Source organism: Chenopodium quinoa, unplaced genomic scaffold (genome assembly GCF_001683475.1).
Source record: "Chenopodium quinoa cultivar QQ74 unplaced genomic scaffold, ASM168347v1, whole genome shotgun sequence".
Taxonomy (NCBI): domain Eukaryota; kingdom Viridiplantae; phylum Streptophyta; class Magnoliopsida; order Caryophyllales; family Amaranthaceae; genus Chenopodium; species Chenopodium quinoa.
In genome coordinates, this window is record NW_018742817.1 from 2,698,618 (window position 1) to 2,770,706 (window position 72,089).

General features: G+C 41.5%; 3 protein-coding genes and 1 long non-coding RNA gene across 5 annotated transcripts; 2 read left to right on the plus strand and 2 right to left on the minus strand.

The window, feature by feature from the left end:
* Nucleotides 1-10,543: 10,543 nt before the first annotated feature.
* LOC110725999 lies at nt 10,544-11,464 on the minus strand. Its single transcript, XM_021905475.1, has one exon. It carries the CDS (start codon nt 11,462-11,464, stop codon nt 10,544-10,546), a length of 921 nt encoding a protein of 306 aa, XP_021761167.1.
* Nucleotides 11,465-17,958: 6,494 nt separating this feature from the next.
* LOC110725953 lies at nt 17,959-24,384 on the plus strand. Its single transcript, XM_021905427.1, has 2 exons — nt 17,959-18,455; nt 20,443-24,384. Exon 2 carries the CDS (start codon nt 22,674-22,676, stop codon nt 23,721-23,723), a length of 1,050 nt encoding a protein of 349 aa, XP_021761119.1. The 5' UTR covers nt 17,959-18,455; nt 20,443-22,673; the 3' UTR covers nt 23,724-24,384.
* Nucleotides 24,385-24,472: 88 nt separating this feature from the next.
* On the minus strand, nt 24,473-29,654 carry LOC110725954. 2 transcript variants are annotated; one of them, XM_021905428.1, is made up of 4 exons: nt 29,421-29,654; nt 27,787-28,083; nt 27,490-27,606; nt 24,473-25,135 (listed from the first exon to the last, which is right to left on the minus strand). In XM_021905428.1, the coding sequence occupies exons 3-4, from the start codon at nt 27,514-27,516 to the stop codon at nt 24,674-24,676; spliced, it is 489 nt and encodes a 162-aa protein (XP_021761120.1). In that variant the 5' UTR covers nt 27,517-27,606; nt 27,787-28,083; nt 29,421-29,654; the 3' UTR covers nt 24,473-24,673. The 2 variants fall into 2 exon arrangements, with proteins under 2 accessions (XP_021761120.1, XP_021761121.1); XM_021905429.1 differs by lacking the exons at nt 27,787-28,083; nt 29,421-29,654 and having other exon boundaries at nt 27,490-27,772.
* On the plus strand, nt 25,131-27,253 carry LOC110725955. Its single transcript, XR_002512272.1, has 2 exons — nt 25,131-25,692; nt 26,629-27,253. It is a non-coding gene; the product is annotated as an uncharacterized LOC110725955 (long non-coding RNA).
* Nucleotides 29,655-72,089: the final 42,435 nt, after the last annotated feature.

A 72,089-nucleotide genomic window follows, 5' to 3' on the forward strand; every position in this document is an offset into this window, starting at 1 on the left:
AAACTTGGTCGTTTCAGGGACTGAACTGGCAAATTTTTCTAGGTGAAGGTGCCTTCTAATTTTGCTGCACCGCGCAACTTTAGAGAGATCCGTACTAATATGGCTGGAGTTACCATGTCCCCTTCCGAGCCTGCCTGTGAGACAAAGGCTTTTGAGGCTCTGCAGGGTGCGGGGACTGGTGACTCTAAGTTCCCCAAGATATGGTTACCCTCTCCATATATATTGTGGGCAATGAGCAGCTCTCTGCTATGCGTTTGTGCCGTACGCATGAGTCTGGTAAGTTTTCAACTTTTCGTCCCTTCTTTTTCTTCCTCTTTTTTTTTTATTTTTTTTATTTTTGTCTCTTTGCCTTATTTGGTTTTTCTTCCCTTCTCCCTTTCAGGCTACGACAAGTTGGACAAACGTATGCTTGGGCTAGCTGATAATTGGAAGGACCCTTTGACTGCTACTCCTAAAAATCCCCCTCATCTCTTTGACACGCTAGAGGTGTTTGCGGGCTCTCTGAAGGGTGAAGTGCGTCTGGCTCCTGCTGAGCTGCGGGCTGTTGTTGGCACTACAGCTACTGCTGAGCGTGCTGGGTCCTGTCGCGATGAAGCTGAGCCTTCATCCTCTACTGTTGGGAGTAGGAATGAGACTCGGCATGCTCCTCAAAGGGCGGCTTCAGGATCTGAGGCGTTAGTGGCGCCTGATGCTTCTCCTGAGAAGTCGTCTGTCGCGGCTTCCGGCCGGGTGGCACCTCAGACTTCTGCTGTGAAAAGACTACGTGATCAAGCTTCTAATGATCCAAAAACTACTACTAATGATTTTGTTGATAGTGTTCTCCACTTTCCCCTAAGGGGGCTGAGACCACTTCTGTGGGTCAAAACCCCAGTTCTTCTGCTGAGCATGTTCTGCTCTTTCCTTCTACTGTTGATGATGCCACTACTGCGAAAGATACTACTGTCCCTTCTGTTGCAGCTACTGACTTCCAGCTCCTTGACGAGACTATTATGGAGCTTCCCAGATTTCCGCCGCGTCCCTCCGGGCTGAGAGGGCGGCTTCGAAGCGCTTCAAGAGGTGGGCTCTCCTGGGCTGGGGGTTCTCACCAGCAGGATGGTCCAGTTATTGACCTGGAGGATGATCCAATGTCCCCTGCCCCTGCTGGAGATAAGCCTGAAGCGAAAAAGGCTCGCACCTCTCCTAGTCCTGATCCTCTTGCATCTACGTCTGCCAACACTGGGCTTCCTGGTGGGAATGCTGATAGGGGGGTGGACACTCAGAATTCCAGTGAACTTAAACATTGTGTTCACCAGTTCTTGAGTGATGCTTTTGAGAACCCTCTGTCTGCTACCTCAATTTCTTCTGGAGGAACTATCCGCCTTACTAGGTGTAGACACCCGTTTGTGTCTCCCCAAAACCAAACCCAGTGATGAGTACCTTTCACGTCGAATCATAATCAAATGAAGTGAAAGTGTGGAAAGTCTAGTGTTGCGGATAGTTTTAATTTCTTTTCTCTTCTGTTTGTTTTTAAAAACCTATTTTAAGAAAACAGCCAATCCAGTTTGGTTGGTCCATGATATGAGTCCAATAGTAGTGTAGTTAAATAGGGCTTGAAAAGAGATTTCCAACGATATATTATAAGCCCAATTCCGATGAATATTGAGGAAATTATGGCCAAATTACTAAACTGGGTCTTGTTTGAGTCTTATATGCGGCCCAATGATCAAGAGGAGGGCCTAATATAGATTTATCATTCCTAATGCAATTAGGAATGGTTTTAGTCTTCTAAATTCTTCTAGAAGGTTCTTTTCATTCCTAATTCAATTAGCATTGATAAATTGACTTTTGTTGACTTTTTTAGAGATTAAATCAGAATAAAAGAATGTTTTTGAGGAAAATACGATTTTATCCTCTTGTACAACAATTTCTATCTGATTTTAGAAAACACGTCAATAATTAAGTTAGCGCCAAACGCCAGCATTAGCGCCTGACGTTAAGCTTGGCGCCTGGCGCTAGCGTTAGCGCCTGGCGTTAATGTCAGCATCTAGCGCTAATCTCGTTTTACGCGTCAGAACTCTGTTTTGATTTTTTTATCTTTTTGGCTGATTTTCTCTATAAATAGCCTCCTAAAAACTTTGTTTTCATTCACTAACTCTCATCAAGAAATTCTTGATTACTTTCTTTTTCTCTCTCTTTTATAAACTAGCTTTTCTCAAAATATAAATTCCGCATTCGCAAGACTTAGATACACCTAGCCATATTCGAAGTTGCCTTCGCCCTAGACGTGAAAGATTTTAATTTTTGAGGGTTTGGTCCCAAATCCCTATTTCAATTATTTAATTTAATTGTTTTAATTATTATTTTCCTTGAAGTTACTGACGTGTGTATTTTGATATTAGAAAGAGGTACGAGGTGTCCAAGTAAGTGCTTTAATTGATTTATTGTTATTATGATATAGAAACCATGCTTAGGTTGTTATTATGATTCTTAGTGTTATGTAAGGTTGTTTTGATCTTCCTAGTATCATGTTTAGGGTAACAATTATAATTTCTATTATTAAACATGACAATTGTGTTTTCTGCGATGGTTCCTATTTTCTTTTCCTAATATTCATGTTAGTATCATGTTAGGGTTAAAGCTTTGATTTTTATTGCTTAGCTCATTCAACACGCACCTTCAAAAACTTTGATTCTTTTTTCGTGTCTTTCTTTTTTGGGAGAAAGTCGGTACCCTCCACAAAAGTGACGGAAATTTTTTGCTTTTTATCATTTTAGAGTCGCACGATCACAATACAATGCACACACGGGTCATGAGTCACACGTGTCATTTCACTTCGAGTCGAGTCAACCTCGAGTCAATCACAGGGAGTCAAGTTTATACCTTGAGTCGTGTCAAGTTAATGAGTCAAGTGACATTAAACCTTAGGTCAACCCTAAAAAAAATTAAAGAGATTAGCAAAGTCCTATAATCAAAGATAAATACAGGTGCATCCCAGCGGCAGCAAGAGCAAAATAGGGGAGACCCTACTCCAGCGCCAGATGACAACATCTAGCGTCTGGCAACAGATTTCAGCGCCTGGCACTAGATCCCAGTGCCTGGCGACAGAGCCAAATCGCGGCGTCAGAGGCATTGCATCGGCGACAGAACGCTCAGCCACTTAAAGCAGTTATTTCAACCTCTTTCAGCAATTTCGGGTTCCTTGGTACGCCAGTTAGCCCCTATAAGCAATTTGACATGATTAAGTAGTCGGTTTGATTACAATCGCAATAAGTGATCGACCTGACGAAAGATCGTCTCACTTAGCTTAAAGCGCCTAAACTTTGGCTCATCGCAGAGACACCGACATACTGGTTCATAAACAACAGAGGCACTGACATAATTGTTCACAAACAGCAAAAGCCCCGACGTACTGGCATAGCGGGAGCAAAGTTCAAGCAAGCTTTAAAGATCGACGAGCGTTGGTCTTCAGAAGTTTTCTTTGGAATATTATCACAACAAACATTCAAGTTTCTTTCAAGCTCTTTTGTTCAGAGACGCGTGGACATTTCTTTCAAGCTCTTTTGTTCAGAGACGCGTGGACATTTATTTCAAGCTCTTTTGTTCAGAGGCGCGTGGACATTTCTTTCAAGCTCTTTGACGCGTGTACATTTCTTTCAAGCTCTTTTGTTCAGAGACGCCTGGACATATCACCAAAGCTCTTTTGCTCAAAGACGCGTGGGCATATTATTCAAAAGCTCTATTGTTCAGAGACGCGTGGAAATATCATTATAGCTCTCTGTTCAGAGACGCGTGGACATATCATTCAAAAACTCTTTGTTCAGAGACGCGTGGACATATCATTCAAAAGCTCTTTGATCAGAGACGCGTGGACATATTAAAAAGAAGCTCCTTATTTAGAGGCGCGTGGACATATCATTCAAAAGCTCCATTGCTCAGAGACGAGTGAACATTAAAACAACATGATGGCGTTCCATAGATTGCTGAAGGTTGTCACAACGACAAATGCAGCAGCAAATCATTTACTTCTAGAGACGTGTGCTTGACGGTGCAAGATACGCGTTTCTTAATTATTTTATCTGTTTAACTAACTCTAGTTTGCAGGTATCGGCATTACAAGAATGATTTAGGATCGCAGAACGTTCTGAATCATTCTCCGTCCCTATCGCTACTTTGACTTTTGTTTTTGAAACTTGCGTTTCTCCAAACTCAGTCAAAGTGGGGGCTTCTGTAGACACCCGTTTGTGTCTCCCTAAAACCAAACCCATTGACGAGTACCTTTCACGTCGAATTATAATCGAATGAAGTGAAAGTGTGGAAAGTCTAGTGTTGCGGATAGTTTTAATTTCTTTTCTCTTCTCTCTGTTTTTAAAAACCTATTTTAAAAAACAGCCAATCCAATTTGGTTGGTCCATAATATGGGTCCAATAGTAATTTATTTTGATAGGGCTTGAAAAGAACTTTCCAACGATATATTATAAGCCCAATTTCGATGAATATTGAGTAAGTTATGGCCAAATTACTAAACTGGGCCTAGTTTGAGCCTTATATGCGGCCCAATGATCTAGAGGAGGCCCTAATATAGATTTATCATTCCTAATGCAATTAGGAATGGTTTTAGTCTTCTAGATTCTTCTAGAAGGTTCTTTTAATTCCTAATTCAATTAGCATTGATAAATTGACTTTTGTTGACTTATTTAGAGTTTTAATCAGAATAAAAGATGTTTTTGAGGAAAATACGATTTTATCCTCCTGTACGGCAATTTCTATCTGATTTTAGAAAATGCGTCAATAATTAAGTTAGCGCCAAACGCCAGCATTAGCGCCTGGCGCTAGCGTTAGCGCCTGGCGCTAATGTCAGCGTCTAGCGATAATCTCGTTTTACGCGTCAGAACTCTGTTTTGATTTTTTTTATCTTTTTGGCTGATTTTCTCTATAAATAGCCTCCTAAAAACTCCTTTTTCATTAACCAACTCTCATCAAGAAATTCTTGATTACTTTCTTTTTCTCTCTCTTTTCTAAACTAGCTTTTTTCAAAATACAAAATTCCGCATTCGCAAGACTTAGATACACCTAGCCATATTCGAAGTTGCCTTCGCCCTAGACGTGAAAGGTTTTAATTTCTGAGGGTTTGGTCCCAAATCCCTATCTCAATTATTTAATTTAATTGTTTTAATTATTATTTTCCTTGAAGTTACTGACGTGTGTATTTTGTTATTTGAAAGAGGTACGAGGCATCCAAGTAAGTGCTTTAATTGAAATATTTCTTACACTGGGGCTATAGAGTTTTCTGAGGTTCCCATTGATGTCCATCTTCTCCCTATACTCTGCCCTGCTGGAGCTGAGAATGCTCCCTTTTGGCCCCTGATGAACGTGAGGGCTGACGAGTCTTTGTATGAGGACAAACCTCAAAAGGGTGGTACTTTGGGGTACCGTTTGACTCAAGGAGTTCATTTGCCCGCTGAATCTATGGCGACTTATTCAGTCTTCCCGCTGCTACGGCTTGTCATGACTTGCAGAAAGTTAGTTTCTGCTTCTTCCTTTTCTTCTTTTTATTTTTATTTTTATTTTTGCTGATCTCCTCGTTACTGCCTTGTTTTATTTTGCTTTTGGCTAATTTTTGCCTTGGTTTACTCCTTTCCTTTTTTGTCTTTTATGCAGCTTGTCAGGTCTGTTAGAGATTTATCCAATGCCTTGCTGTCAGTGGAGAAACATTATCAGAATTAGGGCCTTATTCTTTCTCAAAAGAATTTGGAGGTCCAGCAGGCTCAGGCTGAGAGGAATGCTATGGCCAATGAAGTGACTCCTCTGAGGGAGAGGGCAGACGCTCTGCAGCTCCATTTGGGAGAATTTCAGCTCACTTAGACCAAGTTGAAGAGTTGCGAGGAGCAGTTGGGGACCTCTCAGGCCAGGGTGCAGATGCTGGAGGCAGAGATTGCAGATCTGCGAGCTCTTCACATAACCGAACTGGAAGCTGCCAGGAAAGAGGCACTTAAATCTTTTGCGCTCTCCCCTGTTTTTTCTAAGCTATTGGGTGATCGCCATGATGGTGGATGGGAGGCTGCGGCTCAGTGCGTTAGCAACTTGTATGGTGGAGGAGCATCAGGATCGTTTCAACGCTTTTTGGGCTAATGTTAAGGCTGAAGGCTAGGCTGGTTTGTTTGATCTCCCTGCTGATCACCCCCATGTTGCCGGCTACAAGATTCCCAACCAAGCTCTGCTGAACTTGGAAGTTCCTCTCTGCCCTGACGTTGCTGCGGCTATTGGAGTGGAGTCCTTGGTTGATAATCAATAAAGGTTATGGCGGCTGTCACCTTCTTACTCTAGTAGTTCCTCTGAGTTTCCCTCACCCAGATCTATTGTAACTAGGTAGTTTTTTATACTATCTTTGGGGTGTATAGCCGCCAAAGATTATGTTTCCTTGTGTCTTCTCAGAATACTTTGTCTTTCGTTGTTGGGTTTGCCCAGCTTAACTTGAATTTTTGTTTTCTTGACCTTATTTGTTGTGTGTTTCCTTGTCTTGGTGGACAAGGGCTCAGCTTTGTCTATATTGTAACTGACCTGCTGAATGTTTACTCTGCCGTGGTGGGCAGTGGTTTAGCTTTATATTGTATACGCTTTGTGATCTTCTTCTGCTGTTTTGCTTGCTATTTATTTCGTTATCTGCACATTTGCCTAGAACCAAGTCTCCATAGCAGTATCTAGATCTTTTAGCATAGCAGTTTGTTTATGCTGTGACTTGTTGTTTTGTGCCACTTACTTCTCTTCGTAAGGGCTTATTGTATGTCTATCTCCCCCTTTCCTCTCCCTCTCAAAGAGGTGAGCTAGGCGGGACTAAGAGAACCTTAGTGTTGCCCACGTAGCTCATCTTCTTCGTTTTCCTTTATTCTCCTGCTCAAGTTGAACGTGCTAGGCCTCCCCCTCAGGCGTCCCCGAGGTGGTGCCCTATTTTACTTTGAGCAGGTGAGATGAGGTTCTAGGGAGGGATATGTTAATTTGCCACTTTGCGCTGGGGTGCTTTTTGCCTCTAACACTTGCACGTGTTATGTATTTTTTTTTTTACTTCTGCACATTAGTATATGATCTAAAGCATGATATATTAAAACAAGTGTACGCAACATACTCCTCACGTAGAGGCTCGTATTTCATTGAATAAAAATGGCTCAAATGCCTTAATTGATATAACATGAACTAGATATAGTTTTTGCAGAATTGAAAGAACTATCCTTGTTTCTTCTTAATTTCATGTTTCTTAAACAAAATATTTCTTTAACACATCAGCATTAACACTGTTTCTTAAGACCTGACCTTCTTGATCTGCGAGCAGGAATGCACCTGGTCCTACCTGGTCGTGAATGATGAAAGGGCCTTCCTAGTTTGTTGACAATTTTCCATGTTGATTTCCTCTTCCCACTACTGCTGTCCTTCTGAGGACTAAATCTCCAGGCAGAAACTCTCTGTGCTTGACTCTCTTGTTGAAAGCTTTGGAAATCCTGCTCTTCTGGGCTGCTAGCTTGAGAGCTGCTTTTAGCCTTAATTCTGGCAGGAAGTCTAGCTCTTCCAGCATGCGCTTTTCATTTCCTTGTTGTTCATATGTTGTATTCTCAGGCTGGGAATTTTCACATCCACTAGGACGACTGCATCAGCCCCGTATGCTAAGGTGAAAGGGCTTTTATCAGTGGTCTCCTTTTCCGTGGTTCTATTCGCCCATAAGACCTCTAGGACTAAGTCCGCCCACAAGCCCTTGTATTCTTCCAGCTTCCTCTACATGGCCGTTAGGATCAGCTTGTTTGCTGCTTCTGCCTGGCAATTACTCTTGGGGTGGCATACTGAGGCACTTGCGTATTTGGTGCCCATGTCCTCTAGGTAATCCTTAATCGTTTCGCAGTCAAATTGGCACCCATGGTCAAAGACTATGCACTGCGGCACCCCGAACCTTGTGATGATGTTTTTCCATATAAACGTCCTCACTTGGGTTGCCTTTATGTACTTTGTCGGCTCAGCTTCTATCCACTTATTAAAATAATCTACCGCCACTATGAGGTACTTTCTGCATGCTGACCAAGTGGTGAATGGTCCTAATATGTCCATTCCCCACTGAGCAAACGGGATCGGGCTGAGGATTGGGGTCAGATCATTTACTGGCTAGTTTATGACTGGGGAGTACTTTTGGCACTTGTCTCATTTTTTCACATATGCCAGCGCGTCTTGAGCTTAGGTCGGCCAATATGCACTCCTTCTTAGGACTTCCACCCCTAATGCCTTTCCACCAATGTGATTGGCACATATTCCTAAGTGGGCTTCTTCCATAATGCTTTCTTGCTCCCATTCTGGGATGCACCTCAGCAGTGGCTTTAAGAAGCCTTTCTTGTTGAGCTCTCCATTCATCACCACATACCAATTGGCCTCTTTCTTCACTTTCTTCGCCTGTACTTCATCGTCGGGCATCGAGCCATGAACCTTGTATGCCAGAGTGTCTGCGAACCAGGCTCTCTATTGTCCAATGCAGTTTACCTTCTCTTTTTCAGTAACACTGCTTTCCTCCAGGACTTCAACCATCACTGTCCTTGTGAGGCTCTACAGTGTGGAGCTGGCTAACTTTGATAAAGCGTCAGCCTAGGAGTTTCCTGCTCTAGGGACCAAGTCTATCTGAAAACGAACTAGCTGGGCTGCCAGCTCTTTTACTTTGGTAACATATTTCAGCATGGCGGCTTCTCTAATCTCATACGCTCCTTGCAGTTGGCTGGCGACGAGCTGAGAATCAGTCTGCAAGTGGACTTTGCAGGCTCCAGCCGCGATGCTCATGCGGAGGCCTGCCAGCGCTGCCTCGTACTCTACCCCTCATTATTCGATGCTTTGAACTTGAACTTTATGGCGTACTCAAATACATTTCCCTCTTGGGATGTCATTATGACTCCCGCTTCGCTCCCCGTTTGGGCTGAGGATCCATCTACTTCTACTTCCACACCCCGATGTCATCCTCTTTCTCCTCATAGGAGGCTTCCACGATGAAATCTGCTAAGTCTTGTGCCTTGATGGCTGCCCTCGGTTAAACTTCGAACTCGTACTCAGAAAGTTCGATGGCCCACTTTAAGAGTCTGCCTGATGCATCCATTTTCTGTAACGCTTTATCCGGCGGGTGATTTGTGAGGATTTGTATTACGTGCGCGTCAAAGTGTGGTTTCAGCTTCCTTGCTGTTGTTACTACTGCAAAGGCAAGCTTTTCTACCAACGGGTACCTTTGCTCTGCCTCGGTCAGAACATGGCTCACGAAGTATATTGGCCTTTGCTGCTTTTGTCTCTCTACTAGCGGGACGGCTGCGATTGTCTGAATTGATGCGGAGATGTAAAACTGCAACTTTTCTCTCAGCTCCGGACTGTTTATTTTTGGGAGCTTAGTCAGATGCTCCTTAATACCCTCAAAGGCTTCCTTTTCTGCAGCCCCCCACTTAAATTCTCTACTTCCTTTTAGTAGCTGATAGAACGGCAAAGCCTTGTCTGCTGACTTGCTGATGAATCTGGTCAGCACGGCCATTCTGCCTGTCAACCGCATGATATCTTTAATGCACTTAGGTTCCGGCAGGCTTAGGACTGCTTCAACCTTTTTCTAATTTGCGTCTATTCCTCTCTTGCTAATAAGGAAACCTAAGAACTTTCCTGATCTAACTCCGAAGACACATTTCGTCGGGTTGAGTTTGATTTTGTATTTGTTCAAGGTAGCGAATGTTTCTTCTAGATCCATGATATGCCCTGCCTACGTGACACTCTTGACAATTGAGTCGTCAACATATACTTCAACATTTCTACCCTTCTGGTGTTCGAATACTCTATCCATTGTTTTCTAAAAGGTTGTCCCAGCATTCTTCAGCCCAAAGGGCATAGCTATGTAATTGTACACTGCCCCTTCGGTGATGAATGCGGTTTTCTGCCGGTCTGGTTCATGCAGGCTGATCTGGTGGTACCCTGAGAAGGGATCCATAAAGCTTAACAAAGCGAGCCCGCTGGTTGAGTCCACCAGCTGGTCAATCCGCGGCAGCGGGTAACAGTCTTTCGGGCATGCCTTGTTGAGATTTGTGAAATCAATACACATTCTCCACTAGCCATTTGCTTTTTTCACCGTGACAACGTTGGCTAACCACTCTGGGTAATCGCAAGGCTCGATGAATCCTGCCTCCAAGAGTTTCTCTACTTCCTCCTGGATTGCTTGGTTTTTCTCCGTGGAGAAGCTTCGTTTCTTCTGCTTGACTAGCTTTATATCCTCCTTCACATTCAGCTTGTGGACTATTACTGCAAGGTCAATTCCTTGCATCTCATCTGCGGAGAATGCGAAAATATCTTTGTTCCTTCTCAGCAGCTCTATGAAGTGTACCCCTACTCCAGGATCGATATCTTTCCCAATCTTCACTGTTCTTGAGGGGTCACCCTCTGTGAGCTCAACTGTGACATGCTCCCCACTGGGGAGTGGTCTTGCCATTTCTTCCTTTGCAGGATCAAAGTTTTCCATTTCTAACTTCTGCTTGTCCTTTACCCTGTGATACTCTTCGCGCTTCCTTTTTCTTGACTTCCTCTAAGCCTGCTTAGCGGGCCTCCGTTCTAAGGTTGGCTGCTGCCTTGTCTTTGCAGGCTGCTTTAGAGAAGTTATATAACATTGCTGAGCTTTCTTCTGGCTTCCCCTGAGCTTTGCTGACCGCCCTTCATCAGTTGTGTAAGCCATGGCGAGGTGGTAGGTGGATACCACTCCGCCTATCTTGTGAATGAGCGGTCTACCCATGATCACATTATAGGGCGAAGGAGAGTTTATCACAACGAATTCTGCTCGAACATCACGCCTTTTTGACCTCTCCCCTACCCGTACGGAGAGCTCGATTATACCTTCGGGATTCAATCCTGATCCATTAAACCCGGTGACTTCGTAACTCACCCTTTTCAGATCCTTCTTGTCCAACTTCAGCTCGTTGAACGCGCTGATGTATAAAATGTTGGCTGAGCTGCCTCCATCTATCAATATCCTGTCCACCTCCCATTTTGCAATTCTCATCGTCACTACCACTGGATCATCATGAGGGTAAATTATGCCTTCTTGGTCATATTCGTCAAACGTGGCTCGCGGCTGCGGAGGAAGAGGTGTCCATCTACGCTTCTCATTGTAGTTTATCTGGTGTATCATCGCCCGCAGATCGGCCCGTGCTTTGTTAACTGTTCCTCCATGCACTAGACCTCCACTGATCACATACACCCTGCCCTCTGGCTTACCAACTCTGTCTCTGTCCCCAGCGGGACCCCTATGACCCCCTCTATAGTCAGCGCGGCCTACTCTATCCTCGTCCCTCCTTCTGGGAGGATCATCGCGCTGCTTAAACTGATTTATGTACCCTCTCATGACTAGATACTCTATGTTTTCCTTCAAGTGTGTGCATTCATCGGTGGTATGGCCATAATCTCTGTGAAAGTCACACCACTTGCTCGTATCACGGTTTCTATTGACCATCCTTGGGGATCTCTACCATTTATCATCATCTTTGTTCACACTGAAGATATGACATCTTGAGTGGGTTAGCGGGGTATATTGGTCAAACCTTCCAGGTCTTGGCCCTCTCTTTAGATTTGACCTTCTTACCCCCACTTCCCTATCCGCTTCTCTGCGGCTTTGCTCTGCGCTGCTTGGCAGGTCAGCCTAGGGTGTGTTCTCTGCCCGGGTAACCTCTGCTCGCTTAGCTGAGTCAACCGGTGCTTTCCTACTCAACATGGCTCTGTCTATTTCGTCTGCCTTGATGAACTCGTGCGCTTTACCCAGCGCTTCAGCTAGTGTTTTGAGGCTCTTACACCCATGTACGCTCTGAAGGGCGAGCCTGGTAGCAAGATGCTATGCGTTGCTAGCAGCGCTACCTCTTGACTCATATTTGGAATGGTTGTTTCCTCTTTGTTGAATCTGGTGATGAACTCCCTCAGGGGCTCGTCCTTTCATTGAACTAACGACATCAGCTCAGTTGTCATCTTAGATCGATCTACCAGGGTTATAAAATGCTCCATGAACATTATTTTCAGCTGGTTATACGAGTACACTGAACATTTGGGAATGGCTCCATACCACTCCGCTGCCAGCCCCTCCAGGGTTGGCGGGAATGCTTTACACCAAACTGAGTCTGTCATAGTATAGAGTACCATGTTGTTCTCAAAAGCTGATACGTGGCTCTTAGGTGTTGTGGTTTCATTGTTTCTGCAGCTCGGCATCTTTACCTTCTCCATTAGTTCCTCCAGAATCTCCCGGCAAAATGGGGAATCATCTGGAACAACTTGGATTCGCGCTCGCTTGTCCCTCTCCAGGCTAGGTCCTCGCTCTGAGGCTGGCGACCTACTGCGGGGGACCCGCTTCTTCGGGCTGATCTGAGCCGGGGTTACTTCCTCCACGCTCCATTCTCGGTTCAGATTACGAGCTTCCAACTCCTATACCTTCTTCCTCAACTGAACGAGCTCTTTCTGCTCGGGGGTGAGGGCTGAGGGCTGAGGGCGCCGGCTTCTTTACTGCGGGCTCTGCAATTGCCGTTGCCAGTGACGGGCTCGCCCTAACCATATTGGTAAGGACCGCCGTCATTGCTGCCAGCTGCTCCTTACTGCACTTAGAGAGGTTCTACAGGATGGCTGGCATGTTTACGGGCTACGGTTTTTGGGTTCCAGGTGCTGAAATAGTGAGCTCATTGTTCACGCCTGTTAACGACATTCCGTATTTGAAAATGGAATTGGATCCTGTCGGATCGACTGGTTTCGACGCCGCTTTAGCTGCAGCTGTCGTTGATTCGTAGGGTTGGATTTCTGTGAGATGGTCGATTTGGGATTTTCGGTGGATCCTTTTGGATTGAGGGTTACTGAGGGTGTTTTTTATGGTGTTTGGTTGGTCTCATTGGCTTTGGACATGGGTGTTGGTAAAGTTTCTTCTCCGGCCATGGTGGTTAGTTAACTATTCCCTAGCTCAGTTGGTGAACCTGAGGTTAAATGATCCTTCCCCTCCTTCTAGCGCCAATTGTTCCAGGTATGGATCCAAGGGTCCTGCTGGGTGAACTGGGTCCTGTCAACAACCTACACAAGGCAGCATATGTAAACTGCCCTGGGGGTGGCTCGAGGAACCCCTCTCCGAAGCTTAAGTTAGAGAGTGTTTAAAGAGAGAAAGTGTCTAACCTCTTTTCCATTGTACTTTACCCTCTATTTATAGGCGTACCATCTTCTTCATGGAGAGATCAGCCTGGTCAGCCCTGCGGGCTGACTCCACCGAGCTAATGAGCCTTCTTTAATTGCCTTCTCGGCAGTGAGTGCGCACCCTGGGGGTGAAAGGAATGGTGTCCTTCGAACAAGTGTATTATTCTGATAGCGGGTTCAGAATTATTAGAAAGCTAATATATTCAGTAATGTCAAGTGATCGGAATGCCTGGGTGGAGGCCGCTTCCGATCAGTAATATTAATATAATCAATATTACAGCTTAATCTTGACTGAACCCTTCGCGTCACACCCAAGCAAAATATACGAACCAACTCGACGAATTAATTCGGAAGAAATTAATTAGTCGCCCGAGTGTTAAATAATTAGACGTCGGTAATTCGAGCTAGGAGCGTAGAAACCGATCGTCGGAAGTCGAGTCAAAAATAATAAAAAGACGAGACGCGCAAAATAATAATAAATCGACCATATTCCCAAAATACCCCTAGGGGCAAAAATGTCCAAGCATAGGTGTCTAGCAAGCGCACCAAGCCGAGCCTAGCATGCCTGGCTAGGTGCGTGCTAGCGCACCGTGTTAGCAGCCACGCACAACAGTAGCTAGCAGCCACGTGCACGTGGTGCGTGCAGCAGCTAGCTGCCGCAAGCTAGGCGTGCTAGCAGCGCACGCACTAGCAACCACGCACAGCAGCAAGCCCGCACCAAGTGCGTGGCTTGCGCGCACAGCAGCAGCCCGCATCTTGGTGCGGGTGCGGGGCTGGGCTCGTGGCTGGGCCATAGGGCCGGTCACTATGGGGAAGCTTGAGGAATATGGGAGCAAGTGGGTAAGGACATGTGGCACAAGGAGAGTATTGAGTGGGGAGCAAGTATGGTCCCCTACTCTCCATGAGGTCCTCACCAACCCATTTCACATGGTAATGCCACTTGTAGATTTATTATTAATTTGCAATTTTAATTTAATTTAGCTTTAAATTAATTTGTGGAATTTCATGATCCCACATTGATGGGATAGAAATTCCCACTCATACTTTCCTCTATAAATACCAACCTTGGAATTTGCAGTAAAGTGCTTGAGTAGGAGTTAGAAAGAGCATTCCATATTTTGGGAAAAACTCTTAAACTCCATTAACACTTAGGTTTTGGTCGGACCTTGCTAACTCCAAGGTAGCAGACCTAAAAAGTCGTGTTTGTCCTTTGTGGGTGGATATCGTTGGAGGCACAGCATTTGCGGTGCTCAAGGCTTTCAAGTAAGAGCCCGTTTTTAGAGGGCAAAGCTCGCTTCAAGGGTACGATTCGTTCTTCCTTTTTCTTGTGTTTATTTATTTATGCTTTATGGTTTTATTAATTACGAGTGGTTCCTTGGGTCGGGGTTGTTTCCGCGGTGAGTCGGACTCACAAAACCCCAACAGGGGGCTGGGCGATAGTTCAGCGGGAGCTATCCTATACACGAGTATTTTATGAGTTTAAGAGTTTTTGCAAATGCAATGCTCTATTGAACTCCTACTTAAGCACTCTTCCCAAAAAACCCAAGGTGGGTATTTATAGGGAAGAGTGAGAGTGGGAATTTCTATCCCAGCAATGTGGGAGCATGAAATTCCATAATTTATTTTAAAGTTCAAATAAAATAAATAAGCAAAATAATAATAAATCTACAAGTTTCATTAATACATGCAAAGGGAAGTGAGGACCACTTGGAGAGGAGGGGACCATACTTGCTCCCCACTCCTTCCTCTCCTTGTGCCACTTGTCCCCCACACTCTAAGCCTCCCTCACATGCTTCCCCAATGACCACGGCCCTAGCTACCCGGCCCAGCAAAGCCCCGTACATGCGGGCTGCTTGCTGCCAGCCAATTCGGCCAGCACGCCCACGCACACATGTGCGGGCTGGTGTTGCCGAAGGCTACTGCTAGCACGCCTCGCACATGTGCGGGCTGCTAGTTGTAGCGCACCAGCAAGCCACGCATTATGTGTGAGATGTTGACCGTAGCTTGCTAGCAAGCCTCGCACATGGTGCGGGCTGCTAGCTTGCCTAATCCCCTAGCACTCGGGGTTCTGACGCTAAGGGTATTTTGGTCATTGTTGATTAATTATTAATTTTGTCGTCACGTCTTTTTCTATTTTTGACTCGACTTCCGACGCTTGGTTGTGACGCTCTAAGCTCGAATTTCAGGCGTATAAATATTTAATACTCGGGCGACTCATTTATTTCTTCCGAATTAATTTGTCGAGTCGGTTTATAATTGCTTGGGTGTGACCCGAAGGGTTCAGTCAAGATTAAGTTGTAATATTAATTACTCCCTCCGTTTTTAAATACTTGCTCCACTTTCCATTTGCGGCCGTTTTTAAATACTTGCTCCATTTCCTTATTTGGAAAGCTTTTACAATAATTAATCAATTTCTCTCACCTAGTGGTCCCAACCTATATTCTCTCTCCTCCAATTCTCTCCACTACTTTTGCTTTCTATAATTTTTTTATTCTTCCACCAACTCCACTACCTTCATATTTTATTACTTTATCTAATTTCTCCTAAAACTCCGCGCATGAAGAAATGGAGCAAGTATTTAAAAACGGAGGGAGTATACATTAATATTACTGATCGAAAGCGGCCTCCACCTAGGCATTCCGATCACTTGACCTTACTGAATATATTAGCTTTCTAATAATTCTTATCCCACTATCAGAATAATACACTTGTTCGAAGGACACCATTCCTTTCACTGAGCGTGCACTTTCTTGCTTAGGCAAGTGAGATACCGAAGGCCTTGCACGCCTATGTAGGGTGGTCAACGGCCTAGCTTAGGTCAACCAAAAGTGACCGTAACCAACCTCCTCCACCAAATTTATCTTGACGTCCTCGTTAAAGATTAAAAAGGTATATAGCCACTCGATTGATGCTCTCATAGCACAAACACCTTCACTTAATCCAGACTTCACCCTGTTCTCATTGTTAGGAGTTTGCTAGCCACTAAGTTAACTTTGATTATACTATCCAGTATCATCTTTGGCCTATGATTTTCCCTTGATCAAAATTAGTCGTGCCTCGCACGACTTGCCTCATTAACACTAAGTTGGGCTACCCCGTAGCACCAACGTGTACTAGGCAACATCATTGGCCCTTTAAAATAAACCTTGTCCAATATTCCCTTTTTAAAGCCGGCACGGGACTCTTTGGGCTTGTTTTCATCTTCTACGAAAGCAATCTAATTGGGTTGCTCCCCCATGTAGATTCTTAAGAGATAATTCACAACTCTCCCAAAGGACACCCCTCGCTCGGATTAGCACCTGATTGAGTTAATGTGATAGTATACTCTTGCCACTTACTCATTTGGAAGTCCTCATGTGCCAAGGGATTCACATGCAAGCTCTATCACCAAGACTTTCGTTAGCCTTTGGCTAACCTCGGCTTTGTTAGTAGCAATCCTCATTGCTTCCAAATCGCCTCACAATCATTGTCAATGATTGCTGGTCCATAGACCTACTCATTTCCTAAGCAGTTTCTTACCATGGTACCTCTTCTTTGTTGGGTTCACACAACAATTCTCATCTATCCATAGCGATGGCAGCAAGGTCTTACCTTATTCCACCCAATTTGTGAACACGTTTTAAACTATCCTTCAAACTTGACCCCCCTAGTTATAGCAATGCTCCTAGATGTAAGGACTCCTTTAATTGTTCAAACTTTCATAGTCTATAACTCGAACATTCCATCTGATCATAAAAATGTTCCATGATTAGCACCCAAGTGTTAGGTCATCGTATTCAAGTCCACTTTCTTAACATCCTAAATAACGCATACATGGAGCATATATCAAAGGCAATTTGCATAGCATCAGGGATGGTGTTGCTCCCAGTAATGTTTGTTGTCACTCCACTTGTAACACCCCGTATTTTCGAACCACTATTTTATGTGCATTTTAACCAATTAAACCTAATTTCTAATTTAAATCTCAATTTCCAAATCAAATGCTAATTAAATTATTAAAATCTTTATTATTTTGATTTAAGGGTTATCCTTATCTTTTGAATTCTAATGATTTGACAAAGCGATTGAAAATTATAACTTAAAAGATTTAATATTAGTGTTTTAATCATTTTAATTGTATTTGACATGTCGGAATTGATATTAGCCTTAAAGGGTGATTCCTTAAACTTAAGCATCAATTCAGTAAGTGTTTATAAATTATATGTAATTTCAATATTTAACTTATCATAATTGATACGGGTCATCATGGGTGATTCCTTGACTGAAGTGTCAATTTGATAGGCATAAAATGATTCTATGGTTTTAAAGACGTTTTACGTTTAATCGTATTAATATCGTTGTATAAAGTGGTATTGGGTGATTCAGTCAACTTGATTATCGAATTGATATTGTTTACAAACTATTCTTTAATTTATATTTATAAAACTCATTTTAATGTACTTTTATTAATAAGGTCATTATATATTAATAATATTATTGGTTTCGCATATCGCCTCTTTATATTGCTTTTGTGTAAAAATATGAACTTTATATATATTTTTGTTTAGTGATTTAAATTATTGTTTTCATTATTATTATTGTAATTACTATTTATATTATTATTGAGTCATCAATAATATAATTTATATTAATGTTTTTTTTTTAAAATATACTTTCAAATCACCTCTCGTTACATCCCTTTCCTTATCTAGTTTCGGGTCAACTAAACTTTGTTTATGAGTCGGGTTTCACCTTAACACTTTCCTGACTAAGTAGATTTATATAGACTTGTTAATTAGCTTTCCTAATCTCATTCTTAAGCCTAAATTAATCATTCAATCAAACCCATAAGTGTAGGTTAAGTTAGGGTTTATATGAAGCTCATTTGAAGCCCATTTTCTCTCCCCTCTCACGGCAGCCTTAAGGCTGATTAATGATCAGTTTCTAAAGTCTAAAAATCCCTAATTAATCATGTAATAACACCCCCCTTTACTCCTCTTCAAGTGGCTATCCAAGACCCTTCTTCTACCTCTCTTTTGAACATACAAATCATGATGACTAAGTGTTCTTTTTGCTGCTTGCATCTCATCTGTTTCTCTCCTTATTTCCCTCAAAATTTTGGTATAATATCAAGGCTAAAACAAAGGGATTTTTGTCGGTAATCTGTTTTTGCTTTTCCTCTCAAATTCGAGCACTTAATTGTCCTCAAGAACATCAAGACAATGGGGTGAATGGAGCTTCGTTTGGGGCGTTTTGGTGGGCAACACTTGCTGCAATTTAATCTGAATTTTATGGCCTTCATTTAAGAGGTAACTATCTTTACTCCCTTAGGTTAGAACTATTGGATTTTAGAGTTGAATTTATAGGTAGAAATATGGCTAGGATTAGGTTTATTTGTAATTTTCGTTCACTATGTGGCTGCTGTAATTTGTGTAACATAGAACGTGAATTAGTGATATTTATCCTTGTTTTTGTGCCCAAACTTGATTGATACCAAATCCTTGATGTTTTATGATCTTTGTATGATGTTTTTAATGAGTTTATACATGGTTTTGAGGCACAAAATGAACCATAGGTACTGTTGAAATGTTGCACACCTGTCATGAGTTTTATTATGGTCGTGAGGCATGTTTAACCTATTTTCTTGGTCTTATTCTTGCTGTTTAATGTGTAGTAGCTTATTAGGGATAATAAGGTATAAGTTCCATGTGTTAAACTTTGATTTTGGGCATGTTTTGTACATGATTTTGGGCAAGAAAAGCTTAAATCCGCGACTAGAATTACAGCATGTTGGGCGTGTGTTTAAGATCTTAAATCTGATTTTATTGATTGATTTTCTTGCCTAATTTGATTTAGTATCATGTTAGAATATTCCCCAATTAATTTGGCATAAATCTAACATAGAGTGATTTGTTTTAATGGCCCAAAGTAAGTATAGGAGCTGCTGTAATCCATTGTGAAGGTTGTGTGATTCGAGAGTTTTTATGATATGTTTTACCTAATTTCTAATCCCAAATGCATTGTTGACATGACCTATTATGTTTTTAGAGTGTTTAGTAAAATGGGCTAAGCTTCGTTTCATGTTTAAGGTTGGATTTTGGGGTGTTTTGTGTGAGTGGTACTGTTAGAACCTAAATTGGGGCTGTTGTGTTTATGATTTATTTGGGCATGTTCTCTCTTGAATTTTAAGTCCTAAATGGTTTTATATGATGCCTATTGAGTATATGTATGTTCCATAATTTTTATTTCTCATTTAAAGTATGTTTGATTAAGTTTTTATAATGTTTTTTGGACACGTATCTTACTGCCTTGTTTTGGTTATTTCATTAAACTGTACTTTGAATTTTTGGTTTTATCAAATGAATTTACATAATCTTTATTAAAAATATATTATATTATTTGAAATTATATTTTAAATAAGTAATGTGTGAATCTTTGGGTATTGTAAATCCCTAAGGTAAAATATTTTAATGCGTGTTTGAATGTGTGTGGGTTGTAATTTTATTGTCGACGTTGTAATGCTTTAGAGAAGGATAACACTGTCTTTAGCATCACTTTGCCAAGAGTTGTGAATGCACTTAATTGTTGAATTTCGATAATTAATTATATTCCCAAACTCAGACGATACCTTTTGTGATTTATTAGTTAAAGTGTGCTTTGAAATGGAGTTTCAATTGAATTTAAGAAATATGATTTTCTTATGCTGTTTGAATTGAGTGCAAGACCATTTTTGGCTTTTATGTAGATTTCTGAATGAAATATATTATATTAAGAATTTTAAGTGATTTTTGAATTGTGTGTGGGGCCATAGTCGGGGGTGAGGCCGAGTTGCTTTCCGATGGTTAATGAACATGCTAACTATCTGGATTGCGAGTCTTAGGTAGCTCAATTTGGGTTAATTGTTGTCGGTCGGGGGTGTGTAAGACCTTATAGGCATCTACCCATGACCGGGAGTCGACTAATCTTAGACACGGTCTCTGCGAGATGACCGGGGGTTTGTCCTGACAAACCTTAGGAAGTGGATTGCGAGGCCACTAGTGTTCCTTCCATGTCAATTCTACTGTTTTGAAGGTTTTGAGTTTCAAATAATTATACTATTATATTATTACTTATTTGAAGTTTATATATTATGTTGGAATTAAGTGATTTAATATCGATATTCTTGTTTTAAGATTATTTTGAAATATTTCATTGATAGTATGGTTTGATGGTATTAAGTGATTTCATTTAAGTTTTTAAGTTGTTTGTGGTTGTGGTTTTTTTCTGTTAATTTAAGTCTAAAATCTTCTTATATAGGATAGCTCCCGCTGAACTATCGCCCAGCCCCCAGGGTGCGCACTAAATGCCGAGAAAGCAATTAAAGGAGGGCTCACTAGCCCGGCAGAGTTAGCCGGCAGGGCTGACCAGGCTGAACTCTCAACGAAGGAGATGGTACGCCTATAAATAGAGGGTAAAGTACAACAGAAAGGAGGTGAGACACTCAAGTCATTATACTTTCTACATCTTTCTAAGTACACTTTCTCTCTCTAAACACTCTTTAACTTAAGCTTCGGAGGGGGGGTTCCTCGAGCCACCCCCGAGGGCAGTTTACGTGTGCTGCCTTGTGTAGGTAGTTGACGGGACCCAGTTCGCCCAGTAGAACCCTTGGATCCACACCTGGAACAATTGGCGCTAGAAGGAGGGGGAGGATCATCTAACCTGAGGTTCACCAACTCAGCTAGGGACTAGTTAACTAACCACCATGGCCGGAGAAGAAACTGTACAGACACCCATGTCTAAAACTAATGAGACCAGCCGAACACCACAAAAAACACCCCCAGTAACCATCAATCCAAAAGGATCCACCGGAAACCCCAAATCGACCATCTCTCAGAAATCCAACCCCATCGGATCGACATCAGCTGCAGCTAAAGCGGCGTCGAAAACTAGTAGATCCGGTGGGATCCAGTTCCATTTACAAATACGGAATGTCGTTAACCGGCGCGAACAATGAGCTCATTGTTTCAGCACTTGTAACCAAGAAACCGCAGCCCGTGAATATGTCAGCCATTCTGCAGAACATCTCTAAGTGCAGTAAGGAGCAGCTGGCTGCAATGACTGCGGTCCTCACCATTATGGGTAAGGGGGCAAGTCCGTCATCGATAGCGGCAGCTGCAGAGCCCGTAGCAAAAAAGCCGGCGTCGTCGACCCTCAGAGCAGAAAGAGCTCATTCAGTTAAAGAAGAAGGTATTGGAGCTGGAAGCTCGTAACCTGAATCGAGAATGGAGCGTGGAGGAAATAACCCCTGCTCGAATCAGCCCGGAGAAGCGAGTCCCCCGCAGTAGGTCACCAGCCTCAGAGCGGGGACCCATCCCTGAGAGAGATAAACGAGCGCGAATCCAGGTTGTTCTAGATGATTCCCCATTTTGCCGGGAGATTCTGGAGGAACCAATGGAGAAAGTAAAGATGCCAAGCTGCAAATACAACGGAACCACAACACCCGAAAGCCACATATCAGCTTTTGAGAATCATATGGTACTTTACACTATGACAGACTCTGTCCGGTGTAAGGCTTTCCCGCCGACCCTGGAGGGGCTGGCAGCGGAGTGGTATGGAACCATTCCCAAATGTTCCGTATACTCGTACAACCAGTTGAAGAGAATGTTCATGGAGCATTTCATAACCCTAGTAGACCAAACCATGATGACAACCGAGCTGATGTCGTTGGTTCAAGGGAAAGATAAGCCCCTGAGGGAGTTCATCACCAGATTCAACAAGGAGGCAACAACCATCTCAAATATGAGCCTGGAGGTAGCGCTACTAGCAATGTAGAGTGGCTTACTACAAGGATCACCGTTCAGAGCGTATATGGGGCGTAAGAGCCTCAAAACACTTGTTGAAGCGCTGGGCAAAGCGCACAAGTTCATCAAAGCAGACGAGACTGGCAGAGCAAGGAAAGCACCTGGTGACTTAGTTAAGCGGGCAGAGGTCACCCGGGCAGAGAACACACCCAGGGTGGACCAGCCAAGCAGGGCTGAGCAAAACCGCAGAGAAGCGGACAGGGCAGTAGGACTGAGAAGGTCAGACCCAAAGAGAGGGCCAAGGCCTGGGAGGTTTGACCAATATACCCCATTAATTGACCCATTCCAGGTCTCATATATTCAGCGTGAATAAAGCTGATGACAAGTGGCAGAGACCCCCGAGGATGGTTAATAAGAATCGTGATACCAGCAAGTGGTGTGACTTCCAAAGGGACCATGGTTACACCACTGAAGAATGTACACACTTGAAGGACAACATAGAAGACTTAGTCAGGAGAAGGTACTTGAATAAGTTTAAGCAGCACGATGACCCTCCCTGAATGAGGGATGAGGATATAGCAGGCCGCCCTGACCACAGAGGAGGTCATAGGGGCCCAGCCGGAGACTAAGACAGAGATGGCAAGCCAGAAGGCAGGGTGTATGTGAACAACGGGGGTCCAGTACATGGGGGAACAGTTAACAGAGCGCGGGCTGACCTACGAGCGATGATACATCAAATAAATTACAATGATAAGCGTAAAATGGCCACCTCTTCCCGCGCAGCCGCGAGCCATGTTTGACGAGTATGATCAGAAGGGCATAATTTACCCTCATTATGACCCGCTAGTGGTGGCAATGAGAATCGCAAACTGGGAGGTGGATAAAATACTGATAGACAGAGGCAGCTCAGCCAACATCATATACATCAGTGCGTTCAATGAGCTGAAGTTGGACAGAAAAGACCTGAAGAGGGTGAGCTACGAAGTCACCGGGTTTAATGGATCAGGGCTTACCCCAGAAGGCATAATCGAACTCTCAGTCCAAGTAGGGGAAAGATCAAGAAGGCGTGATGTCCGGGCAGAGTTCCTCGTGATAAACTCCCCTTCACCCTACAATGTGATCATGGGAAGACCGCTCATCCACAAGATAGGCGGGGTGGTATCCACCTATCACCTTGCCATGACCTACACAACTAATGAGGGATGGTCAGCAAAGCTCAGGGGAAGTCAGAAGACAGCCCAGCAATGTTACATAATTGCCCTAAAGCAGCCCGCAAAAACCAGACAGCAGCCTGGTTCTGAGAGAAGGCCCACTGAGCAACCTAAGAGGAAGTCGAGGAAAAGGAAGCGTGAAGAATATCACAAGGAAAGGGATAAACAGAAGTTAGTAAGGGAAAACTTCGAGCCTGCAAAAGAGGAAATGGCCAGGTCACTTCCCAGTGGGGAGCATGTCACAGTCGAGCTCACAGAAGGTGACCCCTCGAGAACAGTGAAAATCATGAAAGACATTGATCCAGGAGTAGGGGTACACCTCATAGAGCTGTTGAGAAAGAACAAAGACATATTCGCATTTTCCGCAGATGAGATGCCCGGAATTGACCTAGCAGTCCTGGTACACAAGCTTAATGTGAAGGAGGATATTAAGCTAGTTAGGCGGAAAAAGCGAAGCTTCTCCACGGAGAAAAACCAAGCAATCCAGGAGGAGGTGGAGAAGCTCCTGGAGGCAGGATTCATTGAACCTTGTGACTACCCAGAGTGGTTAGCCAACGTGGTCATGGTAAAGAAAGCAAATGGCTAGTGGAGAATGTGTGTTGATTTCACAGATCTTAATAAGGCCTGCCTAAAAGACTGTTACCCGCTGCCGCGGATAGATCAGCTGGTAGACTCAACCAGCGGGCACGCCCTGCTAAGCTTCATGCACTACAAGAAAAAGAGTAATTAGCGACGGCCAAAGTAGTCGCAAATCCGTCGCAAAAATGGATTTGCAACGGATTTGCAACTACTTTGGTTCGTTGCCAAAGACCTCGTCGCAAATCCATTTTTGCGACTAATTTTTGAACAGTCGCAAATTTAGAGACGGATTTGCAATGCCTTTGCAACTACCATTTAGCGACTAACTTTCAAATTTTAGCAACTAAATTATTGTCTGTCGTAATATATTTGCGACGGATTAGCAACTACAGAGATCAATGTTTTAAGACTACTTTTGCGACGGATTAGCGACTGCAAGACCAAACTTTTTCGACTACGAGACTAAACTTTTGCGACTACGGAGACTAGTTTTATTGTCACGGATTTGCGACTATTGAGACTAATGTTTTTGCGACGGATTAGCAACTACTTATGAGACCAAACTTTTGCGACTACAAAACTAATTATTTGTGATAGATTAGCGACTACTGAGACTAATTCTTTTTCAACTAACCAATTAGTCTCTAAACCAAATTTACAGTCGCTAAATATTTGCGACTAACTATCAGTATTTAGAACCATAATTAAGCGATGACCAATATTAATCACAAAACAAAAAAGGTAACCACGCATAAATTTAAATAACCAAAATGTTAATTTTATTCAAATATCCAAAATATCATTAATTTTGTATCAATGTATTAAAAAACAATATTTAAATCATATAACTAATTGTTTCAAAAGTTACCTCCCATATAAAAAAAGCTACTTCAAATAAGAACTAATGACAATGTAAAAGACCAGTTGTTCATAAAATTACTACCAAGAAAATAAAAATCACTTAATTGTATCACGAGAGCGGGTGAGTGCGGGCGTAGGAGTCTTATAAGGATGGTAATCTTGTTTTACAAGTGTTGCCATTTCCTGCAATGTTTTTTGCATAGCTAATTTTTCCTTCTTCCATGTAGCTTTTTCGATCTCATGATTTTCGACGAATTCCTTAGTATATTTTAAGCTCTCTGACGCTATTTTTTGTCTTTCTTCTACCTTGTTATGGTTTTCTTCCGCCATCTTCTTTAGTTCTTCAACTTGAGAACTTAATTGAGAAATCATGGAAGGAGTGGAAGATGATGTAGTAGATTGAGAAGTAGGATTGCTCTTGTAATACATTTGTGAAGCACTCCCTAAAACATAGACTTTTCCTTTCTTTTTCCCACCTACAACCTCCAAGTAGACTTTTTCGGGGTTTATCTCAATTCCTTTGTTCTTATATTCTTCAAGTTTTTCCATATATTCTCCCTGCATTAAGAAATGTATTAGTAACTATGACCTCAAATGTTAAAACTTATATAAACTAAATAAATTTTAAAAAAAAAACAACTATAATAAAAATACAAGCAATGACTCGGGATATCGTCTGGGCCAAAAACTAATTTGGTCTTCTAAAACACAATTTAATTTAACTTCTTTAGAGCAGCTAATAGAGTATTACCCATTAATGATACAAGAACATGAATACAAGTACAATCAGAGTACCTAGACACATTATAAAAGGATCTGAAAATTGGATTTGAACAGGGAGACGCTGACAATCTTTTGGGAATAAGAAATAATGTAAATGAAGTTCTTAAATTAAAATCTGCAGTAATAATCAGAATCGATCAAATGTGAATGAGAAGAGTCAAAATGAAGATTGTAAGGAGGAGAATGCTTGTGTTTCTCTGCCTAAGAGTATCTCAGTCAGGGCTAATGGATTCATGAAGATGAACTAGATTGCTGCTGGTTCAACTCAGAAGGATTCGACTCCAGCTCAGTCTGTGACTCCGCTTCGATCTTCAAGAAAAGTGTATGGACCGGTATGCTTCTAAACTCGATATTTCCTTTTAAATTCTGGATTATCTGTTTCTTTAATTATAATTATGTTTTTAAGTATTATTATATTGTTTGATATTTTGTTTTAAATTCTAGATTATCTGTTTGAAGTTGATACATGTATCTTGTTGCTGCTGTGATGATGTTACTGTGTTAAAACTAGGAATTTTTGTTTTTATTGTTGTTGTTGTCGTGCCTTGTTGCAAAAGACCGCAAGTTAAATAGTTATCAGTTAATGTTACAACTTTAGATTTTGGATCAACTAAACTAAATATCAATTTAGTTTATTGCAGGATTTCACTAAGCTAAATTGCTAATTTTAGTTATAAGAAAGAATATAGTAAGTCTGGTGATTAATTAGCATGCTGAAGATCTTCATTTTGATTTCAAGACTCACCAAAAAGCTTTAATGCATAGTTTTAATTTGTTGTTGTTGGGATAAGAGTATTTCTGAAGTTCTTACTGGATTTCAATTCTGCCTCTCATTTTGTCAAGTAATTACAGGATTTCACCAACTAGGTTCATAATTTTGGTTATAAGAAAGAACATAGTAAGTCTGGTGGTTAATTGACATGCTGAAGATCTTCAGTTTGATTTTAAGACTTGCTAAAAAGCTTTAATGTGTAGTACTAGTTTGCTGTTTTTGGGATAAGAGTATTTCTGAGGCTCTTAGTCTTCTCACTGGATGTCAATTCTGCTTCTCATTTTGGCTTGGTATCATTGAGTTGTTTGGCCCGTTTATCTTCTTAGATTATCAATTGTTATCTTATACAGTCTTTCATTTTGGACATCGGATCAGTATAAAGCAGTAAAATACTTGCCTTTAGATACCATCTGATTTATGTAAAATTCTAATTCCTGCATTGTCTTATAGATCTCACGAGGATTGCAATAATTTGCTTAACTTGTTCTGTGTACAGCAAAAGGTATATGTGCGAGGAGGGAGCAACAAAAACGGACCAACTGAGCTGGAAGTTTACAATTCAAGGCATGTTCAAGACTGAGCTATGCAACAAATGGCAAGAGACTAAGACCTGCCCTTATGGTGTTCGATGAGTGTATCATATGTAATTGAGTTTGGTTACAAAATCTATTTTTGAAAAGTTAGGTGAGGGTCTAAGCAAAAGGTATTAATGGCAGTGAGGGTCAAAGCAACTGATATCAGTGGCACTATGGCAGTGAGGGTCCAAGCAGGATTGGTATTGAGCATCTAGATCTATAGGCAAGTGGATAGGTGATGATGCAGCTAAGTCAAGTGATGGAATGGTGATGGTGGTGATTTCCATATTCTAGCACAGGGTGTTTGTCGTTGGGTAGTCAAACACATTTGAGGGTGGGTGGTGGTGGTTTGGAAATTTCTGAATGTGAGGATCAGGGGTAAAAGTGTCATTTTACCTCTTAATAGATGTTCCAGATTACAAAGGTACAACTATTGGGGAATAGAGGATCAGGGGTATATTTATTATAGTTGTTTTTTTTTTTAAAATAAAAAATACAACACTTATAGCAACATAATTTATGAAAGCAGTTATTAGTAAAAATTTCGATAGAGTCTCCTTTGTAAATTGAAGAATTCCCTCCTATAGGGTATGGCTTCAAAATTATCCTGTTTCAATTCACATTATGACATACCACATTAATCATATGATTAATGCCGACAAATCATTCTCATCCTCCAACTCAATCACACAAACAAATAAACAATCTATAATATTTCCAAACATTAACTACCATATATTGTTTTTTTATAATCTTAGAAAAATATAGAAGTATACTCATACCATGACTTTTTGAGACTTGTCACCCATCAATTAAACTTCATCATTGCCCACACAAACAGAATGAGTGCTCTCATAGACTTCAATAGTAGTTGGTAAAATTCCATCCTTTTTCTTTGCCTTGTATTAGAAGAAGTTGTTAGCACTAAAAAAACAACAAAAAATAGGGGGACATAGACTACAGAGCAATTGCAATAAAGAGCAGTTATAGTCATCTCTATTAGTGGCTAGAAAGTTTCTACTTGCTTCAATCTTATATAAAAAATCATAAGTTTGCTTCTAATAAAATCATACACTTACCAATTTTTTAACCACTTGAGGAGTAGATACGCTACCTTGGCGATGGCAGGGTCAAACTTCTCTAATGTTTGGCTAGATAACCGATTATCTCTTGCTTGGTTAGAACGTTTCACAAAATCAGGATGCTTACGCTTATTTATGAATTCAGATCGAACAGTGTCAGTCATAAAACTAACTTGCTTATGGAGAGCCATTTTGTAAACTTGGTTCAATGTACCCCTAAGTCGGTCCCCGACTTTTTTTGTAAAATTCTCTCCTAGCCTTAGCATCGAACTCGAGTCTCCAAGTATATGTACGCTGCACATAATTAGAGACTCAAAGCTAATATTGAAACATGCAGCTTCACTTGTTTAAGAGAAATGAATACAAGAGAATGTCTTAAATTCTAAACATATATTGAGGCTTTGAGACATTCATGACAAATTAACATTGAAGCAATCAAGCAGGTGATAAATCTAATCCACCGCAACCCCATTCCCTTCCCCCACAAAGATCCTCTTTGACTAAAGATAGTAAATCCTGACATGAAATGTATTCTCATAGAATAAGTGAAATTGATCAGTAAATAAGAAGTTGGGAAGACTTCATTTTTCAGAAGCTTGGGGCATAAACAGACAAATTATTGACTTTACCCTAGAAAGAAATTACAAAACCACATCAAATTGTTTATATTGTTACCATTATGTGACAGAGACTTCAGTCATTTTTAATTGGTAATATAGGGCCATCTCCCTATTAGAAAAGTAAGTTCAAAGTCTGGCCAATGAAATCACTCATTAGCAGAACAAAGGAGAAACACATACACATCTTTGGTATTGAATTAGAAACGTTTTCCAATTCCATATGACACAAATATAAATGATGCACCCATGACATTTTTGAGGAAGTAAACAAAACAATACACATTATAATAACTACAAGAACTTGAATAAAATAACTCCTTGAGATATATGTCATTGAGGCAACCAAATACCCTTTTAATCACAAAGCTCCAACATGTCATAAAATATACAAGCATGTTTGAAATAGACAATGCTAATTATAATCATCAATGACATGATTAGTCTATGTGCCAGAAGTTTAATATGAAGATTTCAAGGTAAATATACAACTAAACATGATCACTTTTTACATTTCCTTTTTATCATTGTCATTTCTATCCTTAATTACAATGTAAAAATACATATATCCTTCACTTAATTATTTTTTCATTTTCTGAAAATTGTACAGAGAATTCAAACTTAACTAGACCTTGCAAACCTCAGGGCAAATGAAATCAGTCATAAAGAAATTAGTAATAATTAGGGCTTTTTGAATAATAAATCATGTTTGAATGGTTTTACAATAATTGACTTCAAAAATAACCCAAAAATTCGCAATTGGCAGCCAAACAAAATCAATTCAATCAATTCGCAATAAACCAGTTTAAATTCAATTTAATCAATTCACAACTCATTCAATTCGCAATTTAATCAATTCGAAATTTATAATCAGTTCGCAATTTGCAAACGAAACTAGACTAAAATTAAAAAAATTGGACAAAATACTCAATGATAACCCTAAATCGCAATTAGCAAATTGCAATATGAGAAAGATTGAATGGACGGTAGGAAGAGTAAGCATGTGTAACTAACCCGGGAAAAGATGGATGGCGCAACGGCGACAGATGAAGACGACGATGGTTTTCCCTTCGTTTTTTGTTTCTTTTGGTGAGGATGAAAAGTATCGAGTAGCACGAAAATAAGGAGTGATATAATTTTATGTTTTTTAGGAAGGAGTGATATAATTGTTTATTGTGTTTTTTGGCGGCAACAACTCATTATACTACGTAGTACTTGTTTCCTTACTTTTGTACTGAGGGTTTTTATATTTTCGTACCAAAAAACAATGAAAAAAAAAATAACTTATTATATATTAAGGGTTTTAATTCCTTTTTAATAAATTTGAAAAAAATAGTAGCAACTGCCATGTTAGTTGCAATATTAGTCGCAAATTTTTTAAAAAAAAAAATTTCAAATTTGTTAGCCTTAGCAACTGCAATTTAGTTGCAAAAAGTTATAAGAATGTCGCAGATTAGCGACTGCATAACAACTATTACAAAATCTGTTGCAAAATTTGCGACAACTCGTTTTTTCCAGTCGCAAAAATAATTTTTGCAACTAATTATTATGGTAGTCACAAATATTAGTTGCAAATTAGCGACCGAATAGCAACAACTGCAAAATTAGTTGCAAAATTTGTGACTGCTTGTCTTTTTAAGTCACAAAATTATTTTTACGACTAATTATTATGGCAGTCGCAAAAATCAGTTGCTAATTCCCCTTTTCTTGTAGTGATGGACGCCTTCTCAGTGTACCATCAGATCAACCTGCATGAGCCAGACAGGCAGAAAACTGGATTCATCACTGAAGGGGGAGTGTATAATTACATAGCTATGCCCTTCGGGCTGAAGAATGCTGGGGAAACTTTTCAGAAGGCGACGGATAGAGTATTCCTTCACCAGAAGGGTAGAAATGTTGAAGTATACGTTGACGACTCAATTGTTAAGAGCGTCACGCAGGCTGGACATATCATGGATCTGGAGGAAACATTTGCCACCCTGAACAAGTATAAAATCAAACTCAACCCGAAGAAATGTGTCTTTGGAGTGAGCTCGAGAAAGTTCTTGGGTTTTCTGATCAGCGAGAGAGGGATAGATGCCAATCCAGAATAGGTCGAAGCAGTCCTCAGCCTGCCTGAGCCTAAGTGTATCAAGGATATCATGCGGTTGACAGGCAAAATGGCCGCGCTGACCAGGTTCATCAGCAAGTCAGCGGATAAGGCCCTGCCGTTCTATCAGCTATTGAAAGGGAACAGAGAATTTAAGTGGGGGGCTAAAGAGAAAGAAGCCTTTGAGGGTATTAAGGAGCATCTGACTAAGCTCCCAATAATGATCAGCCCAGAGCTGAGGGAAAAGCTGCAGTTGTACATCTCTGCGTCAATACAGACAATCGCAACCGTTTTGCTGGTAGAGAGACAGAAGCAACAAAGGCCAATATTCGTGAGCCACGTGCTGACCGAGGCAGAGCAAAGGTACCCATTGGTAGAGAAGCTAGCCTTCGCAGTGGTCACAACAGCAAGGAAACTAAAGCCATTTTTTGACGTGCATGTAATAGAAGTCCTCACAAACCACCCGCTGGAGAAAGCATTACAAAAAATGGATGCATCAGGCAGACTCTTAAAATGGGAAATTGAGCTTTCTGATTACGAATTCGAGGTCAAACCTAGAGCAGCCATCAAGGCACAAGCTTTAGCAGACTTCATAGTGGAAGCTTCCTACGAGGAGAAAGAAGATGATATTGGGGTCTGGAAGGTGGAAGTGGATGGGTCTTCAGCCCAAACGGGGAGTGGAGCAGGAGTCATAATGATATCTCTAGAAGGAAACGTATTCGAGTATGCCATAAAGTTCAAGTTCAAAGCATCTAATAACGAAGCTGAGTACGAAGCGGCGCTGGCAGGCCTGTGTATGAGCCTCGTAGCCGGAGCCCGCAAAGTACACCTGCAAACTGATTCTCAGCTCGTTGCCAGCCAACTACAGGGAGCGTATGAGATAAGGAAAGCCACCATGCTGAAGTACGTAACCAAGGTAAAGGAACTGGCAGCCCAGCTAGTCCACTTCAAGATAGACTTGGTCCCCAGAGCAGGAAACTCTTAGGCCGACGCCTTGTCCAAGTTAGCTAGTTCCACCTTACAAAGCCTCACAAGGACAGTGATGGTTGAAGTGCTAGAAGAAATCAGCATTGCAGAAAAAGAGCAGGTAAACTGCATTGGAAGGCAGAGAGCCTGGTTCTCAGACATCTTGGCATACAAAGTCCACGACTCACTGCCCGATGATGAAGTACAAGCTATGAAGGTGAAGAAAGACGCCAATTGGTATGTAGTGATGAACGGGGAACTCAACAAAAAAGGCTTCTCAAAACCAATGCTGAGGTGTATTCCAGAGTGGGAGCAGGAGGGCATTATGGAAGAAGCCCACTCCGAAATATGCGCCAACCACATTGGTGGAAAAGCATTGGGAGTAGAGGTCCTCAAAAGGGGGGCATATTGGCCAATTCTCACACAAGACGCACTAGCATATGTGAAAAAATGGGACAAGTGTCAAAAGTATTCACCAGTCATAAATCAGCCAGCAAACGATCTAACTCCAATCCTCAGCCCGATCCCGTTTGCTCAGTGGGGAATGGACATATTGGGACCTTTCACCACTAGGTCAGCGGGCAGGAAGTATCTCATTGTGGCGATAGATTACTTTACAAAGTAGATAGAAGCCGAACCCACTAAGTACATAAAGGCAGCCCAAGTCAGGACATTCCTTCATATGGAAAAACATCATCACAAGATTCGGGGTGCCACAGTGCATAGTCTTTGATCACGGGTGTCAATTTGACTGTGACACCATAAAGGACTACCTGGGGGACATGGGCACCAAGTATGCAAGTGCCTCAGTCTGCCACCCGCAGAGCAATGGTCAAGCAGAAGCAGCAAACAAGCAGATCCTGACAGCCCTATAGAAGAAGCTGGAGGAGTACAAAGGCATGTGGGCAGACGTAGTCCCAGAGGTCTTGTGGGCAAACAGGACCACTGAGATGGAGTCAACCGGTAAGAGCCCCTTCACCCTGGCCTACGGGGCTGACGCAATTGTCCCAGTGGAAGTACAAATCCCCAGCCCAAGGATACAACACTATGAGCAGCAAGGAAATGAAAAGTGTATGCTGGAAGAGCTGGACTTCCTGCCAGAAATAAAGCTGAAAGCAACTCTCAAGTTGGCAACCCAGAAGAGCAGGATTTCAAAAGCTTTCAACAAGAGGGTCAAGCATAGGGAGCTTCTGCCCGGAGACTTGGTCCCTAGAAAGAAAGCTATCAGCAAACTGGGAAGGCCCTTTCATCATTCACGAGCAAGTTGGACCAGAAGCGTTCCTCCTTGCAAATCAAGAAGGTCAGGTCTTAAGAAACAGTTTCAATGCTGATGTGTTAAAGAAGTATTTTGTTTAAACAGTCTGAAAAAACAAACATAGTTGTTTCAAGTCTGATAAACTTTTATTCAGTCCATGTTATGTTAATTCAGGCATTTGAGCCATTTTATTATATGAAATACAAGCCTCTACGTGAGGAGTATGCTGCGTAAATTTGTTTAATATGTTATGCCCAAGCATCATATGCTAACATGCAGAAGTCAAATAAAGACAATAACAAAGTGTTAGAGGCAAGAAGCACTCTAGCGCAAAGTGGCAAAGTAAACATATCCCTCCCTAAAACCTCACCTCACCTGCTCACAGCAAAACAGGGCACCACCTCGGGGACGCCTGAGGGGGAAGCCTGGCACGTTCAGCTTGAGCAGTAGAGAAAAGGGGAAAAGAAGAAGATGAGCTATGTGGGCAACACTAAGGCTCTCTTAGTCCCACTTAGCACATCTCTTTGAGGGGGAGAGGGAAGGAGAAGACAACCAGACAATAAGCCCTTACGAAAAGAAGTAAGCAGGCACAAAATGACAAAGTCGCAGCATAAACAAGCTGAATGACAACTCACAAAATGACAAGTCGCAGCATAAGTAAGCTGAATGACACAAATAAGTAACAGCAAAACAAGCTAAATGACATAAAAGGAATAGGCAAAAATCTGATCGACACAAATAAGTCTCAGCAAGGGTAGATTAAACAACGTGCAATCGAATAAACCAGCCAGCGCACAGGCAAAACCTCTGGTCAGAGCCAAGTAGAGTGCGCAATGCATAAGCACTTAAAAGAAATAGAGCAAAAAGGATAAAATGCGACAAAGTTCCTGCTAAAGCACAACAGAGTACAAAGAAGCAGGAAAGCGCTAAGCAGCTAAATCAATAAGACAGGGAGGCCCAACCTACGAGGCCCCACCAAATGCAATAAAGATGCTGCAGCGCTAAAAGATCTGGATACAGCTAAGAAATGCATAGTTCCAGGGAAATGTGCAAACAATAAAATAAACAGCAGGCAAATCAGCAGAAGAAGATCATAAAGAGCATACATTATAAAGCTGAACCCCTACCCCCCAGGGCAGAGTAAACATTCAGCAAGCCAGTCGCGGGACAAATAAAGCTGAGCCCCCGTCCACCAGGACAAAGAAACACTCAGCAGGTAAAGTTAGGAGAACACAAATTCAAGTTAAGCTGGGAAGACCCAGCAACAAAAGACAAAGTATTCAGGAATTACACAGAGAAACATAATCTTTGGCAGCTATACACCCCAAAGATAGTAATGAAAACTACCTAGTTACAACAGATCTGGGTGAGGGAAACTCAGAGGTACCACTGGAGTAGGAGGGTGACAGCCGCCATAACCTTTATTGATCACCAGTCAAGGACTCCACTCCAATAGCTGCAGCAACGTCAGGGCAGAGAGGCACCTCCAAGTTCAGCACAACCTGGTTGGGAATCTTGCAGCCAGCATCACTAGGATGATCAGCAGGGAGGTCAAACAAACCAACCTCACCTGCAGCTTCAACCTTATCCCAGAAAGCGTAGAAGCGAGCCAGCTGCTCCTCGCCTTCACCATATAAGCTGCTAACGCACCGAGCCGCAGCTTCCCATCCACCATCATGGCGATCAGCCAATAGCATAGCAAAAGCAGGAGAGAGCGCAAAAGATCTGAGAACCTCTTTCCTAGAAGCTTCCAGCTCAACAGTATGCACAACCCGCAGATCTGCCATTTCCGCCTCCAACGTCTTCACCCTCTCCTGAGAGGTCCCCAACTGTTCCTCGCAGCTCTTCAACTTGGTCTAAGTGAGCTAAAATTCTCCCAACTAGAGCTGCAGGGCGTCCGCCCTCTCCCTCAGCGGAGTCACCTCACTGGCCATGGCATCCCTCTCAGCCTAAGCTCGATGGACCTCCAAATTCCTCTGAGAGAGAGTTATGCCCTGATTCTGATACTCCTTCTCCACTAACAGCAGAGCGTTGGACAAATCTCCCACGGACATAACAAGCTGCAAGAAAAGTAGAGGAAGAGAAGGGTGAACCAAAGCGGGAGTTAACAAAAGAAGTTAACAAAAAAATAAAAGTAAAATAAAACAGTAGCAACAGAATAAGCAGAGAAGAAAAGAAAGTCTGAAACGAGAAAGAGAAAGACCGAAAGAAGAAACTAACCTTCTACAGGTCATGGCAGGCCGTAGCAGCTGGGAGGCTGACTCAGCTACGCGTAGAATTTGCAGGAAGACGAACCCCCTGAGTCAAATGGTACCCCAAGGTACCACCCTTTTGAGGGTCGTCCACAAACAAAGATTCATTAGCCCTCACATTCATTAAGGGACGAAAGGGAGCGTTCTCAGCTCCAGCAGGAAAGAGTATTGGGCGGAGATGAACATCAATAGGAACCTCAGCAAACTCAATAGCCCCGGTGGGGCGGAAAGTCCCTCCAGCAGAGAGTGAGGTCGCAGACAAAGGATTCTCAAAGGCATCGCTCAAGATCTGGTGAACACAGCGGTTAAATTCACTGGAGTTCTGAGTGTCTTCCCCACCAGCGTTCCCACCTGGAAGCCCAGTATTGGCAGATGTGGAGGCAAGAGGGTCTGGACCAGGAGAAGTGCGAGCCTTTTTCTCTTCTAGCTCATCTCTAACAGGGGCAGAAGACATCGGATTGTCCTCCAAGTCAACCACTGGACGATCTTGCTGGTGAGAACCCCCTGCTCGGGAGAGCCCACCCTGTGAAGCGCTTCGGAGCCACCCTCTCACTCCGTAGGGACGCGGCGGAATTCTAGGAAGCTCCATGATAGACTCATCAGGGAGCTGAAAATCAGTGGCTGCAGCAGAAGGAACAGTAGTGTCCTTTGCAGCGGTAGTATCATCAACAGAAGAAGGAAAGAGCAGAACATGCTCAGTAGAGGAAACGGGTTTTTCACCCGCAGTAGTAGTCTCAATCCCCTCAGAGGGAAACTGAAGAACACTGTCAGCAAAATCATCGGCAGTATCCTTTGGTTCATCAGAAGCTTGATCACGTTGCCTTTTAGCAGCAGAGGTCTGAGGTGCCACCCGGCCGGTAGCTGCGACAGACTACTTCTCAGGAGAAGCAGTAGGCACCACTAACGCCTCAGAATCTAAAGCCACCTTTCGAGGAGCAGGGCGAGTCTCACGCCTACTCCCAACAGTTGAGGACGAAGGCTCAGGCTCAGCACGGCTAGACCCAGCGCGCTCACCAGTAGCTGTTGTGCCAACAACAGCCCGCAGCTCAGAAGGAGCCAGGCGCACCTCACCCTTCAGAGAGCCTGCAAACACCTCCAGCGTATCAAAAAGCTGAGGAGGATTCTCAGGAGTGGCGGCCAAAGGGTCCTTCCAATTATCAACCAGCCCGAGCATACGTTTGTCAAACTTGTCATAGCCTGAAAAACAAAACGGCAGGAGAGTCAAATAAGACGAGGAAGGAAAAGAAAAAGCAGAAAGTAGAAAAACTTACCAGACTCATGCGTACGGCTCAAGCGCATGGCAGAAAGTTGTTCATTGCCCACAATGTAGATGGAGTTAGGCAGCCAGACCTTAGGAAACTTGGAGTCACCAGTCCCCGCTCCCTGTAGAGCCTCAAAAGCTTCTGTCTCACGAGCAGGCTCAGAGGAGGAAACTGTGACCCCGACCATGTTGGTACGAATCTCAATGAAGTTGCGCGGGGCAGCAAAGTTGGAAGGCACCCTCACCCAAAAGAACTTGCCAGTCCAGTCCCTGAAATGTCCAAGTTTTAGGTAGGACAAGACCCTACTCTCCTTGGGAGCAACATTGTACCACCCTAACTTAGTCCCAGACACAGATCTCTTCAGACTCATGAGAGACTTGAACAAGTGCAGGGACTCAGGATACCTTCGAAACCTTATAAACCACAGTAGGCAAATCAGGGTGTGAAGGGAAGTAGGGTGCACCAGAGATATACAGATATTGAAAGCACGAAGCAACTTCTGTAAGGTGGGGTCCAAAGGAAGCCTCAAACCCAAATCTAGCTGCAAGGCAAACACAACAATACGACCTGCAGGAAGAGCTGATAACTTCGCACCATCAGCAGGGAGAACCAACTCGTAACCCTCCCCAAAACCATAGAACTTCTGCCCAACAGCAGCCAGATCTAGCCTTTCAGCATCCTTGCGCCAACTGGAATCCAACACACATTCTTGGGCCCATAACACTTGTCGTCTAGAAAAAATTCAGCTTTGCCCTCCTCTACGGGCTCCACAACATAAGTGGGCTGACAGTCGTAATATGAGCGGTCACCAGGAGACTCAGTCATCCTACTTGATTTAACTGCTGGGGAAGGAGACGGTGATGGAGTCCTAGTATTTCCACCTAACACTACATAATGATCAAATCGATGCATGTCAGCCATGTTATCAAGCCAAGCAAAACTGTTTAAAGGCTGAACATGGGGAATGGGGCTAACAAGAGACACGTCAGGGGCATTAGTCTTGACAGCATCAGCTAAGATTTTATGGCGCATTGCGCGCAGCCTCAAGCGAGTAAGATGGGACAAAGGAAACCCATCCAGCGTGAGCACTCGCTCGCAATAAGGATCAAAGAAATCAGGGCGGGGCCTGCGCTAGAAAGGGCAAAATGCACTACCCTCAGTGGGACGACTACTGCCCGACCCAGACGCAGCAGCAGGAGGCGCATCAGTACCTATCCCGCTCGCAGCGGGGGGAAAGTTAGGAGGCATAACAGTTTGTATAGGGGTAGGAGAAGAAGAAGGAGAAATAGGAGAAGTGTGCGCAGGGCGCTCACCTGAAAGAGAAGATTGGGAAGAGGAATCCGATCCAGTGGTCGTTTCAGGCTCACTCGTGTTCTGACTATTAGAAGCGTCAGACATTATGAAATCTACAAGGAAATACAAGCCCGCTAAGGAAAGAAAAAGCAATGGGGCACCAGAAAATCAAAGAATCAGTTTAGGAACAATGAAGGAATAAGAAGAAAAAAGCCAAGAGTGCAAATACAACAACAAAGAGAAGAAATGGGAAAAAGGACAATTGAGGAGAATCAAAAGGCACAATCTTGCGAAGAAAAAGCAAAAAGAAGCAAAATTGGGTAAGTACAAACAACAAAAGGTACAAAGTAAGTACCTTTAAGGAAAAAAGTTGCAGAAGCAATAGAGTACAACATCAATGGAGAAAATAAAAGCCCAGCAAGACGAAATTTTGAACCTGCAATTAAGAAGAACAAGGAAGAAACAAGTCAGTGAAGGAGCAAGAATTAAGGATGGAAAAGCAAATAAAGTGAAAATTAAGACATAAACAAAGACGAAGAAGCAAGAACTTACCACAACAATGGAGGATAACGAACTCTTGAAAGAGGAAAAGCAAAGAGCGAAAATTTTGAAATGACATAATAATGAAGAGGGAAGATGAAAAAGTAAGAGGAGTAAAAGAAATAAGTGAAAAGAGTGGACAGTGAAATTAATACGAAGTAAATGGGAAGTTAGACACAAGGCAAAGCCAAACCGCCATGTCACTTCAATAAAATCAAACTGACAGCTCGAATCGTCAACACGTGTCCCACTCAAGCAAATACGATTCCCGCGCCAAAAAAAAAAGAAGAGAGCACTTCAACGGGAGTGATCGAAAATCCTCTTTGCAAGCTCGTCATTTCTCAGACTTTAGCGGGAGTGATCGAAAATCCTCTCTGCAAGATTGTCATTTCTTAGACTTCAGCGGGAGTGATCGAAAATCTTCTCTACAAGATCGTCATTTCTCAGACTTGAGCGGGAGTGATCGAAAATCCTCTTTGCAAGATCGTCATTTCTTAGACTTCAGCGGGAGTGATCGAAATGACGATCTTGCAAGATCGTTATTTCTCATAATTCGGTGACAGTGATCGAAAATCCTCTCTGCAAGCTCGTCATTTCTCAGACTTCAGCGGGAGTGATCGAAAATCCTCTCTGCAAGATCGTCATTTCTCAGACTTCAGCGAGAGTGATCGAAAATCCTCTCTACAAGCTCGTCATTTCTCAGACTTCAGCGGGAGTGATTGAAATTCTTCCCCGCGAGCTCGTCATTTCTTAAGACTGGAACCAACGTCACCATACAAACAATACGGCAATAGACTCAACAATAACAGCACCTGACCTCCCAAGTCTCCAGGGCGCATCAACACCCTAGAGACTTGAGGGGCTAGGAGTGTGCAGGTTAATTCAGCCAGACGACCCGTTGATTCATGGCTGATAAGGCTACACGCTCAGAACAGATGGCATGAAAAGAACCTCACGCCATCTCTTGAGGGGCAAGTTGAAGGGGATAGCTCCTGCTGAGCTATTCCTTCGAGCTGGGAAATTAAGAAGAATGTTCCTACAAGCAAAGAGTCGGCTGAGTGACCTCATACCACATCTTGAGGGGCTAGTTGTATAGGATAGCTCCCGCTGAACTATCGCCCAGCCCCCAGGGTGCGCACTCACTGCCGAGAAAGCAATTAAAGGAGGGCTCACTAGCCCGGCAGAGTCAGCCCGCAGGGCTGACCAGGATGAACTCTCCACGAAGGAGATGTTACGCCTATAAATAGAGGGTAAAGTACAACGGAAAGAAGGTGAGACACTCAAGTCATTATACTTTCTACATCTTTCTAAGTACACTTTCTCTCTCTAAACACTCTCTAACTTAAGCTTCAGAGGTGGGTTCCTCGAGCCACCCCCGAGGGCAGTTTACGTGTGCTGCCTTGTGTAGGTAGTTGACGGGACCCAATTTGCCTAGAAGAACCCTTGGGTCCATACCTGGAACACTTCTATCTTTGATTTGAGGGAGAACTGCTAGTTGTTCCCCACTGATTGTGGAACGTTGTTATAATTTGCAGGTTTCATTTGTTGATTTGATCTCTGTGACGATGGGTTGGGGATTGAGAGTTTAGAACCTAACTTTTAGGCTTGTATTCCTTTTATTGGTAGCTGATTGTTTACGTACTTTGAATTTGGTTTGGTTTGTTTTTTGTTTGGCCGATAAGGGTTGTTCTGCCCTTGGCTTTTGAATGTAATTGATTGGTGTATGTTTAAGTTCATTTGTTATTTTCTTTTGTTTACTTAGTTTGCACTTAGCTTAAACAACTTAATTTGGATGTGGATGAGTTAAATTTGACCTTTAGAACTAGGTGAAGCTTGAATTTTTCTAATCGAAGTTAAGTAGCTTCCCGTTTAGGCCTAATTTCGATAACACTTCCAGTTCCAAAAGAACAGGGTGTTACACCACTAGTGTCCGACTCGAATTGTCAACCAAGTTTGAGGAATCAAAGACTCATCCTTACTTGATCAAAGATCATCCACATGGCATAAATTTGAAGGTTTTGAACCTTGTTCACCTCAATGCTACCAACCTTGCATTGAGCAACCAAGCTAGTTTGCTTACTTCCTTAGCAAGAAGTAGGCTCAACAAAGGCAACCCTGACCTTCTTAGGTAATTAAAGGATCTCCAACCTTTGATCTCTACCTTTTTGTGCAGGGATAACAAATGACAAGCAATAAGAACATCACCTCAGTACATAATCATCTCTATGCACAGCCCTTAGCAAAGCAATGACACCACTTGGCCATGCTCCACGGTTTATCCATGGACTTGCTATGCTGAACCCTTCTTAAGGGTTGTCCGTAATGTCCAGTGTGAGAATCATTCTCACTTAGTCCTAGACCTCATGCCTAGAATGGGTGAAATGCCCTAGTTGGTTAGATGCTTAACGCAATCCCCTTTAAACTAAAAGGTTCCCATGTTTATACCAAGAACTATGACATTCAGATTTTCATGGTCCTTGACGACCATGCGCCAACCACTTAGGACTTACGTTGCTTTCCTTAGCTTGCTTACCTCTCCAAGCTAAGGTTGCAAATTTTAAATGACTTCACTAATGGGTTTCAATGGAAAGGGTCTTGCCTTATCACAAGAACCGTTCCTTCGATATATTCACCCATTACTTCAAGAATCGGGCGTAAATCCCAGACTAGCTGCCAACCTTTTTAGAATGTTCTCTATTTTGGTTGGAATTCTTAAAGTCTTAAGTGTGGTTTGCATGGGACTTTGTTTCTTTTAACTAATATTACCCACATTTCGAATTATTACTGTATAGGATAGCTCCCGCTGAACTATCGTCCAGCTCCCATGGTGCACACTCATTGTCGAGAGGACAACTAAGAGGGGCTTACTAGCCCGGTAGAGTCAGCCCGCAGAGCTGACCAGGCCAAACTCTCCACAAAGGAGATTGTACACCTATAAATAGAGGGCAAATTACAACGGAAAAGAGGTTAGACACACAAGTTATTACACACTCTACATCTCTCTAAGTACACTTTCTCTCTCTAAAACTCTCTAACTTAGGCATCGGAGGGGGTTCCTCGAGCCACCCCCGAGGGAGTTTACGTGTGTTGCCTTGTGTAGGTTGTCAACGGGACCCAGCTCACCCAGCAGAACCCTTGGATCCATACCTGGAATAATTGACGCTAGAAGGAGGGAAAGGATCATCCAACCTTAGGTTCACCAACTGAGTAAGGGACTAGTTGATAAACCACCATGGCCGTAGAGGAAGCAGTACAAGCACCCATACCTAAGGCTAATGACACCAATCAAACACCACAAGAAACACCACCAGTAGCCATCATCCCTAAAGGTTCTGTCGAGAAACCCAAATCCACCATCTCACAAAAATCCAATCCCATTGGATCGACGTCTACTGCAGCTAAAGCTGCCTCGAAACCAGTCGATCAGATAGGATCTAGTTCCGTTTTCAAGTACGGTACGCCATTGAGAGGCGCGAACAATGAACCCATTATTTTCACACCCATAACCCAGAAACCACAGTCGGTAAACATGCCAGCCATTCTGCAGAACCTCTTTAACTGCAGTAAGGAGCAGTTAGCAGCGATGAAGTAGTCCTTGCTAACTTCGGTAAGGGAGCGAGCTCGTCACCAGTAGTAACAACTACGGAACCAGCGGTGAAGAAGGAAACACCCGCAACCCTCACTCTCGAGCAGAAGGTGTTGGAATTGGAAGCTCTGAATTTGAACCGAGAATAGAGCATGGAGAAAATAACCCAGGCTAAGGGCAGCCTAGAGAAATGAGTCGTCCGCAGCAGGTAACCAGCCTCTAAGCGGGACCGAGCTTAGATAGGGAGAAGCGAGCACGGATCCAGAATTTTCTAGATGATTCCCCATTTTACAGGACGATTCTTGAGGAGCCGATGGAGAAGATAAATATGCCAAGATGCAGGTACAACGGAGCCACAACACCTAAGAATCATATCTCGGCTTTTGAGAACCACATAGTGCTCTACACCATGACGGATTCAGTCTGGTGCAAAACATTCCCGCCTACTCTAGAGGGGCTGGCAGTGGAGTGACATGGAGCCATTCTAAAGGGTTCCGTGTACTCGTATAATCAGCTAAAAAGGATGTTTATGGAGCATTTTATCACCTTGGTAGATCGAACTAAGATGAAAACTGAGTTGATGTCTCTAGTTCAGGGGAAGAATGAACCTTTGAGGGAGTTTATCACCAGATTCAACAAGGAGGCAACAACCATCCCAAATTTGAGCCAGGAGGTAGCGTTACTGGCAATGTAGAGCGGTTTGCTACCAGGCTCACCATTCAGAGCGTATATGGGGCGTAAGTGCCTCAAGACGCTAGCTAAAGCGCTAGGTAAAGCACATGAGTTCATCAAGGCGGATGAGGTTGACAGAGCAATGCTGAGCAGGAAGGCGCCAAATGACCCAGTTAAGCAAGTAAAAGTCACCCGGGCTGAAAACACAGCCAGCATTGACTAGCCCAGCAAAGCTGAGCAAGGTCGCAGGGAGGCAGATCGAGCTGTTGGGGTGAGAAGGTTAGACCCGAAGAGGGGAGGAAGACCTGAAAGGTTCGACCAGTATACCCCACTCACTCATTCAAAATCCCACATCTTAAGCGTGAATAAAGCTGATGACAAGTGGCAGAGACCTCCGAGGATGGTTAATAGGAACCGTGATCCCAGCAAGTGGTGTGACTTCCATATGGATTATGGCCACAAGTTTGATGAATGCACACACCTAAAAGACAACATAGAAGATCTAGTTAGGAGGGGATACCTGAACTAGTTCAAACAGTAGTCTGATCCCTCCAAAAGAAGAGAAGATAACATAATAGGCCGTGACCGCGGAGGAGGTCACAGAGGTCCCGCTGAGGATAGAGACAGGAAGCCAGAAGGCAGGGTGTATGTGATCAGCGGAGGACCAGTACATAGGGGAAAAGTGAATAAGGCACGGGCAGACCTGCGGGCAATGATACACCAGATAAACTATAATGAGAAGCGCAAGTGGCCACCTCTTCCCCCGCAGCCACAAGCTACATTTGATGAGTATGACTGGAAGGGCATAATCTATCCTCATGATGATCCTCTTGTAGTAACGATGAGAATTGCAAATTAGGAGGTAGACCGAATATTGATAGAAAGGGGCAGCTCAGCCAACATCATATATATCAGCGCGTTCAAAGAGCTTATGTTAGACAGAAGTTCCGCTGAGGATAGAGACAAATACAGCAAGCCAGAAGGCAGGGTGTATGCGATCAGCGGAGAACCGGTACATGGGGGAACAGTGAACAAGGCGCCGGCAGACCTACGGGCAATGATACACTAGATAAACTATAATGAGAAGCGCAAGTAGCCACCTCTTCCCCCGTAGCCACGAGCTACATTTGATAAGTATGACCAGAAGGGCATAATCTATCCTCATGATGATCCTTTGGTAGTAACGATTAGAATTGCAACTAGGAGGTAGACCGAATATTGATAGATAGGGGCAGCTCAGCCAACATCATATATATCAGCGCGTTTAAAGACATGAAGTTAGATAAAAAAAAGACCTAAAAAGGGTGAATTATGAAGCCATCGGGTTTAACGGGTCTGGATTGGCCCCGGAAGGTATAATCGAGTTCTCAGTCCGAGTAGGAGAAAGGTCAAAACGACGCGATATTCGAGCAGAGTTCATGGTGATAGACTCTCCTTCACCTTACAATGTGATCATGGGGAGGCTGCTCATCCACAAGATTGGCGGAGTGGTTTTGACCTATCATTTTTCCATGGCTTACACAAACAATGAAGGGCGGCTAGCAAAGCTCAAGGGAAGCCAGAAAATAGCTTAACAATGTTACATAACTGCCCTAAAGCAGCCCACTAGGACTAGACAGCAGCCAATCTCATAGCAAAGGTCCATTCAACAGGCTTAGAAAAAGTCAAGAAAAAGGAAGCGCAAAGAATATAACAACGAGAAGGATAAACAAAAGCTGGCCATGGAAAATTTTGAGCCCGCAAAGGAAGAGATGCCTAGACCACTTCCCAGTGGGGAGCATGTTACAATCGAGCTCACAGAAGGTGATCCTTCAAGAACAGTAAAAATTGGAAAGGACATTGATCCTGGAGTGGGGGTGCACCTCATAGAATTGCTGAGGAAGAGCAAGGACATCTTCGCATTTTCAGCAGATGATATGCCCGGAATTAACCCTGCAGTCATGGTCCACGGGCTGAATGTGAAGGAAGATGTTAAGCAAGTCAGGCAGAAGAAACAAAGCATTTCCACGGAGAAAAATCAGGCAATCCAGGAAGAAGTGGAAAAACTCTTGGAAGCTTGATTCATTGAGCCCTGCAATTACCCTGAGTGGCTAGCCAACGTGGTCATGGTGAAGAAGGCAAATGACCAGTGGAAGATGTGCGTGGATTTCACAGATTTCAACAAAGCATGCCCAAAAAGACTGTCACCCGCTGTCGCAATCGATCAGCTGGTAGATTCAACCAGCGGGCACGCCCTGCTAAGCTTCATGGATGCCTTCTCAAGGTACCGTCAAATCAGTTTACACAACCTAGATTGGCAGAAAACCGCATTCATCACCGAGGGGGAGTGTACAATTACATAGTTATTCCCTTCGGGTTGAAGAATGCTAGATCTACTTTTCAGAAGACAATGGATAGAGCGTTCATGCACCAGAAGGGTAGGAATTTTGAGATATACGTTGACGACTTAATTTTCAAGAGCGTCATGCATGCAGGACATATCATGGACTTGGAGGAAACATTTTCCACCGTAAACAAGTATAACATCAAACTCAACCCGGAGAAATGTGTCTTCGGGGTGAGCTCGGGAAAATTCTTAGGATTCTTGATCAGCGAGGGAGGGATAGACACAAATTCGGAGAAGTTGAAGCAGTTCTGATCTTACCTGAGCCTAAGTGCATTAAGGATATCATGCAGCTGACAAGCAAAATGGCCGTAGTAACTAGGTTCATCAGCAAGTCAGCCGACAAAGCTTTACCGTTCTACTAGTTGTTGAAAGGGGACATGGTATTTAAGTGGGGAGCCATAGAAAAAGAAGCCTTTGAGGGAATCAAAGAGCATCTAACTAAGCTCCCAACAATGATCAGCCCAGAGCTCAGAGAGAAATTACAGTTGTAGATTTCCACGTCAATTCAAACAATCGCAGTTGTTCTCTTGGTAGAAAGACAAAAGAAACAAAGACCAATATACTTTGCCACGTACTGACTCAGGCCGAGCAAAGGTACCCGTTGGTGGAGAAGCTGGCTTTTGCGGTGGTAACAACAGTAAGAATGTTGAAACCATACTTTGACGCGCACATAATACAAATCCACACAAATCACCCACCGAAAAAAGCATTACAAAAAATGGATGCATTAGGTAGACTCTTGAAATGGGTCATTGAACTCTCTGAGTATGAGTTCGAGGTCAAGCCTAGGGAAACTATATAAGCACAAGCCTTAGAGGATTTTATTGTGGAAGCCTCTTACGAAGAGAAAGAAGATGACATTGGAATCTGGAAGGTGGAAGTAGATGGATCATCAGCCCAAACAGGGAGCGGAGCAGGGATCACAATGACATCCTGTAGGCATCGTTTGAAGTGCGCCTACATTAAAGCATTTTATGAATATGATTGGCACTCATAGGAAGTGGGAATTGACATAATACGATTAGGGACAAGGAAAGTAAGGAGCCGCTAACAAGTTTTTAAGGAACTTGTAAACCGTTCACGGATCATATAAGGCAACCACGATTAAGGGACAACAATAGGCAACAACGATTGTCCTGTGAAGGTTACACCCCATTCATAATCCATGAGATTACTAACTCCATATGGTTCGAAACCACAAAAGGAGGATCGGTGATGATGGTACGAAGTGAGTCATAAAGTCACGTTCGCTCGTATTGGCCTCTACTCGATTCTTATTGTGAAAAGTGATTCATGCGATCTCAAAGGCATGCAAACAAAGATTCAATCTGCTCCAAACTATTATTAAGCTAAATTGGTTGAATATTAATGCAACATATAATTCTAAAATACTTATGATCACTTGATTTAATAACAAGATTAAAAAGTAACCTAAACCGGTCGTCCAAATTATCTTATTAGGCGTGATTTTCAATTACATATTCCCTTTAAACATGAAATATGGTGATCAATAAATAATAATAGAATAAACATTAATATTGGAAGCAATTTAACAATAAATCCAAAAATATAAAATCGTTAGAAAAATAATAGAAATAAAAGGAACATAATTCTTACTTTGATTCTGTTTGCATGCAACTATAAAATAATAAACAAGTTAGTAACTTTAAGGAAAATTAATAATACAATAATCTAATTAAATTAAATTAAATAGAGTTGATTTGGGGCCAAACCCTCAAACAGTTCTACCTTTCATGCCTTGGTTTAAGGACACAACCTCGAGTAAAGCATGGACTCCTTGGAGTGCTTGAAGAGGGAATTTTGAAAGAAGAAAGGTAGGCTAGTGTTTAGGATATAGCATAGAAGAGAAAAAAAAAGAGTTAATTGATGCCCCGAACATTAGAAATGAGGGGGTATTTATACGGAAATGAGTAGAGGGAACACACGGAACCCTAAAATGATAAAAACCCTACAAAATAACACTGCGACACGGCAGAGCACACCGCAACACGGTGCCAGGAACCGTCAGACAGGGAAAAATCCCGTGACACGGGGGAACACAAAGTGACGCAGGAAATAATTAGGTTACGAGAGATAAAACGCGTGAAGGGTTTACGCGGAAAGGACATGGATCTGCCCCGTGTCACAGCACTGGCACCGTGTCACGGGAATGCACACCGTGGCGCGGCATTGAGCCCCATGACGCGGTTCTTTTTGCCGTGACCCGGGAAACTCTATGTCTGTTTTTCCGTCTAAATACATTTTTGCCCTAATTTCGTTCAACCTTTTTAAGTTCCGATTGATAATTTCGGGCCATTTCTAGTTTATTATTAATTGGACAAAAATAATAAAATAAATAAAAAAGGTTTGGGCCAAAATTAAAAATAAACTATGCTTTGTCTAAACATCAAGACTGATCCATGGATTATTAAAAACTGATTTTCATTAAATATGATTTTTTAAGCATTCCCAGGATTAAATACTGAACCCGACCAATAATGGCGATGAAAAATTGTTCATCATCGGGTTTGGTTTTGGGGAGACATTTTTAGGTGTCTACAGAAGCCCCCACGTTGACTGGGTTTGTAGAAACTTTAGTTTTGAAATGGATAGTCAAAGTAGTCGATTGGGACTAAGAATGATTTTAGACGTTCTGCGATCCTAAATCACTTTGTATACGCCGATACCTGCAGAAAAATATTAGTTCTACAGATAAAAGAGTAAAGGGATATAATTCGTATCTGACAATAGTGTATCGGTGGCAAATATGATTTTGGTAGCTTCCTATGCTTGAAGGAATCCACCAGATGATGTTTTGCTGAAATACTTTCCATGCTTGATGAAAGTCGACTAATGAGCTTGGCAGCTTTCTAAGCCTGAAGAAACCTACCGGATGATATGATTTTAGCAGCTTTCCATGCCTGAGGAAAGTCAACATATGATTTTGGCCTTTTTTATGCTGGAAGAAATCCACCAATAATGCTTTCCATGCTTGAGGAAAGCCGACTTTGCGGTTACTATACTTGAAGAAAAATCCACCGATAATGTTTTCCATGCTTGAGGAAAGTTGACTTGGTGGTTTTCTATACTTGAAGAAAAATCCACCCATAATGTTTTCCATGCTTGAGGAAAACTGACTTAGCAGTTTTCTATACTTGAAGAAAAATCCACCGACAATGTTTTCCATGCTCGAGGAAAATCGACAACTGATATAATCGCTGACTTCTTTACTTTGAGAGGTGACAACGACCGACAATTTTTCATGCTTGAGGAAAAAACTTATCGAATGAAATTCGCAAGTGTATGATGGTTCGGTTATCCCCAAACGTGGGCCGCAGATGATTTAAATTTAAGTCAACTATCTGACCATATTGAGTGTTTAAAGTGTCAAAAATGCAACCTTAATGCTTGTTGGGGTAAATCAGTAATTTTGGAACCCTTTAAATACCAATTAGAATTTTTCGCAGAATTCCGCTGAAAAAATAATTGTCCAAAAGTTGCCAAAAATCGTTCAAATTTAGTCAAAAATGCCAAAATATTCGCCAGGAGGTTGTAAGAGCGTGTAGGTCACACAGGTGAGCACCGCGCCACGTGCACAAATCCCGCGACACGTTGCATAAGTCTCGTCAAACGGTGGATAACCCCGTGACGAGGGATATTTTTTTGCTGAAATGTTCCACGCGCCTTGATCACGTCACTCTGCCACGCGCGGAAATGTCGTAACGCGGTAACAGGTTACGTGGCACGGTAACGGGGTCGTGTAACAGTTATATTTTTGGGTTTAAATTTAAGCTGCTGCATCCCCATTTTATTACTTCTCCTTCGCCATTTCCATTCTCTCGATCTTCTTCTGTTCTCTCTTCCCCCTTTTCATTTTTTTTATTTCGCTGGTCACCGTGCCCCAGAGTTTAGCACCGCTTCGCGAAGCACTCAACCGCGTCACAACGTCTAAACCCGCTGCACGACCATTTTTTTCGCCTTTTTTTCCGCTGTTGTTGCCAGAGAGTCGTCGCTGCTGTTGGAGAGTCACCGTGACACGGGAAAGCTACACCGTGTCACGGATTAGACCACCGTGTTGTGGTGAGTGCGCTGGTTGCGCTGCAGCATTTCTGCGGTTTTTCGAGCTTTTGGAGCTCAATTCTCCACCAAATTCGCTCCAATGTTTTTCTATTTCTTTATTTTTAATTTCTCAAAAGGATCCATGTAAGTTTCCTTTGCTTTTGTCTCAAATTTTATTGTAAAATGCCATCTTTGCTTGAAACCCTAAAAAATCAAATTGGGGGGTTTTTTATTTTAAGCTTCTATGTCAAAATTCTTGCTATGAATTGGTTTATATATGAATGTATGTTTGTTTGTGAGAAATTTGAGACCAAGTTTGTGTGATTTGGTGAAGAATTGAGCAAATCACCATTTTTTGGTACTACTTGTGTGAAATGGTGTTCTTGTTTTTCATGTTATTTTTTGCACTTGAAATAGTGATATACTGGTTGTAGATCTTGTAACATATGCCATGATGTGTCGATCAATAGTTCTTATGCAATTTCGGAATATGCTCTGTTTTGTGTATGTACTATATTGTCATGGAGAACATGGTATCATGCGATTAGGAGAACTGTAGTATTAGTTCGTCATGGAGAAACTAAATACTAGAAATAATTCCATTATTTTGCTAATTTTTAGCCTTGAGGTGAAAATTTTGTGTATAATAGAAATGCAACTTGAGGTAGATGTGAAGCCGACGTTAAATAAATAACTAAATAACTTAGGAAAGGATGCTAATTATTTAGATTTTTATTTTTGTTTGAATGCAATATCTTGCCTAGACAACGGGATCGCGATCTTTCTACTCGTGGCCGGCGTTAGGCTTTTCGAGAAGACACTCCCACAGTTTCTGAGGGCATGGATGACGATGCCTTAGAGATTGAGCCTCGCCCTTCTTCCAGTAGGGGTAGGTGGATTCCACCTCTGTGGACACCAGACGAGTTGGTTATCTGTCGTGAGAACCACATTTCTCACCGTCCACTTGCTGAGATAGTCGATGGCACGCTTCGCCATCATGGATCCGGGGCTGGAGATTCGATTCCCCGGCTATACGGGATTATCACGAGGGATCCTGTCACTAACGCCTTGTGGGAGTCTGCTGGTTTAGGAGATTTATATTCAGTGGTCGTAGGATTTCGCAGCCCCCGGGGTTGTGGATCGACAGTTGTGCGTGCGTTGTTAGAGTATTTTTGGGATACTAACAACACTTTTCACTTTGCTTGGGGGGAGATGACAGTGACCCCCTGGATTTTAGCATGATTAACGACTTACGCTTCACCGAGCGGGCCGTACGGCAGATTTCTGACCTCACTTAGGGGGCGGCTGAGGTAGCAGATTTGTTAGGTCCGGTCGTTCAGCATATCAGGACTCAGCTGGTGCCTCGAGGTGATCCTAACAGCGGGCGATCGAAGTTTGCTTCTGTTCTTGCTCATGGCTTTGACATGGCTGAGACGACACCCGAGCAGCGAGTGCGGATCTTTATCTTGATTCTCATTTCTAAGACTCTTTCTCTTGATAGGAGTTCACGTGCGCTCGTTTGCTACCTTCCTTCTTTGGTTAGGATCGGCGAGATAGGATCTTTTCATTGCAGTTCTGGTTCTATGAGTACTTTCCGGGATTGGCCCCTCGATGATGTTGGGGAGCGGTCCATGATTTCCCTATTAGAGCCAGTTGAAGTGACTGAGGCGAGTCACGAGTGGAGTCTGTTTCTACGTTGCGCGGGCTGCTGCGCCAAGGCACCTCTTCTTTTGGTGTAAGAATTGATTTTGCAGCATGTTATTCTCTAACTTGATTGTTTTTCGGCGTTCCCTGGCAACTTTTTATGGTTTTCAGGTTGCTGTTGAGATCCAGTATCGGCCTTGGGTTGGGATGACTAATCTTCCCAAGGCCTTGCAGCTTTCAACGTATTGTACTGTTTTTGTTGGTACCGCACACTTTGCTTGGTATCTTGGGGAGCGCGTTGTTCGTCAGCACAGCCTTGACCACTTTGGGGTGCCTTTGCCTCACCGAAGTCGATGTTAGACTCACATTTGCTTGGGGCGCTGATAAACAAGGAGAGCGCTACACTTTTCCTTGGCAGGAGCTTGTGTGTATGGAGGGCCATTATTCACAGGACTTGCTTCCTTCTTTGGCTCCTCCGCCCCGTCTTCCCGAGGTATGATTTTTTTGTTAGTCTTTGTTTAAACCGTTTAATAACCTGATTATTCAATCGTATTTTCAGACGACTACTCGTCGTAGGGGGAAGATTGAGGTCCCGCCTCAATCTGTTTGTTACCCAGGGCCGATCGCTATTACTGAGGATCATAATGTTGATGCGCCAGAGGGTTTTAGACAGACATAGGAGTGTGTTTGAACCGGAAAGCTTTTTGACACGTTATTCATCCTTTTTAATACCGCTTGTTACTGATTTTTCTTTGCTTTGTTCTAAGCCTACGCACTCGGACATGATGGGATTTATGAAGCTGGTTGACACTTTAAAGTACTGCATCATCAAGATTCGACGTGGTGCAAGTTGTCAGGGCAGTTCTGGCGATGTTCTCGAGGTATTTTAACTTTTTTCCCATACTTACCATTTGTTCTATCTTGCACCATTGATATCTTTTCATTTTATGTCTTTTAGAAGCGACGGCGGTCTCGCTCACACTCGAGGCACAGAGACTCGGACGAGGGTGGGCTTACTCGCGACAGACGATCTCCTAAGGTTCGTCGACATTCTCAGTCTCAGAGGTAGCCTCGGCCTTCTCATCCATTTCAAGAGGCTCAATGGCAGCAGCCTTAGCCTTCTCAACCATTCCATCATTTTAAGGGTAAGTGGCAGCGGCCTTCATCTTCCCAGCCTTCATAGCCTGAGTTCAGGCCAATCATTACTCCTGTGGACCAGGGTTTATACTTAGTTCCATTGTCTAGGGCACTTACTCCACCGGTCCAGGGCTTATTTTAAGTTCCATTGTCTAGGACGATGCCTCCACCGACGTTTCCTAGCTCTTGGAGTCAGCCTACGTCTTTTCCCAGTTGGACAGGTCCTGCATTGAGTTTGTCTGCTACTGGAGCTATAGGGACTAGTAGGGATACTACTCCTCGTACCCGGATGATGGAGGGACTCTTTCATCTGCCGTTCCCGTATTCGCAGGCTTGAGATGACACTGATCCTAACTCTTCTAGTTTTGCTAGTTTTTAATCGAGGGTTGTTATTATGCACTGTTTATGCATCATGATTCACTTTGTATATTTTATTCACAGTTTATGCATTTATTAGTGTGTATTAGTGTGTTCTTGAGACTCGTTGTGTGTAATTGTGTATTTATTAATGACGCGAAAAAAATTGTAAGTAGAGGGTATTGACCTTCCCCAAAAGAAAAAGAAAATGAAAAATGGGACAAATTTTGTAATTTCCCCAAAAGAAAAAGAAATAAAAAAGAAAATGGGACAAGTTTTACAACTTCCCCAAAATAAAAATAATAAATAAATAATAATAAATAAAAAAATAAAAAATTAAATAAATGGAGAATTTTATTAGGAATGAAACTCTCGAAAAACAAGATTAGAAGATAAACGCTGAAGGCAAAACTATAAAAATCCGGATAAAAATAGGTAAAATAAAAATATGAAGACGCGTGGGCACCACGACACGGTAGTATATACCGTGTGATGGAAAAGCATGCCATGTCGAGGCACTAATTCCCGTGACACATTGGGATTTCCCGTGTCACGGTGCGCGTGTTCTGCAGCACGCATGTAAAGATAGATTTTGAGTGTTTCCATGCGTTTTGGCTAGAAAATAGGACCAGTTTATTCGTGATATGCATAATTACAAAACATAAAATAATTAGAATTTCATATTTCAATAATAATGTCTCAGAATTTTGATAATACATTGCGTGACTGGTCCTATTCTTTTACCAATGCGGACAAAAGAGAGCTGGAATTGTTTCATGCCAAAGGCTTATTATCCTTAAGGCATGTAGCAATTGAACATGATTTTCTTAGGGCAGCTTTAGATTATTGGAGTCCAGAAACGCATTGTTTCAAATTTGATTATGATGGAATATGTCCCCTGCCGGAGGAATAATTCGGTGCCATCTTTGGTTTTCTTGCCAGAAATCTCATTGCAATGCCTACCCTACGTGAGTATTATTACCAAGACTTTGAACACCATCTGAATCTGATAGATCAAGATTTAAATAAAATTGTGTGTGGTAATGAGTAGAATTAGAAAAGCTTGCAAATTTGTATTTCAATCGTCCTTTCTCTTAGTCTTATCATGTATACCGTAGAAGGGCTTATATTTTTTGCATGTTTAGCAAGATTTTATTTGCATACGATGGGGTAGGACATGCTTGTTTAGCGTCTATGCTTGAACATGTTGAATCTGGAAGATATCCTATGCCTACTTGCCTTCGAGAAACTTTGCATGGCTTTAACGAAGCAAAATCTGACCGGAAAGCCATCAGGAAGGGCTCTCTAGTACTGTTGCAGTTAAAAACGCGCCCTGATCAGCCCCCGTGACACATAGCAGGCACCGTGTCACGGTATATGGATGCCATGACACTGTGCAATCTGCAGTGTCACGGTTGTTTTCTGCACTTTTTTTTTCGACTGATTTATTTTATTATTTTTTTTCTTTTCATTTTTTTTTTTGTAGATTTGGTTGATGGAGCTTTTAGAAATTTTTGAAGCTCACAACGATATTGAAAAATATAGTCCCAATGATCTGGTCCGTAGGAAGAAGAATTACTCTGCAAACATGTCATATGATGATTGGAAGGTCTTCTTTGCAAAGAGAGAATTTTCCATTCGGTGGGTGGTGCCATGATAGAGGCTTACTAGGATGGTTGGCACGAATGAGGCCCTGTATTGTCGCATTCCTAGTATTTCAAAGTTGCCTTTTTTTTGTCCTTCTCGATTGATGCGACAATATGGTCTTAAACAAGTAGTTCAACGCTATAACGATCGTCCTCGTGAAGTATCGTTGCATGAAAGTAATGTTCACAAGTACGAGACTTATTGGATTGGAAGACCTTTGTGGACCATTTCTGCGAGTAACCAAGCCCCTCCTCCCCTATCTAGTGCATACAAGGCATGGTTGAATCCTAGAAGTAGAAGGGATCGAGTCAGATCACGTAACTTTGATGTGAAGGGACGTCTTGGAAGTAAGAAGGCGCCTCCTAAAGATCGTCTAGGTCCGAGATCACAAGGAATTGAGTTTAAGATTCCTATAATGCCTAAAAAGAAAAATTATGTGAAAGGAAAGGGTAAGGAAAAGATGGTTTATAGAGAGAAGCAATCGAAGAATTCTAAGAAAGGTGAAAGGGGTGAAAGTTCAACTAGAGGTGTGACGGTTCGGGCTACAAAAGGCACATTAATGGTGAAGGCCGACCTAGTTGAAATAGAGAAGGAGGTTCCTAAAGTGAAGAAGGATTAATCAATATTGCTTTGCTTATATGATTTAAATTTTTAATTTTTAAATAAGGCACATGATGCCAATAATTGTAGTTACATTTATTTCAATAATAATAGCATATTTATTTTAGCCTTAAATAAAAATTGAATTGACTTTTTTTAATTTTTATTATTATTATCCGAGTCAAGAAGTCGGACGCAATGGAGGAATAATAACAATCAACGAACAAATATACGTAAAACAATAAAGTAACAGAATTTGCAAAGTCAAGATTAGTCGCGCTACGAAAAAATCCGCCGCGTCACGCTGGAAAATACCGTGACGCGGGGATTGTCTGCTATATTTTTTTGCTGGAAATCCACCGTGCCATGGTGAAAATCGCCATGACACGATAACAATTCCCGCGGCACGGTGGATGCTAACGTGGCACGACACTTTTTTTTTTGCCGTGCCACGGGGTATTCTACCGTCCCGCGGTGGCTGCTTCCGGGGCGCGGTGGATGCTGAACTGGCGTAATAGCTATTACAGTAGAATTTTCTTGATTTTAGCTCTGTTTTCCTGTCTTGTGTGTTATACTTGGTCGACGGAGGAAGGATTTTATTTTTTGAAGTGGCCGGGCCCCCTTGAGGGGTTTCCTACGTATCTTTAAAAAGGAATCAGGCCAAACGTAGCTCTATCGGGTCATGAACCCATCCAACTAGGCATAAAATTTGTTGAGTTGATCCAAGTTGGTTAAATTATGGAAATCGTTACCGTCCATGTATACCAATTGTGCCGCTCCGCCAGACAAAATGGATTTAACAATGTACGGACTTGACCAGTTTGGTCTAAATTTTCCTCTTGGATCCAACACATTTTTGCGAAGTGCCTTAAGCACCAAGTCATCTTCCTTGATGTTCCTAGTCTTGACTATTATATTGAAATGTCGTTCCATACGCTGTTGGTAGGTTTTGACATGATGCAAAGCTGCCAAGCGTTTTTCGTCAAGTAAGACTAGTTCATCATATCTTGCCCTAATCAAGTCGATTTCATCTAATTGGCTTTCCAATGCGATTCGGAGAGAAGGGATTTTGAGCTCTATTGGTTGTACAACTTCAACTCCATAAACAAAAGAGAAAGGGTTAGCCCTTCTTTATGTACGAACAGAGGTTCAATAACCCCAAAGGGCGAAATGTAGCTTACTTGGCCAATCTCTGTAATTTTTCGTCATCTTTTCGATGATAGTTTTCACATTCTTGTTGGCTGATTCAACCGCACCGTTTGTTTGTGGCCTGTAGGGTGATGATCTGTGATGCTTGATATGATATTTCTTTAATAGTTCTGCGCACTCGGCTTGGAAATGCACCCTATTATCACTGATCAACTCATGAGGTACCCCATGGCGGCATATGATATTTTTCTCAATGAATTGAGCTACAAGTTTTGTTGTGAGCTTAGCATATGAGGCAGCTTCGACCCATTTAGTGAAGTAGTCGATCGCTACAAGGATGAACTCATATCCCCCTTGTCCTGGTGGCGTTATCTTTCTAATGATGTCGATACCCCAAGTAGAGAAAGGCCAAGGAGAAGTATATGTGTAGAGAAGCGAAAGTGGAACTTGCTGCAAATTTGCGTAGACTTGACACTTCATACATTTCTTGACGTATTCGTGACAGTCTCTCTCCATAGTAGTCTAATAATAACTTTGCCTTTGAATCTTTTGGACTAAAATTTTAGCATTCATATGCGTTCCACATATTCCGGCGAGAAGGTTTTCCATGGTTTTGCGCACTTCAGTCTTCGCTATGCACAAGTGATTTCTCCCCTGAGCGGTCCTTTTGTGGAGTTCTCCTCTGATGATTACATATTGTGAGGCCAAGAGCCTCAAAGCACGGCATGCCCTTTTACAGTATTGGGAGGGTATTCTCTCTTTGTCACGTAATTAAGGATATCTGTATACCATGGCTCTTCATCTTCTTCTTTTGCTTCTTGTTCATCATCAAGTGCGTGAACATAATCCGGCTCATGTAGACATCTACTTTTGGCCTCCTGTCCCGACAGGAAGTGCAATGACGATAAATATTTGTGTTGGATCAAAGTGACGAATACTTATGGAGAACTGGTTAAGCCACAACACACAAAAGACTAGCTCAAAATAAAGATAAAAGCCAAAACAAAGGTCTAATTAACTAAACCCGATCATAATTAGGCTTAAGCCCGTGCTTAAAACCTAATAATGACAAATTTAGGAGCGCCTAGGTTAAATTTTAGTGCTCCCACAGAAAAAGTCGTGCGCATCTCAAACAGTCGTGCTGGGCTGCCGCGGGCAACTAATTCAGTTGCTCGCAAAACCCAGCGCAACCTCCAGAGTTGCGCTGTGGAAGATTCTGAATTATACAGAAAATATAAAATCGAATCTTACCATAAATCCGCGCGCAAGACAATTAGTTGCGCTGCCCGTAGCAGCGCAACCTAATCACTTGCGCTGGGATGCCGCGCGTAACTCATCCTGTTGCGTGCGACACCTACTGCGGCAAAATGCTCGTAACCCTAAACCTAAGCATTCCCTATAAATAAGAGCTTAAACCTAGGCTTAAACAGAGAGAAAATAACCAAAAACTCTGGCGAAATACTAGTGAACTTGTGCAACTTAGCCCCTCTTGTCCTAAACACTCACCCCTTTTGATATTTTGTTACTACGGTGGAGGTTCCCCAACTAGAAAGAGTCCGTAAGTTTTATAAATGGAGATCTAGCAAAGAGAAGTGGTAAATTCCCGAGCACTTAGTTAAATCACATTTATTTTCTTGTTTAAAAGAACCTTAATTAATTAATTAGTGTTGTTTGATCAAATTTAAAATAATTAATTAATCAATTCCACATAGTATCTTGCGTTAAATAAAGATTAGAATTGAATTAAATAATTATTGATTGATCACTTAAGCCAAGGCGAATATTGTTTATTTTCTTGTCCTTTTCACGAATTTGATTAAATAAGAATAACGACATTACGATGTAATTCCTACGTGAATTGGTATGTGTAAATAAAATCAACTAACATAGTTTTAGGTATCGCGTTGCATATATTGTTTGGTGATGAAATTGTAAAAAAGGAAGAGCTAGTAGAGGCCGCACTAGGGCTAGGATAACGATTCCCCTCTAAAAGGAACGTTATTTTAGTACCCTTGCTCCCGAACTCATTTCTGGTTTATAGACCAATTTGGGCATGGGTAAACTTATGATTCGTGCCAATTATTCCATGAACTCCACATGGAAGAAAGGCATGAACAAGATTTATGAGTTTTTCCTAAAACTCATTGGCGACTCCCTACTTGTTTCTTACAAAAAAGCGTAATAATAGAATCAATTCTAATTCAAGGTCCCCCAAACAGTCAGGAATTAAAATCCTACTACACATTAACAAGTGTAAAGTCATAGGCTTTTAAAGGGCCATGGGCATTTAAGGAGAGGACCGCTTACGATGGGAACCCCCTCCTTACAGTTGCGACTCCACTGGGACTTAGAGGTTACATGATTAATTCGTAGTTATGATCCAAGGTATCCAACACTAGGTTTCCTATGGGTTGTAACGAGAATTAACTTGGATAATCTCTAGTTAGAAAGCGAGACTTGAACGCATAATATCTTCCTTTTGCACAAGAGTAAAAACCAAAAAGCAACATTGCATCATGCATAAGCATAGCACACTTAAACCATTGGGGATTATTGTCTCATTGACTAGGGTTCGCCAACACTAGGCTTCTATCCCGAAATCAATAACAATCATCCCACCCATATCGCCAACAAAATGTTGGGAGGGCGATGCCATGAGTCAACACGTTGAGTGATTGATTTGTGCGTCATTCCTTAAGATATGGTACCTTTGGACACCCAAGCCTTTTTAGACCTTAGAATGGCATTACGTGAATCTTGACTTACGGCATGCTTATGTGATTATTATGTGACTATATGAAACTTGTTAGGATAATCTTCTTTTTTCTTTTTATTTTGGTCTAGGTTTCCAATTACAAAGTTGTCTCTTCGTGATTTAGCGCCATATTCAAAGGAAAACATAAAAAAAAAACAAATAAAAAAAATCAATAAAAAAAGAAAAAAACGCTCGAATTAAAAAAAAAATCCTACGAGCAAGTGGCGCGCGCAACTCAGTGAGTTGCGCTACCCCTCCCAGCACAAGAGATTCCGTTAAGCGCGACAGCCACGCGCAACTGAGTCACTTGTGCGCGCCCACTGAATGAGTCAATTTTAATTTCTCAAAAAACAAATCGACTCGTCCGAACAATCTCTTCATTGAAGAATTGTTAAAGGTGATGTTATCCGTTTGAATATATTTTCCGTTTGAACAATATCAAGCGTATCGATTTACTTATCCTTTCATACTCCATTAGGGCCGGTTTCCAAGCTTGGGAAAGAAGACCCCCGGACGCTCGCATTCTACGTTTACCACCAAAAGATCAACCCCTTTCAAACCACTTTGATTCGACAACTAATCCTAGTCCAACATCAATGCCAACCATCAAAGAACTTCAACAAGAGATTTTTCGTTTGAGAGAGGAAAAGGCTCAAGAGGCCGAGGAGAGAAGAATTAAGAAAATAGAAAAGGCTGCAAAGAAAAATGTTGAAACCTTAGCCTTGCAAGAAAAGATGGAACAATTATCCATAAAAAAAAAGTCGTTGGAGAAGCTAGTTCTTCGTTCTACAATGGGGAACAAGTACTTTGATGAGAAAAGTTTGCTCCTCCCCCAGGACTTTCTTTACCGCAAAAGTTCGTAGCAACGGACTTGCCAATATTTAAGGTGACCAATATCCACAAAATCATTTAATGTGTTTTACTGGCACTATGGCATTAAAGGGAGTTAATCCTAAGCTTTATGCTTTGACATTCCCTTTATCCCTAGACCCAACCGCGAGAGAGTGATACGATGGGCTAGATCCAAAAATCAAAGCAACATGGGAAGATGTAGTTTCGGCTTTCATTACCCAATATGAGAGTAACGTAGAGTGTAAATCAACTTTACGTGAAATCGAGATGCTTAAGCAAGGCGACAATGAAGGTTTCCTTGCTTTTAATGGTAGATGGCGAGAAAAGGTGGCCCACCTTGCCCAAAGGCCTCCTGAACTCGAGTTAGTACAAAAATTCATTGACAACTGTCATGAAAATTACAACAAACATCTATGTTACCTTGGTTTAGACACTTTTCAAAAGGTCTATTCTGTGGCTACTAGGATTGAAGATGATCTTGCTAAAGAAAAAGCAAACAAACCTCATCATCATCATCAACCTAAGAATAACTACAAGAAGGGGAATGATAATGCATCATCCTTTATTGATGTATATTCGACTACTATGTAATACAATCACACAAATCGATATGATGATCCTAGAAAAAGATGGACAAAAGAAAGAAAATTTACTCCATTTCTTGTAAGCTATAAAGAATTGTTAGAAAAATTAAATGAAAAAGGCTTACTTGCACCAACACCACCCACTCTACCAGAAAGAAGATTTCCTCAATGGGATGGTAATGCTTATTGTGCTTATCATAGAGGTGTTGGACATGATACTGAACGTTGCTATGTCTTGAAGCACAAAATACAATATTTAGTAGACGATGGGAAAATTCCCACACCTAAACCTAACAATAATGCATCCCCCTTGGGTGTGTTTCACATCAATGAGGACCATATGGGAAGTGATATGTTCAATCCTTTGGACTATATCACACCTATAGGAGAACCTCTATCTACAATACTCATAGGAGCAACTAATAATGTATGTAGACTATGGGACGACAACTTTCAAGACTTATATGTCTCTAAGTATGCCGTTGTCCCACCTCCATCTTGTTTACAAAATGAAACAAATGGAGGGCTTGATTGGGATCATTTCTTGGGGAAATCGCAAGAATTATCGAATCTCTCCTTGGATGAACTATGGCTTCAAGCACAACTCATGGAACATCTTGAAATGGAGGCACATCCAAAGCCTCTAGAAGAAAGTTGGTTTGTGAGTCCTACAACTAACCTAAACGAGATAGATCATTTAACTCGTTCTAGGCGAGTCTACCAAGCACCACCACCAAATGGATCTTCGACCACACAAAACCAAACTCAAGGTCAAGTAGAAAATCCAATACCACCTCCACTTGAGGTGGAAGATCCATTGGTTAAACAACTTTGTCAATCCAAGGCGAATGTTAGCATTTGGGAACTCCTAATTACTTCTAAAGAACATAGGAATTCTCTCATGAACGCTCTAACGGCTTTGTCTGTAAGCACAGACACAACCCCTCAGGATCTCGTTAGCTTGCTTACTAGCGAGAAATCCAACAAATCAATCATTTTCACTAATGATGATTTGCCTTCAAAAGACACTACCCACAACAATGCATTATACTTAACTGTGGGGTGTAAGGGGTACAATATCCCTCTAACTTTGGTAGACAATAGGTCAGCTGTAAACGTATGCCCATTACGAACGACAAAATACTTAGGCCTAAATCCAGAAAAAGATTTTCAATCAACAACACAAAGCATTAGGGCCTATGACAATTCGAGAAGATTGGTGTGTGGAACTGTTAAGCTACTAATTACCACAGGCCCAATTCAAAAGATGGTTGAATTCCATGTTATGGACATAAAACCTACATTCAACCTTTTACTTGGACGTCCTTGGATACATGAGATTGGTGCAATACCATCCTCACTTCATCAAATGATTAGGTTGAACTATCAAGGGCTTCCTATGACTATACATGCTTCTCCACTCAAAATAGCAATAAATGATCAATCACTCTTAGAAATAAACCATGATAATGATAAAGAGGACATGTAGGGATTCGCCGCGGAGCCTATCTACACAATTGAAATGAAAGAAGACTTTGAAGAACCATCCAAGCTTGATCCATATTCCACTTGGATAGTAAAAAATATCTTACTCAAGAGTAGTTACTTTCCTGGGATGCCTTTGGGAATAGGAATAAAGAAATCTCTCTTACTTCCTATCCCAAAGAAAAGCTTCTCCTTTGGATTGGGATATAAACCAACCAAAGAAGAATTGGAATCTCACGATGCAAAAAACAAAGCACGTAGAGACAATAATAAGAAAGGGATAATCACTTTACTCCCATCCTACCAAAAAAACCCTTAATGGACAATTCATTAGGGAGGGAGAGGATTACCCATGCTATGACTTTCTAGAACCCTTAGTTCTGGAAGGAATCAAGAAGCCTAGATTTGAAATATTTCATGATTGCTACTTCTTGGATGATGATCTTGGCATCGTTAAATCAAAACACCCAACTTCAGGGTGCTATGATGGGCAAGCATTTAACTTGCTATTTGGACTAGAGAAAAATAATGTCACTACAATGACCAATCAAAATGCCATTCAAGATGAAGCTTTTGACCCAACCTTGTTGATAACCCTTTCAAATGAAACTCTTGAGCATGGATGGAGGAAGTCTTCCAAATGCACCAATCACAAAGGCGATAAGCTGAAAATCGTCACAAGCGAAGGGAAGATGTTTGAAGAATCGTATGATGAATCTATCATAGACTCTAGGGAAGCTGAAAATCTAGGCCTTGTGGCCATTACTGAGTCTTTTTTTTCTAGTACTAAGAACAAAGATCCCAAAATGGATTCTTCTCTTGATGTATTCTCTTTTGATTTTAATAATACGAGCTTTATTTCCGAGTATATGCCTTCTCTTGAATCTTTTGAATGCTATAACAATCAATCTAATGAAGATGGATAACATTAATAAATTGGTTGTACTAATGAATGAATGAGAACAAAAGAAACCCATCGTTGAAGAAACTGAAATAGTTAATATAGGAACTAACGAAAATAAAAGAGAAGTCAAAATTGGCTTAACTCTAAATCCGGAAGAGCGATCGACCCTCATATCGACGCTCAAAGAATTCGAAGACGTGTTTGCTTGGTCATACAAGGACATGCCTGGAATAGATAGGGAAATTGCGGAACATACCATTCCCTTGAACCCTACCTCTAAACCAGTAAAACAAAAACTTTGACGAATGAAACCTGATGTCGCATTAAAAATAAAAGAAGAAGTACAAAAACAGTTGGACGCAGGTTTTATTCGCGTATGTAATTACCCAGAATGGGTAGCGGACATCGTCTCAGTCCCTAAAAAGGATGGAAGAGTTCGTATGTGTGTCGACTTTAGGGACCTTAATAAAGCAAGCCCTAAAGACGATTTTCCTCTCCCACATATTGATATATTGGTAGATAACACGACTGAACATGCAATGTTATCCTTTATAGATGGATACGCAGGTTACAACAAAATTTTAATGGCAAAAGAAGACGAAGAAAAGACATGCTTTATTACCCCTTGATGTGTCTATTTTATATAGTAATTTACCCCCTTCCCTTTGTCATTATTAGTAGTGTTTTTGGCTCTTTCGAGCCACTTTTATTACTAATTTGTGTAATCTAGTGTTTTCGTAGTTATAGTTGTATTGTACAGGAAATTGCACTCTTGGAGCATTTTCCCGGGCTTTATGGATCAACTACGGAAGCTAGAAGGACACGACCACTTTTGAAGCCCAGGATCGGTGAGAGCCGATGATTAAGGGCTCGGTATGAGACACCGAGGCTATTGGATCGTTTAATCAAGACCTAATGAGGAAACTTAGATTGGGCCGAGGAATCAAGCCCATTCGAAATCTGAGCCTCGAAGAAGAAGACCGGGCCCGATCGGGCAAGCTTGCGCCTGATCGGGCAGGCGCGCATAAGAGAGCGTTAGCTCGATCGGGCGCGGCTGCCCCGATGGGTCCTGAAGAAAAAGACGGGCCCGATCGGGCGCGTGTTTCTATAGGACCTTATTAGTTTAGTTTATATACGAGTTTTGTACGGAATTTTGAGGATCTTCTTTCTGTGAATTTCTCTCTCTACTGAGGATTTTTCTCTCTCTTAACTTTTCTCTCAATTCTTGTTCTTAATTAATTTCCATTAATACAGATTAGTTTGGTAACGATTTCTCTTCTCTTAATATTAGTTGTTTATTTTATTCCTTTAATCATGTCTTGCTTTATTGCTTTGATTAGTTTAGTTTCTATTATGTGCGAGTAGTTTTATTTCTAGGGTTTATGGGGATCCATAAATAATATGAAGGGGTAATTTTTTATTGTTAATTATCAATGCTAGATTGATTTCCTATTGATTGATTTAATGCTCTGTGACTAGATTAGGCCTGATCTTTTATGCATGTGTTTGACAACATTGATTCGAGATTCGACATATGAGAGTTGATGTTTAGGTCTACTTTCAATAGGCAGATTTATTTATAAATGGTTAAGTCGAGATTCGAGAGATGAGATTTAATACCGGTAGATTAATTCTGTGATTGTAATACGTAGGGAAAGCCCTTTACAATCTAGTTAATTGATGCATTGATGATTGACTATTATTAATTATTGGTATTGCATGATAATTTCTTATTGAATTGTTTTAACGCTTTACAATTGCGGCTTGTAAAAGTATAGCAATATTGAATTGATGAATCGAGCAGATGTTAATTTGATATTAAAGGCTATTTTCAATAAGAACTTAGATCTAGTAAATTGCGAGAGCCTGTTAGATCTATGATGATTAATAAATTGCGAGATCCTGTTAATCATGTTATTTATGCAATGTCAATGATTGATTATTATGTTTTACCCTGGAGTATTATTTATTGGTGAACCTATGCCCTAGATCCTTTTATATATTGATTTCTCCCTATTCTCAATCTTAGTAGTTTAGTTTCTTATTCAAATATAAATATTGATTACTTCATATTCTAGATTATATTAGTTAATTAGGAATAGAAAGACTTGTTTCCCTGTGGAGATCGACCCTACTTCCCTATCTGCTTTATTTAGAGGATTTAGGAATTATTTTTGATTAGGGGATACGACTTTACCCTGTCACCCCTTGGGGTATGTATTACTACATGGTCATGCCATTTGGTTTAAAAAATGCAGGAGCTACGTACCAAAGAACGGCTAAGACTCTCTTGCATGATATGATGCATAAAAAAATAGAAGTGTATGTGGATGATATGATCGTGAAGTCCAAAGATCGAATGGGGCATATAAAAGCTTTACGCAAAATTTTCACTCGCATAAAAGAATACAAAATGCGATTGAATCCACAAAAATGCGCCTTCGGAGTAACTTCTGGCAAGTTACTCGGATACGTAGTAAGAACACGTGGCATCGAGATCGATCCCTCTAAAATAAAGGCAATTGTTGACATGCCTCCCCCTCAAATAGAAAAATAAATTAGGGGATTCCTTGGCAAACTACAATACATTAGTTGGTTTATCAACAAATTAACTATGACTTGTGAGCCAATATTTAAAAAATTGAAAAAAGAGGAGAAACATGAATGGAACAATCAATGCCAAAAGGCCTTTGAGAAAATCAAAGATTATCTCAAAAGTCCACCAATTTTAGCACCACCAGTACCCAAACTACCTCTTAGGCTATACATTACAGTTACAGACACAGCCACAAGCGCCATGTTAGCACAAGAGGTAGAAAAAGTCGAGCGTGCATTATATTACATAAGTAAAAAATTCATCCAATATGAAACAAAATGTAGCACCTTGGAAAAGACAAGCCTAGAATTAGTGTGGGCAACCAAAAAATTACGACATTACATGTTACCACACACTACTCATGTGATTTCTCAACAAAATCCGATAAAATATTTGTTTGAAAAACCACCCATACAAGGAAGGATATCTAAGTGGTTAGTGATGTTAGCCGAATTTGAGTTAAAATATATTCCTGAAAAATCAATGAAAGGAAAAGTAATTTCCGACTTTCTGGCACAACATCCAATTCAAACAAGTCGTGCAGAAACTACTCATCTTCCGGATGAAGAGATTCTCATGACACAAGACGACAAATGGGTAATGTACCTCGACGGTGCGTCTAATCAAAACGGATGTGGCATAGGAGTGTTAATCATAAGTCCATAGGGAGCACATACTCCAATCTCTGTCAAACTAGACTTTGAGGTTACTAATAATGCCGCAGAATGTGAATCGTGCATTATTGGATTAGAAGCAGTACCTGGCATAGGTGTGCAAAAATTAGAGGTATATGGAGACTCCAGTTTGGTTATAAATCATATACTAAAAAAATGGAAAATAAAGAGCTCCACAATGATATTATACCAAGCACACCTAGAGCAACTCATCGAGCATTTTGAACACATTGATTTTAAATATCTCCCAAGGGATGACAATCAATTTGCTGATGCGCTAGAAAAATTAGCCTCAATGATCAACATTCCAGTATCCTCCAATATATTACCCATGGCACATATCCCGAAAATACTTCATCGAAAGACCAACAAGCCTTACGAACACTTGCGGCCCAATATGGTTTATTAAATGGTCAATTATGCAAAAAAGGACCTAATGGTCAAAGTTTATTGTGCATAGACCAACCGAAAGCCACACGCCTTATGGAAAATACCCACAAAGGTGTTTGTGGACCTCACATGAATGGTAAAATGCTTTCAAAAATAATTTCACGACAAGGGAACTATTGGTCCACTGTGGAACATGATTGCCCAGAGTGCCAAATATTCGCTAATTACAAACCTTCCACCATCCGAATTATACAATCTCACTTTCCCTTGGCCTTTTTCAACTTTGGGAATTGACATAATTGGAAAAATCTCTCCAACAGGAGCAGGAGGGCACGAGTACGTATTAGTAGCCATCGACTACTTCACTAAGTGGATTGAGGCTGCTTCTTACGTGAATATCACTTCTAAACATGTCGCAAAGTTTCTCGAACGAAACATATTTTGTAGATATGGAGTTCCACATGAACTAATTAGTGATTAGGGATCTTAATTCAAAGCTGAAGTCGATACCCTCTTAACTCGTTATAAAGTAAAACATCATCACTCATCCCCATACAAACCTCAAATGAATGGAGTTGTAGAGTCGGCAAATAAAAATATAACAGTCATCATTAAGAAAATGGCAGAAAATTATAAAGACTGGCCGAATAAACTACACTTTGCATTGTGGGGTTATAGAACGACTATATGAACATCAATATGAGTAACTCCATACTCCTTAGTTTTCGGAATGGACGCAGTTCAACCAGTCGAACTGGAAATACCATCCCTACACATCGTACTTGAAAGTAAGCTACCGGAAGCTGAATGGGTAAGGCGAGGTATGAAGAGCTTTTATTCCTCGATGAACGACGATTAAGAGATTTGCATCATGTACAAGTCTACCAAAGGCGCATTGCGCGTCATTTCAATAAAAGAGTCAAACCCAGAAATATAAAAGAAGGTGACTTTGTACTAAAGGAGGTTAGGGGTCCACCAACCGATCTAAGAGGGAAATTCAAACCCAATTGGATAGGTCCCTACCGCAATTGAAATCCTATCAGGAGGAGCCATCAGATTAATGGATATTGAAGGAGATGAAATTCTCCAATTAATAAACATTGATCGACTTAAGAAATATTACATATAAAATCCGGATAAACTTGTTCACTCATACAACCAATTTTAATTAAGCATTCAATTGAAAGATTCTAAGCATTATGCATTTTACCGAATAACACGGTAAAATACATAACACTTGGGGGGTAATTTAGAAATAATAAAACCGTTCTAAGTGTTCAAATTTTTTCGAACATCACGAAAAAATCTTCACACTGGGGGGGGGGTAATAGTACAGAATTTTTATTTTAAAAAAAAATCGAGACATTCGTAGCACAGGTGTCGCGCGCAACTGGAATAGTTGCGCTCGGATATCAACCGCAACAGATTTCGTTGCGCGCGACAGGCTCGCGGAACTACAGATTTTGCGCACGCCACTTGATGACAAACTGCGAACCCGAACTTTTACGTTTGAATGAAGTTGCGACTTCTACTTGCGGCAAAAATAGGGTGTTTCTTAAATATAACATATACTCGGAAAATAAAATTAAACTTTGATTTAATTCTTTTGAAAAAAGGTTTTATTAATTTTTCATTTAATTTCTACCTAAGAGATTAAAGAAAAATAAACAAATACATAATAAAAAAAACGTTAGAACTACGCAAAGACCTGATTTCGTAATGCGAATACGTAGGCAATCTTTATGATTTGGTCATATCAAAATATAAAAATATAAAGCTCATTTTATTTCATTCAAATTTCAAAGAAAAGAGAGACATTGTTGAACTAGATTGTAAAAGAAAAAAAACACAATAGTGATTACACTTTATTCAATTTAAAACTAATGGTGAAACTGTGTAACACTCTAAGGTTTTACTATGTCCTCAATTGTCACGGACGATGGAGGGGTAGTTTCCATCGCAGTATTTTCAGATGCCTTAGAGCTTTCTCCTACGCTCTTCTTCTTAACCCATACATTGTTCTTCAATTTTTGAATTGGGGTCTTTTCAACCTTTTTCCCTTTTCCGAAGCTTTTGTTAGAGCCTTTTTTTGAGTTTGTTGCGAAGGTTCCTTGATTATCACACCTCGTTGTGCGGGTTTGGAAGGAGCCTTCCTTTTTATTTCCTTCGAACTCGCCTTAGGAGATGAGAAGTCTAATCTTCTTCTCACCCCTTTGTTTTGGCCACTAGGAGGAGTGGTGGTGGCCGAATGCATCAAGGGCTTAGGTTGATTGCGAGCCGTGACGGCTTGATATTGAGATCGAGCCTTGTTTAATTCGCCCTTATCCGCCGCATTCATCCAAGCTTTGTAAAAGGAAGATAATGCAATACTCGCAGTTTAATTTTATACAACCCATCTAGGAAGACTTGACCAATACTCCATCCAACGAAAAATTCGCTCGGGTTTTAAAGTCATATCTTTAGGGGCATCACAATCTTGCGGGGGAATAATTTGTTTCATCCCGTATTGTCTCATTGCCCTGCAAGGAAAAATATAAGTAGTACTAGATAGGCCTAAAAGCCTAATGTAAGGGCAATTCAGACTATTCCCAATCATACTATTTATGTTCCACCAAGGAATAACAAAACGTATGTTAGGAACCCCATGACAAAAAACAACGTCCATTCCTCTTCATTCTTATGCTTATAAAGGTTTCGACGTCTAGGGAATGTCCTTACTCCATTAGCCTTAAGGTTTTGTGGCTGATCAACAATTCGCAAATGCTCCATGAGCCAAATCTAAAAAAAAAGAAAAGAAAAAATCAGTTTGCGATTTCTTACACAAGCAGGTGGCGCGCGCATCAAAACTAGTTGTGCGCGCCATCCGCGCATCAAAACTAGTTGTGCGCGCCATCCGCGCACAACACAAAAGATTACGCTGGTCTTGCCAGTGCAACTTCGTAACTTGCGCTAATAAACGATGAAAAAAAACATACGTATAATAGGAGTGGACTTCCCGTGAAACCGTTTTCGTTAGGGTCTCCTCTAAGGTGATTCAAACATAGAACAGTTTCCGCCAAAGCCAAAAGAGCGGGTGAATGACATCCCTCTATTTGCTCTACTATGGAGACCATGGAATAATCTCCGTATTCTTTGACTGTCCTAAGTAAACAATTAACAATAAGACAATGACATAAAGCACGAATTTTAAAGCGTTGTTTAGTCATGTTGTCACGAGGGGCGACAAAATGTTCAATAAATTGAATCAAGTTCACACCTTCTTCAGTTCCAATGTTGGTCATATCATTGTAGGACAAGCCAAAAAATCTTTGGAATATAGGTTTGGGATCCGATAATGTAGGCGAATAAGTCACAGGGAGAGTATCTGTAGGGAAACCTAGCAAGGCCTCAAACTCACCGGGTAGGGGGACAATTTTGTCCCCTTTAAACAAGAAAAGATGGTTGTTAGAGTCCCAATGGTTGACTGCGGCATGAAGAAAATAAAAGTTAACCACTAGTTGCATATAATTCAATAGAGGGTCTAGGTGGTAAATTTTGAAAGCTAGTTTGTCCTCGGTTGAAAGGGAAGTGACCCGTTGCTTCAAACGTTGTTCAAAGGTCTTCACCATTGTTCAAAAAAAAAGAGGATGAGAATTTAGAGAGAAAAATTCTTTTTAGTTTCTTATATTACTAAGCGAATGAATGCGAGATGATCAAAAGCCTACACGAAACCACGTTTAAATAGACCAAAGAGGGGCAAATTTTCGGCAAATTCAGCTTAAAGGAAAGTTCACCAACAGGTGGCGCGCGCAACTCAAGAGTTGCTCGCGACATCCACGCGCAACTAATTCACATGCGCGTGACAGCCGCGCGCAACTCACGCAGTTGCGCGCATCTCCCCTGTCGCAGTATGTGAGTTAGATTTATTTCCGTATTTTGGCTCACATAATGACGGAATCTTCACGAAATCTTAAGACGAATCGTACGCTTGCCTTTTAACCCATTGTGTCCCTTTTCTTGCCTACTTTCTTATTTTCTTTTTTTTTGACAGGGTAAAGTCGTATCCCCAAATGAAAAGTAATACCTAAATCCTCTAACTAATGCAAATAGGGAAGTAAGGTCGAATCCACAGAGAAACGAGTCTTTCTATTCCTAATTAACTAATATAATCTAGATTATGAAATAACCAATATTTATATTTGAATAATAAACTAAACTACAGAGATCAAGAATAAGGAGAAAATAATATATAAAAGGATTTAGGGCATAGGTTCACCAATAAATAATATTTCAGGGTAGAATATAATAATCATTCATCAATGCATACATCAATCAGATTATAAAGGGATTTCGCAACGTATTATAATCACACAATTAATTTACCGGTATTAAATCTCATCTTTCGAATCTCGACTTAACCATTTATAAATTAACCTGCCTATTGAAACTAGACCTAAACATCAATTCTCATCTGTCGAATCTCGAATCAATATTGTCAAACTCATGCATAAAAGATCAGGCCTAATCTAATCACAGATCATTAAATCAATCAATAGGAAATTAATCTAGCATTGATAATTAACAACAATAAATTACCCCTTCATATTATTCATGGATCCCCATAAACCCTAGAAATAAAACTACTCACACATGGTAAAAACTAAACTAATCAAAGCAATGAAGTAAGACATAATCAAGGGAATAGAATAAATAACTAAGATTAAGAGAAGAGAAATAGTTACCAAACGAATCTGGAATTAATAAAGTAATTAAGAACAAGAGTTGAGAGAAAAGATAAGAGAGAGAAAAATCCTAAGTAGAGAGAGAAAATCTAAGAAAGAAGGTAATCCAAAATTACGTACAAATCTCGTAATTAAACATTCCCTAAAATAAAATTAAAACTAACTAATCAGGTCTTGAGAAACCACGCGCCTGATCGGGCGAAGAGCCGCCCGATCGGGCCCGCCTTTTTCTTCACGATTCATCTGGGCAGCCGCGCCCGATCGAGCTAACGCTCACGATCGAGCGCGCCTTCTTGCTGGTGCTCTTTTTATGCGCGCTCGCCCGATCGGGCGCAAGATTACCCGATCGGGCCCGGTCTTCTTCTTCGAGGCTCGGATTTCGATTGGGCTCGATTCCTCGGCCCAATCTAAGTTTCCTCATCGGGTCTTGATTAAACGATCCAATAACCTCGGTGTCTCATACCGAGCCCTTAATCATCGGCTCTCACCGATCCTGGGCTTCAAAAGTGGTCGTGTCCTTCTAGCTTCCGTAGTTGATCCATAAAACCCGGGAAAATGCTCCAAGAATGCAATTTCCTGTAAAATACAACTAAAACTACAAAAACACTAGAAAACAACAATTAGTAATAAAAGTGGCTTGAAAGAGCCAAAAACACTACTAATTATGACAAAGGGACGAGGGTAAATTACTATATAAAATGGACATATCAAACTCCCCCAAGCCAAACCTTTGCTTGTCCCTAAGCAAAGAGCTCATCAATGAACATATAAAACATACTTCACCCCAATAATCAAATCAAGCACAAACGATTCAAGGCAAATCTAATGAACATGCTTCAACATCAATCAATCTTATTCATCTAATCACCCTTCCTCCCCAACAATTGTCAAATAGAGCAAACCACAAGAGCATATAGAATTCAAGACTAGTGCTCACACACTCAACTCTGATTTATGTGGCGAGTAAAAGATGTACTCGATCGCTCTCCAACCAACCCCTTTAATTGTGAACAATGCCCACCCATCTCACACTCTCGTGTGTATAAAACAATGAACGCTCAACCTACTAGTCGACTCAAAATATGTCAAATCATAACTTGCATTGATAAACAACACTTTCACATTTACACAACTTCTATGCACAAGGTCAGAAGGTGTTTAAAGCTTGTAATGTAAGGCTAGGGTAAAGGGTAGGATAAATTTGGGAGTATGTGAGAGAAAAGCTATGCATTAAGGGAGCCAAATCTTAATAAACCCATGATCAAAAATAAATGATGATCATACATCTCCAACAACATAACTAACTCCAACAAAAACCACCAAATACAACTCCAATCATCATAAACAATCCCAACACTTACAAAATTCACTCATAAAAATATGATAATGTAGAACTTGAGTGAAATACAAACTTTGAACTCATTTTTTTTCAACTTGAATTTTTTTCTTTTTTTTTTAACAACCTTCAAATAGAACATTTGAGCATTAAAATTTTTTCTTTTGCTCTTTTTTTTCTTTTCAACTCATATTGGAAATTTCAACTTTGAAACACAACATATCAATATTTTCCAATCAAAAATCAGAGAACAATCACTCTTCTTTTATTCCCACATTGTGCAAATAATATGCACACCACAACTCCCTCACCTCACCAACTAATAGCTCCCCCAAGCCAAGCTTGGGACTAGTAACCAATGGGGCTCATATAGGCTTGTAATGTGGATAAATAAACAATGAAAGGGCACAAGCAACAACATGGGTAACAAGAAGTGAACAAATGTATCTAATACTCTAAAGGCTACCTAAAAGAATGAACGACTTCGTCCTC

What these genes read in the sequence shown, in the direction of transcription:
- LOC110725999 (XM_021905475.1), bottom strand. Translation starts at nt 11,464, where the DNA reads ATGGTCAATAGAAACCGTGATACGAGCAAGTGGTGTGACTTTCACAGA.
- LOC110725953 (XM_021905427.1), top strand. Translation starts at nt 22,674, where the DNA reads ATGATAAGCGTAAAATGGCCACCTCTTCCCGCGCAGCCGCGAGCCATG.
- LOC110725954 (XM_021905428.1), bottom strand. Translation starts at nt 27,516, where the DNA reads ATGGGTGACAAGTCTCAAAAAGTCATG. An exon ending in ACAAGTCTCAAAAAGTCATG is followed by an intron (nt 25,136 to 27,489) that starts GTATGAGTATAC and finishes TTCTTAATGCAG; the next exon opens with GGAGAATATATGGAAAAACT.